At 36.7% G+C, this 70,508-nt stretch overlaps 6 protein-coding genes, 1 non-coding gene and 1 pseudogene across 14 annotated transcripts; 7 read left to right on the forward strand and 1 right to left on the reverse strand.

Annotated features, from left to right (window-relative positions):
* Positions 1–2,663: 2,663 nt before the first annotated feature.
* Positions 2,664–15,660, forward strand: LOC145225869 (TOX high mobility group box family member 4-like). 2 transcript variants are annotated; one of them, XM_080092246.1, is made up of 14 exons: positions 2,668–3,245; positions 4,742–4,823; positions 6,723–6,796; positions 7,245–7,286; positions 7,393–7,490; positions 7,577–7,682; positions 7,750–7,830; positions 9,859–9,988; positions 12,497–12,777; positions 12,835–12,930; positions 13,505–13,582; positions 13,725–13,817; positions 14,930–15,078; positions 15,232–15,660. In XM_080092246.1, exons 1-14 carry the CDS (start codon positions 2,823–2,825, stop codon positions 15,284–15,286), a joined length of 1,788 nt encoding a protein of 595 aa, XP_079948372.1. In that variant the 5' UTR covers positions 2,668–2,822; the 3' UTR covers positions 15,287–15,660. The 2 variants fall into 2 exon arrangements, with proteins under 2 accessions (XP_079948373.1, XP_079948372.1); XM_080092247.1 differs by lacking the exon at positions 13,725–13,817 and having other exon boundaries at positions 2,664–3,245.
* A 3,223-nt stretch (positions 15,661–18,883) lies between these two features.
* Positions 18,884–21,048, forward strand: LOC145237271 (uncharacterized). Its single transcript, XM_080100074.1, has 2 exons — positions 18,884–19,462; positions 19,532–21,048. Exons 1-2 carry the CDS (start codon positions 19,358–19,360, stop codon positions 20,981–20,983), a joined length of 1,557 nt encoding a protein of 518 aa, XP_079956200.1. The 5' UTR covers positions 18,884–19,357; the 3' UTR covers positions 20,984–21,048.
* Positions 21,049–22,480: 1,432 nt separating this feature from the next.
* LOC145210934 (U4 spliceosomal RNA) lies at positions 22,481–22,621 on the forward strand. The gene has a single exon (XR_013856260.1). It is a non-coding gene; the product is annotated as a U4 spliceosomal RNA (small nuclear RNA).
* A 590-nt stretch (positions 22,622–23,211) lies between these two features.
* On the forward strand, positions 23,212–34,664 carry LOC145214470 (40-kDa huntingtin-associated protein-like). 4 transcript variants are annotated; one of them, XM_080083012.1, is made up of 11 exons: positions 23,212–23,433; positions 23,495–23,595; positions 24,084–24,173; positions 26,811–26,930; positions 28,230–28,389; positions 30,080–30,148; positions 30,247–30,367; positions 30,433–30,510; positions 32,060–32,259; positions 32,399–32,454; positions 34,129–34,664. In XM_080083012.1, exons 3-11 carry the CDS (start codon positions 24,118–24,120, stop codon positions 34,208–34,210), a joined length of 942 nt encoding a protein of 313 aa, XP_079939138.1. In that variant the 5' UTR covers positions 23,212–23,433; positions 23,495–23,595; positions 24,084–24,117; the 3' UTR covers positions 34,211–34,664. The 4 variants fall into 4 exon arrangements, with proteins under 4 accessions (XP_079939138.1, XP_079939130.1, XP_079939154.1 ...); XM_080083004.1 differs by having other exon boundaries at positions 23,511–23,595; XM_080083028.1 differs by having other exon boundaries at positions 23,213–23,433; positions 23,511–23,595; positions 32,060–32,218; positions 34,129–34,194.
* A 26-nt stretch (positions 34,665–34,690) lies between these two features.
* On the forward strand, positions 34,691–38,488 carry LOC145214448 (uncharacterized). Of its 3 annotated transcripts, XM_080082978.1 has the most exons (11): positions 34,691–34,749; positions 34,932–34,991; positions 35,091–35,160; positions 35,300–35,661; positions 35,730–35,870; positions 35,957–36,051; positions 36,155–36,304; positions 36,432–36,548; positions 36,628–36,715; positions 36,773–36,900; positions 38,263–38,488. In XM_080082978.1, the coding sequence occupies exons 1-11, from the start codon at positions 34,726–34,728 to the stop codon at positions 38,423–38,425; spliced, it is 1,398 nt and encodes a 465-aa protein (XP_079939104.1). In that variant the 5' UTR covers positions 34,691–34,725; the 3' UTR covers positions 38,426–38,488. The 3 variants fall into 3 exon arrangements, with proteins under 3 accessions (XP_079939104.1, XP_079939111.1, XP_079939118.1); XM_080082985.1 differs by lacking the exon at positions 36,155–36,304; XM_080082992.1 differs by lacking the exon at positions 34,691–34,749 and having other exon boundaries at positions 35,069–35,160.
* Positions 38,489–41,960: 3,472 nt separating this feature from the next.
* On the reverse strand, positions 41,961–53,154 carry LOC145214431 (epithelial splicing regulatory protein 1-like). Of its 2 annotated transcripts, none has more exons than XM_080082960.1 (18): positions 52,981–53,154; positions 52,478–52,609; positions 51,954–52,099; positions 51,575–51,696; positions 50,842–50,937; positions 50,476–50,530; positions 49,701–49,811; positions 48,748–48,880; positions 48,057–48,099; positions 47,741–47,835; positions 47,369–47,485; positions 45,695–45,784; positions 44,416–44,579; positions 44,010–44,118; positions 43,549–43,756; positions 43,063–43,286; positions 42,750–42,980; positions 41,961–42,547 (listed from the first exon to the last, which is right to left on the reverse strand). In XM_080082960.1, exons 1-18 carry the CDS (start codon positions 53,137–53,139, stop codon positions 42,389–42,391), a joined length of 2,394 nt encoding a protein of 797 aa, XP_079939086.1. In that variant the 5' UTR covers positions 53,140–53,154; the 3' UTR covers positions 41,961–42,388. The 2 variants fall into 2 exon arrangements, with proteins under 2 accessions (XP_079939086.1, XP_079939094.1); XM_080082968.1 differs by lacking the exon at positions 41,961–42,547 and adding an exon at positions 42,554–42,639.
* A 2,366-nt stretch (positions 53,155–55,520) lies between these two features.
* Positions 55,521–58,635, forward strand: LOC145229264 (uncharacterized). Its single transcript, XM_080094573.1, has 3 exons — positions 55,521–56,163; positions 56,728–56,823; positions 56,979–58,635. The coding sequence occupies exons 1-3, from the start codon at positions 55,543–55,545 to the stop codon at positions 58,215–58,217; spliced, it is 1,956 nt and encodes a 651-aa protein (XP_079950699.1). The 5' UTR covers positions 55,521–55,542; the 3' UTR covers positions 58,218–58,635.
* A 9,734-nt stretch (positions 58,636–68,369) lies between these two features.
* Positions 68,370–69,616, forward strand: LOC145209029 (uncharacterized; annotated as a pseudogene).
* The last annotated feature ends 892 nt before the right edge of the window (positions 69,617–70,508 follow it).

Below are 70,508 nucleotides of genomic sequence, written 5' to 3' on the forward strand. Positions count from 1 at the left end.
AAAACGGTCCGCAGTGCAAAAAGGTTGCCGACCCCTGGCATATAGAGAGTTGTACTACTAACAAATTAAACTTTACATTCGGCTATCAGCATCAACATTTTTTTGTTTAAAACAATACTATTAGTACATACACATTTGACCCTGTAATTTCAACCTAATAACTATGGGCCCCATAGACTCTCATGGGCCCCGGTGTAGCGCACCGGCTGCACCTCCTCGTGTGGGGCCTGGTCATAGGTATATTATATTTTGTATATGGTACACCCCATCAAAGTGGTACATCCTTTAAAAAATATGGTACACCCTGGGGTGTACGATACACCCGGTTGAAAAGCACTGTTTTAGATGCACAGTTGACTCTTACCAAACTATTATAGGACCGGAGTCACAGCAACACTCAAGGCGATCAGTAGATTTTAAGTTCTGCAAATACAGCATCAAATTCAATAAACATCAGCAAACCACATAAGTAACGAACTGCGAGACTTTAAGCAACAAATCTTACCGGAAAAATACGGTTATTTACAGCAACAGCACGTTGGCTGACGACGGTGGAATCCATCGTCCAGAAATGCACAAACTACACATTGGACGACCGGCAACAGTTCAGTTAGCACAAAAGCATGCTGCCTCTATATTATATAGAGTCTATAACATCCAGTCGCTAATAAACACGAGGCATCCACTACGCTTACAAGACGTGGCCTCAGTAAAACAATGCCAAGGTTGTGACACGTGCATATTCGAGTAAAGTGATATTAAGAGAAAACGTGTCAGAGTGTGATTTAAGGCCCACATTTTTTATGGGTAATATAATGAGACGTCAATACGTTATTAGGCCTATATCAATTGTTCTATGGCGTCAACCACACAAAATTACACTTACAAGGTCAAAAAATATCTCAACGCGATAATTACGATCAATTGGCACGACTTCTCTGCTTTGATGACACACAAGTTTCGGGCCTGTTCATTACTAATTTTTTCCCATAGCCTTTCCAATTTAGCTAGGCCTTCCTTATTTCTATCCCCCAAAAGGAGAACACGTTGTTGAAAAGAACATGAAAAAATACTTTAAGGCCCCCAAAAAATAAAAGCCTCAGAAAATGGCAGGTATTGAATTATAGTTCGGATAAAGTTTAACGTTTATCAAATCACTACTCTAAAAATAACCTTGTATTTTCAAAAAATGTAAAATCCACCTGTATTCTTTCAAAATAAGCTGAAGATGTATATCTGGCTGTTTTCAAAGGCTTTTTTCTTATCAAGGAGGACAAATTGTTTTTTGTTAAAACGGAGGACATGTCTTCCAAAAAGAGGACGTATGGTAGGCCTATATTTAGCCGAATTCCGTTTCTTAAAATTTGTGAGCAGAATCAATACACAATGACTTACGGTTTTATAAAACACTATAAAACGAACTATTGAACGTTTGCAAAAGTAACGCATTGCCATTTGGAGTTGTTTTAAAAACGAAATAAAATGAGCGCACAAGTTTGCAAGATAGTAGTTAGTTAATAAATTAAACATGGTAATAGTTAGTTAGTAAAACAACTGTTACAATGTAAATCAAGATATAGTCAATGTTCACGCGTTGATCGGATCACATTTCTAACTTCTGCCAAACAGCTTTAGAATGCCGATTGGAACAAAGAAATTAATCGGCTTACGTTGAAGAAAACTGTGGCGGTAAAGACGGTCGTGAAAATGTACGAAATGCGCCATGCTTGCTTTCTTATTAAATGTATTTATAAAACATATCTTCCAAAGCAATGATCCGCCTTGACGAACACACATCAGTTAGTTCAAAGTAAATTGGCATTTAACGTTTGCAAACAAGGTTAATAAGCATCACCGTTCAGTGTCACATATGAACTCATGAAATCCTAAGAGGAAATACACTATCTACGAAATTGTTTATTTAACTTCCTAAATTCGCTCAGGTCGTGTTTGTTTGTAGTGCACGGGGCACTGCCAGCCAGGGTGGCGCCCATATAATGACAGGTTTACCGTCCTTGCACCTGCCGGTCGAGGGGCAGGTGCTCCGCCACGCACCAATGAACACTAAATTATTTATTATATTTGTATTGATTCCGAATTTCCAATCCAACTCAGATTTGGTCGGAACTGTTAACAATGTTACACAAATTAATAGGCTTTTGACTATTGTTTTGTTTTATTTTAAAATGAAAAAAAAACGCCTCCGCTGCATTTGAACAAAAAGAAAAAGACAATGTAATAAGAATAATGTGCGGAAGAAAAATATAAACATGTCAAATACAAAAACAGTATGCCCTGGAAAACGTCGAAAAATATTTGTCATGCAGAAAATTAGTACATCAGCGGTGATTTTTTTTAACACATAAAATGACTGGTAAGTAATAGTGATTTGTTTTATTCTGGAAAACGCACATTGTGTGAGATGAAAGGCAACGCAAACAATCTTATCTACGCCGCCATATGCTATCGCACACATTTGCCTTTTTTGCAAAAAAAAGTGTTGTCGAGAATTGAGCTCGACTCATACATCGACAGCTGCCAGTGTCGCGCGGTGTTTTTCTGTGTGGCGCATGTAAATTGGAAAGTCAGACATTGTAACTCTATCCAAGTAAGGCACATTTTGTCATTATGTTAGTAATATAGTTCGTAGCGGTTCTTATTTATGACAAATAGTTTGTGCAGGGATATATTTGCAGAAAAAAATAGGATCATTGCAAAACATTACATCCCCTCGTGCCGTTTTTTTTTTGATTTTCTGCAACGTATGTACAAGTACGGCAAGCATTTGTTGTTTTTATATAGCCTACTAAACAATCTATGTAATGAATGACGGTATTGAAAACTTCATGGGTTACTTAGATCAGCCTTGTGAATATTCTTTTGATGCTCCGGTGCAGAATCTGCCAACTCAAAAACAGTCTGGTTTGGATCAGAGAACTGGATACAATCGATCCAACTTTGGGAATATCCCGGCACGTTATCACCCATATAGCAGTGTTCCACGATATCAACAAACTAGTGGCAACTACCAATGTCCAACTAACTGCTACACAGTGCAGTCAACTTATTCATTGACCGAACCGTTAAGCTACGACAGATTTAGAAACACCAGCTTTACGATGGACAATACCTCGTTAGAGCCAAACTGTAGCTTTGGAAATTCTAACAACAACAATAACAGTGTTATAGGCGGATGCAGCTACAGTATGGGGACAGTACCGGTGCCAAGCAGTTTGTATGGACAGGTAAGGCGTCAACATAGGTAGTGAAATAACAACTATTAACGTTTTTAACGCCCGGGCTTAAAAATAATCCACTCCAAAATAATTTCAATGTGATTTTAATTGGATACTCTATATGGATCAATTTAAGTCGAATGCTAAAAAATGTGCAACCATTCGTCCTAAACGTTTATGGAAACACTTTTTTAGAAACAAACGACAACAATCCTAGCGTTCCAATCACGAATACTTATTTGCTCTCTAACTGATCAACACAAGTGTTTTGTGAAATCTGTTTAATGTGGTTGTTTTGACATACATTGTGACATATTTTGGTCCGAACAAAAAGATCAAAATACTTTGGTCGAAGTTGGTAGAAATCTAATTTATTTCCAAAAGGTGGCGCAACAAAGCATAGGCTTTTACTCAACAAATATTGCCAAGTCAACAAATATTGCCATAGTAAAAGCCTATGCTCCGGTGCGTCACCTTTTGGAATTTGTTTACAGGGGTTCGAACCCATGACGCTCGCGGGGGCGAATCCCGATCAGTTTTTTTTCTATGTCTGTATGTGGCTCAGTCGCGCAGGACCATTCGACTGAGTTCCTGCCTCCCCTTTTGGAAATTAGCAGGCCTGTCTGTGAGTTCTTGTGTTAGTAGCTCTACACCGAAGCTGGTACCAGTTTAATTATTATACCCACGAGTGGTCAGGAAAGAGCAATTGCAAATGGGAAAATCCCCTTCGTACATGAAACAATACATGTGTCGTGTTTTTGCACGTATATTTGGAGATTTAGATTACTTTAAAATGCGCAATCTACGGCCAGCAAAGTTTTATACAATGACCAGACTAAATGTTGCAAAAATACTGCAGATAGTATGTTTGAAAACAAATAGCATTTATCAAGTGGACTGGTAGTCTGGTTCTGTTCTGGCATGTGAATCTGTAGTTATGAAATGTATCGGTACATCCCACGTATTTTTGTGACCTTGCTATCAGAGATTCTCTTAAAACTGTAGTTTTCCAATTAGAAAGGACAGAACCCACTGCTTGTAAGGAATTTGAACCGACTTAAAATAACTGAATAGGATAAGAAAGTAGCAATTAATTTGTAGGCTTAGAATTTCTCAAATAACAGGAATTAAAATAGAAGATTCTAACACTTTATGTCCACAAATTTATTAGTGATTTTTTGTATCTTTTTTGGACACCTCAAGTGTAAATTTTGTTTAAACTTACTCCTTGGTTTTGCTTTTTTATATGTATTATTTTGTAAAAGGTTTTACAACTGTGTCGGTATCTAAATTAGTGCAAAGTACTTGCTTGCATGTAGTTACAAATTGTACATAAACTGATTTTTTAAGTATTTTTATTTTTTGTAGTTAATTGAGCATGTAAGAATTTTTATAAGCCCCCGGCCCAAAAAACCCTTTACATCAGATTTGTAATGCACAGGTGTGGTTGGTTAGTATTATATTAAACAAGTGTACTGATTACAAGATACTGCACTTCTGCTCAGGTCGAAACACAACATTCATCAGAAAGTTTGTACAACCAAAGCCACCCAGTAGTGTCATCAGCACTCTTATCCAATAGAAAAGGTTTGTAATCAGTTCAGTTTTTGTAAAACTCTGTTCTGATCAGTTTTATCTATTTTTTTGCTTTGTGTTGTACAGACAAATCAAGTTAATCACAAATCTATTTTTTCAAGCCTTTTGTTCAGACTTTCCAGAGTTCCTTATAACTGGCTGCTGTAAAACCAGTACTGATTGTTAATAGTTATAGCAAATTTATATTTCTCTTGCCAAAACAAGGTTGCTTAAATGTTATCCAAAGGAACAGAGATCATTTCACTTTCCAGAACATGTAAATCACACGCCCATAACTAGATTAACACCTACACTACAGCACAGAAGTTTGCATCATGCTTTTAAACTGTGGTTGGTATAGTGCAACCATTCATGTAAGTAAATGATGAACAACACAGGCGTTTTTGACACACACGTCACAGATACATGTGGAATATTGTTGTTGCTGTAATAAAGCCATCTCTTTCCGCTTGATCTATGCCATCTCTTTTGTAGTAAGATTTTTTCCTAAAGCAGTTGTTACATATTGCTTAGTCCGGTTTCTGAGAATTAAAAAATAATGAGAAGTCTAAATTTATTTGCTTTTGTGTACCTCACGCACATTCACAGTTATTTATAATAACCCCATTTCCCAACCAACCATTATACATGAAGTTGTTGGTTAAACATGGTACAACAAAGGCGGACATTGTTTTTTCCTGTTGTTAAAGTTAATATGGGTCCCTTTTCCTGAAGGGGACTCATTGTTTTTGTCTTTTTCAAAGAGACCCAAGAGAACCCAGCGGTTCACCCACAGTCCCATAAAACGTTAAATTAAAAAAAAACAAGTATACGAACCAAGAGTCGCATACTTTGTGAGTTAGTGCATTGTAAATGATTTTAAATGATTTTGAAACTTATAGTTGGATTACTTACTTTTTACCACTTAACCCTGAAATACTTGTTTTTAGGTTTACCAGTCTTTTAGGTCAGAAATGCAAGCCCTGCTGAAATTACTGAAAACAATTGTTTTAGGGTGTCCCTTGTTTGTTAATAAAAAAATTTAACCAATGTGTATAGTGCTTACCCTTTACAGTTCCGAATTTGTATCTCGCTCGCACTATAGCACAGAAGTTCCAACGGTATAATGTATAGTAGGAAATCAGTGTTGTTTACTGTAAAGGTCAAAAAACAAACTAGTCAAAAACAAACAAGTCTCTAAAAGCTGTAGGTATTGCAAAACACAGTTAAAAACTTTTTTTTGTCACAACATAAATTATTTTGACAAGTAAACTTACGTTAATAAATTAGGCAAAAGGTTGTTGTTGCACAACAAGAACTGCATGGTACCTAAATACGTGTCAAAATGTCATTCAGCTTTGGCATGTGGTATACTGTGAGAGTCTACTCAAGGTCAACAATATATGCATTGCTGGATGAAAAACAATTTCTTATAGCTTTGCTGTAAAATGACTTTTTAATTTGTCAGTGTCCATAACACCACAAGTTTTTTTTGAAAATATTTTAACTGTATTGAAACTGGCCTTAAGCAGCAACATCTAGAACAAAGCTAGACATTTAATTCATAAGAGGGTTGGGGGCATTTTTCCAGTTTTTTTACTAGCTTTGTAAATATATAACACTATAATGATGCAAAAAGAGTATTGACAAAACTTTATTGTCTAGTTGTCTTAAAAATCTGAACATATTCACATTATATTATTACCGTTACTAATTTGCATATATATGTGTGTGGGCACCAATTGGTCTTTGCTTGCAAAAACAATCATGTTAGTAGGTGAAATGGTATAAATATTAAAATATTAGGTAAGATATAAAATATACATAAAATTGCAAAATATAGGAAATCCACTCTTCTAATTGTTGTTTAGTGTTGGTTTGATTTTGATTTAATTTGTTTCTCCTTTTTAGAATATTCTGTGAATCAAAGGTTTTCAAACTACCCCACCTTCACTTCCAACAGGTCAAGATTATTTCAAACAATGGTACTTACTTAGTTTGTGGATATGTAATAATTTCATGGAAAAATCTTGCAAAAACCTGTGTGCTATGTTGAATGTTTTTGTTTTCCATTGGCTAAAAAAATCATTCAAAAGTTATCAAAATGTTTTGTTTACAAATTTGCCTACCACACTTGTACATCAGATTTAATCTGTTGTTAAAAGGGGGCAAAGAAGGATTTGTGGTTATGTGCTAGGGGTGCCATGGAAACCAGGTTGCATTTGTCAATGACCTCAATATGTGAATAGAATATATGTTTTCACCAGGCAAATTGGAAGTTTTTAAAGCCTGCTGGATTTCATAGCCGAGATAGACAACAGCTAATATGTTAGATGCCATTTTAAATGTATTGTGAATCACATTTAGTATGTATATATGTGATAATTAGCTTTATGCATGACAATGTACTCTGTGATTGTTGTTTTTATCCAGGAAATTGATTCTGCTTCAAGTCCTGAGCAGGATTATTCAGAGGTAAAATTTCTTGAATCTATCTTGACTTGTTTGGTGTTTGATGACAAAATCTAATGTTAAAAAAAATATGCTGACATTAAAAAAATAGTAAACCCTACTTTAAAAGGTTGATGCTGGTGGTAAAAAGAGAGGACCCAAAAAAAGGAAGAAAAAGGGTGCAAACGAACCACAGAAACCAGTTTCTGCCTATGCCTTATTTTTCAGGTTACAACTCGGTCTTTTAATTTTTGCATTTGTTACAGTTTTTAGTTAGTGGTTAGGATTTTCTTATTGAGAATTTTCTATTTCAGAGACACCCAAGCTGCTATAAAGGCTGAAAATCCAAACGCTACATTCGGAGAGATTTCAAAGATTGTTGCTTCAATGTGGGATAGCTTAAGTGAAGAAGCAAAGCAGGTATCTGTCTATGTCAGTCATTGAATTAAAGCAACATCAAAAGTTTATGTTATTATTTGCTATTTAGGTTTACAAACAAAAAACGGAATCAGCCAAACGAGATTACCTGAAGCAGCTTGCTGCATACAGAGCAAACTTAGTTTCGAGGGTAAGTAGCAGTTGTTAACAATCAGTGGCGTATCCCCCTCCCCCCCCCCCCCCCCCCCCCCCCCTTTTCAACAAGTTGTGCGTAAATTACGTAGGCCCAAATCGTACCGTTTACCGCTGCGTGATCATAGGGAGTCATTATCTCAAAGACGCGAGCCTTCAATCTCTTGTATTCACTTGATATCTAAGCTAACAATCGCAAAGTTACGTTCCCGCTAGGATGCTGGCTGCAATTTCTTGCTAAGTGTCAACTGCACTAAATGCAACATATCCAACTGTTTTTGCATTTGAATATTGTAAAATGAGTAAAAAATGGTTGAAAACGTTTAATGTTGTATTGTTTTGATCCGCCAAACACGTATTAGGGTAATTTGTTACTTGCCAGGCACAATTTATGCTTTCTGCAGTTACCAACTTTGGTGCATTCGTGACATTGTGCAACTTAACAGTAGGATTGCCGCTTCAGCAAGGGATTTAGTCCTTCAGAAATTGGCCCCTGTTTTTTTAAGCGATGATTTTGATTACCTGACAGTCACGCTTATTTTGCAGCTACAGTTTTGCTGAGTAAGCTAGATAGCAGCTGCGAAATCAGAAAACTACAAAGCTTTCACTAAAATTAACTGTTCTTCCTGTCACTTGGACAGGTAGAGAAACCGCCAAAGTCGAAAGTTAGGCCAGGTTTCAGTCTTGTAATTTCGGGCCTGCTTGCAATTTTAGAAAAAGTTATTTGCCGCTTAATGCGTCGTTTTGAACCAGAAATCGAAATAGGCAACAGGACAATTTAGTGGCAGTTTGACGTGTGAATTAGGTATTCAGTCTTATGCGGTCTAGGACATTTGTGTGGCAAATTTTCCAAAATTTTCCACATCTAATGATGTCATTAGGGAAATTCACCCCAAAAAATGTTGGTCCCCCCCTTTAAAAAACTCTGGATACGCCACTGTTAACAATCAAACTGTTTTCATCCATTTTCTGTTTTTTAATCCTTAGTTTTTGTGTCTTATGCAGGTTTGTTTATATGTTTTGGTCAAGAATAAGTTGTTGAAACTTATTCAAAATTTCACCCATGATCGATAGGCTGTGCCCAAAAACTTAAGCTGTGCCCAAATATAGTTTGACCTTAATGGCCCTGTATTTAACACAAGCCCTGCAACAAAACCAAAATGTGTATGCCAGGTCTAATGGAAGACTTGAGGTGCTTCCAACATTAGCTGGCTGGTTTATAATCAAGATGTTGCACTAGGGGAGTACAGTTGGTAACAACAATTAAGGGTCCCCTTCCCTAAAGCATATTGTTTATGTACATTTTTTTTCTTTTGATCAAAAAATGTGATTTAGTCCAATTCAAAGTAATCATTTTGTAGATAGGTATCAGTTAAAAATATGTGTCAAAACACTTTTGTGCCATTACAAGACACTTTGTTCCCGACGCAAACGGGTAAGTTTGTGGTTGGATGGAAATGGCTTCAGGTAAAAGCATGAAAGTGGTCAGGGTTCGTTTTTTAGTCCGTCATGCATTTTTTTCAGTGCTGCTATATTTTGCTTGCCGAAACATGTGTATTGCAAATGTCAGACCAAGATAGGGACTCAGTGTCAAATGTATATTCGTTGGAAAAATAAGAAAATGAATATGTTGTAAATCATAGAACATACCATCCATATAAATAGCAAATATATGAGAAAGTCACCTTTCTATTTTTGTTTTTAATCTGTTTTGGTAGATTGTGAAAGCATGCACCTACCAAGCTGCACCTAACATGGCAATTGTGATTCAATGAATAATCTTAGAGCAAGAATTCATGCCATATGACTAGACTGTATGGAAAAAATGTCGGGGGTACGCATTTGAAATGTTTACTCCGGGCTTATGGAAAATAAGTCTACTTGTTTTTGCAAGAAGTGTTTGACAACACTTTGCAAAACTGTCCAAGCCCATTTAAAAAGCTTAAATTTTAGTGAAACAATAACCCCCATGATGGTCTAATAGTTTTTCATTTAGTATTCAAAATGATAGTGTATATATTTTCAGGGTGGTTTGGATGCTGATGAAGATGAAAGTCAACCTTTATCTTTGCTCAAGATAAAAATGTCAGACAGTAATCATTCTGTATTGCCACCATTACCAAAATTACAGATGGCTCCCAACAGTAGCAAGAAAGGTCAGTTAGTACATTTGAAACTGGTATATATTCATATTATTATGGGTCTCCCCTGAAGTGGTCACATTGTTTTTGTCCTTTTTTTTGTCTAACGCTGGTTTGTAACGCTCATTTGGTCAAGAAAGAATGCTTAAAATTTTGGACAGGTGTTAGCCCCCAAAACGTATTTTTGTAAAAACGGCTGTACCGACTTAAGTACTCAATCTAGGAGTTATAAGCTTTGTTGGTTGGTGCAATGTAAAGTATTCTAAGGTTTTTTCTAACTTTTTATTAGATTCACCCATTTTTCACACCTTAAACCCCGAAATGTTTTAGTTTTAGGCCAGAAATACACGCCCCAATGTGCTGAAATTTTAGACAATTGTTTGCAGTAGGTTACTCGTTCAGTATTTAAAATTTTGCCTTAATTGACCAAAGGGTTACCTTTGCAACCCATAATATATATACACTGTGAGGCAGACAGAAGTCCCAAGAAAGTAATTCACTGGTTTACGATTAGGGCGGTTTAATGCAGAGCGGGACTGTTCAGCTTGACGTCCGGACAGATGTTTTACGAGACAGTCTTTTCGGTGATTAGAACTCAGCTAAATTTGCACAGCAATGCCATGTTTTATTAAGTTATCACGCTGATTCTCAGTTTTGGCAAAGGTTTCACACCTAAGACATGATTTAATTTAATAAATGTGCTTCGGTTTTGCAAGAATTGTGATCCATGACATCATGAAATAAGCAAACTTGGTAGTTTCAAATAATTGTGTTGCAAAAAGGCTAAATGCAGTTCTAATAGAATCAAATTTGCTAAAAAAGTTAATTCATCTAAACATAAACCACACAAACAATGTTAAACTAAACACAATTAATCAGTCTTCTTCTGCTTCATAAACCATTTACAATATTTCTTTCCATCAAATCCTTCTGGGAAAAGACCAGTGTGGCACAAACTGATCGGTTGTATCTAAAAACAAACAGATGAGTAAACATTTGTCCAACTGTTTGTAAATGTGTACTTTGGCAGAAATTGTACTTGTACAATAAAAAAATACCTTCATTTGCAGTGTTTCCAAGATAGGTAACACAATGTTTTACAGCATCATCCAGTTTTTAGGGTAATGACCTAGCCTGAACCTCTTTTTACTGGTGTTCCATGTTTTCCTGTTAAAAGCAATTGTAAAGTTTTTAGAAATAAAAGAGAACAATGTTTGCTTTTCTTTTTTTGTTTATATTTTATAAACTCTTAAACACAAACTTGGCTGTGTTTACATTTTCACCTGCGCATGTACAAGGCAATGTCAGTTTTATAATTATATTCCTACAAAGTTTCCAAAATGCATAACCAAACTTACCACATAAAAGTTTACTTTTCAAAATTATTTTCTTCCAGGCATTTTCAACCATGTCTTTCGGGTAGGCTTGAACACATACAATATAATTTAACAATTCCTGATTGCTGTACATTGATATAACCATGCTGAATAGTGAATGCAAGTCTTATTTTGCTGAACTGTAGGGCTACTTCAGAACAATGAAATGGTTTCGTGGGAGCACAAAAACGAATACGAACTAGAGCCGCGGGATACGAAACATTCATTAAACATGAACAAAGGCTGTCAGGGAAGTTAACGGGTGCATGCCCCCAAAAGCAACTGTGCACAATTAATGTGCGATGGTTGATATTCAAGTGCCTGCCATCATTGCAAGAGAGGACATTCAAATTGGCATTTCGGTTTTCTCGACTTAAAAAAATAGAACTACATATATATTTCCTGCCCTAAAATCACTATACATTACACACATGACATACATTTCGCCCAGCAGATAAAGTTCCTGAACATCAGAAGTTCACATTTCAAAAATGCGCTGGCTTGCCGGCGTGAGCTAAATCAAATTTATTTAGCCAGCGCTCGACAAAACGCGAGCGTGGTTTCAAGCTCCGCGCCACCTTGTGGGCGAATTCTCACGCTTTGCAGCCGAGTCCAAAGCGTACGCCCGCGCGCCGGCGTTTTACGCTGGCTATAAAAGAACAAACCAACTATGCGCTGGCGCGCGATCGTGTGTGTGGATCTAGCCTTAGACAGCTTGTACAATTGGCTTGTTATAGGTGTCGATTGCTGTGTTTTACTTTATTTTTCCACAATTTACCCCTTCGTTCCTATAAAAATGAACATTAAATAGGACAAACTTCCAACAATGTCTGGGTTGAACCAGATTTATATACGTTGTACTTTTAATAGCATGATTGTTTATTCCCAGTACTTATCACTGTGTTTTACCTTACAACACCAAACTTACTGATGGTTATCTCCTGAAATGCGTTGTTTTTAACTTTGCATGTGTGGGGGACCCATGAGTTTCTGCCTGCAGAAACAACTAAGGTTATAAAAGACCGTGGATAATATGGGACTCATATAAATAAGTAGGGGATATATTAATGTTTTAAAATAGGTTATGGTGTATATGCAATGACAAAGCGTGCTAAGCCACCCTTCTAGTTTGTTATTTGTTTTACAGACTGGTCATCTTCATTACCCAATGTTCCAGAAACTAACCTATCATCTATACCTGATGATATGCAGTTGGGGGAGGGCAGGGCACCCTCTCCATCCCTTGTTTCTGTTTCGTTTAGTGCACCCAATGGCAATTCAACTCAAACAGTACAAGTGTCACCAGGTTCACAGGCCCTTGTACCACCTCCAATACAGCTAAGGAATATTGTTCCCAAAGCTAACTCTCCTGTTGCTTTTTTACCAAGTAAACCAGGACAAGTAATAAAAGTTTTGCCAGCTAGCCAGGTAAAATACACTAGCACTTCAATTTTGGCAACATACATATAACATCAAACTTTTTAGGCTGCATCAATTGCCAACTCCCAGTCGGGGAGAACTCGAATAATTAAGATGGCTGATATGCTGCGACCTGTTGTTTCCCAGGCATCAGGTTCTGAGGTACTTGTTTCTTTCAATAATGTTTTGAATATGCTGGATAAATATAAACATCTTTTGAGACCCTAATATTATTACCATAATGTACCTTTGCTAGCACTCAGTTACATCTGTTTTAAAGTCCTTGTGAGTGATGTAAGCAACAAAAAATTCAACATATTAATATTGTCACAAACAATGCATATTGACCTGCAAGTTGATGGTTGGTATAATATTTAGGGCTATGCCTGCTGCAATCCATTATTTGATTGTATGCTGAAAGTACCAGGGTGTGGACCACCCTGACCTAATTTATTTGCTAGAGCCACATGCTGTTGTTTACTAACCATCCACTAATACCAGTCTTCTGGGTTCAGCCAAAACTTCAACCTTGTAGCCAGGGTGCATTACTAATTAGGTGCTTACAATAGCAATAAAAATATACATAAGCAATAGTTATGCGCAAATACTAAATACAATACAGTACTTGTTTGTAAACTCCAACTGAAAAAATTTGATCTGTGAAGAAACTTTTTTCACTCATTAAAACATTTCTACTGCCATTGTTTTCCCCATTTTGTTTTTTCTTTATTTGTAGGTATGTTCTCCAACCCAAAGTGTTCAGCCCATTCTACAAATGTTGGCACAAGAAAATGAAGTGGAACAATCTAATTTGGTAACTTGAAATAAATTTAACACAGTTATACTTTACCTCAGAGTTTAGATAGAAACACATTTAAGCCAAACATGTTGCATAACAAAACAAATTTAATTTTTTCAGCTAAACAATTTCTAACTGAGAACCATTTATCTTGCAGTCAGCATCGAGTGAACGAATTCATTTTCAACCAAACAATGCCTTAAGTAGAATAGAATGTATTGATTTGACTAACACCCCAGCACCAATATTGGTAAATATACATCCCCTTCTTTGCAACTTCCTATATATTTTGCATGCTGCCAGTTACCACAATTATAAAATGTATTGCGACATATTGGCCTTTTAAGTACAACTGAACATGTGTTACTAGTGGTTATGAACTGCTACTGTTGCACCTAACAGTTAGGAGGTGTTAACAGCCTTACAACAAAGTATGATTTTTGCTGCACCAACATCTTTGGTCATCAAATTCTTAACATTGACTTAAAGTTTGCATCTAGTTTGGTTAGTTTGGTTGTAGGATTCTGAAAATACCTGCTGACACTCTAAAACAGGTATAAAATTGTAAATAATATCAAAGTTAATTTTACAAAATTATGTATAAAATTGAGACAGTTTATAAAAATGGTTTGATGTTGTGTTTGTAACATTCCTTAAACAATGCCTAAAAAAATTGGATAGTTTGTGCCAAAAACATGAATAATTTAGCAGTTTATTTGTCAATTTGTTTATTTATCAATTTGCCACAAAAACCTTTTATTTGCTTAGTTAAAAAATGCTTAATTACCAACCTTGCATGTTGCAGATATTTGCAGATACAAACAAGCTAACAAAAACATTAACAGTGTATGTGCCATGGCAATGTGTGTAAGCCACTGTTAAAGTTCCCAGAAGTTCATCAACTTGGACAAAATATTTCCAATATGTAGACATAGCAAAATTGTGTGTGTGCTTTGCATCAATATAACTAAGTTTGCGCAACCTTTAAAATAAAATGTTTACTATATTTACATGGACTTGATTTAAAAGTTAGTGCATGTGCTGGCTTAACTTAGGCTCCCAAAGGTGAAAAGTTTTAAACAACATACTCTACAAAGTGCACATTCCAGCAGTCTGATTTTTTTGTTTTTGTTTTAATCTTGTTCTTTTTATCTATGCAGCATAAAAATTCTGTTTATGTAAAAATGAGGGGGCAGGAGTTTGGGGTAAACTCCAAGACATGCTCATAGCTGTGTTAGTTTGTCCTACAAAATTAAAATTGATCTTCACATATAAATACTGTTCCAATTAAACTTACATCTGTGTTGGGACTCATTTAACTTTTTAAAGCTACAAAAATAGGATTTACTGTGTTTTTTTTAGGAGAGTCAGGAATTTGAGCCTGTAACCAACAAGTTTGAGGATGCTACAGTTCAATACTGCATTAGGGAGGGTTGCAATAATGTTGCTGTTGCAGATCCTCATTGGAATAAAGAATATTGTTCCAACGAGTGTGTTGTAAACCATTGCAGGTGTGAACTAAACTGCCATGTTGTTTGTAATATAGTTGCTTTAATTTCTTATATTAGGACACAAACAACTGTAGAATCAAATCCTCATTCCTACTATATTATGCAAAAAATGGGTTCTGTCAATCCTTTTATCAATTAAAATTTGTTCTTTAGAGATGTGTTTGATGCTTGGACATCTGCTCGTAAAGTCAGTGCATCGGTCAATTGAATACAATGGAAACAACCTGGTGGAAAAATTATTGTTGAACAATTTGCAAAGCTTCATGAAAAACATGTGAAACAGGAAGAAAGTGGATTACTAAAAGTTGCTAATGCTTAGTTTGCTGTTTTAATTGAATTCCACAGCATATTACAATTGTGAAACACAGACCAGTTTATGCATTTTAGTTACGTTTAAGTGGCAACAACAATGATTAACTCACACTTTAACACCAACAACTTTTTGCTGTTTTAATTTCCAGTATAGCATGAAAACTTTGCATGCAAATACAAACAGCAATTGTAAGTTGTCATGTGGAAACATTTTGAGTTTAAGTTCGATTGTTGATGATTATGCGCCTAAATTAAAAACTTTCTGTCACATGCGAAAATTTGAAGAAAGGGTGAACCACTTTGCTCCAACCCAGTGACACTGAAATGTTGTGAATTCTAATTTTTTTCTCGGCAAATTGTATTTTCCCGCGCAAGAAGCTTGAGCGCTATTGCTCCAGCCCAGTTGAATCTGATTGGTTGAACTAAAACGAGTCGAAAAATCAAATAGGAAGTGATTTAACTGACCTGAAAAACAGATAGCCCGAAAGCAGACTCGTAAGCCGACATCCCTGAGAAAGACATTTGGTTGATAAACCTCTGAATACTTGCAAGGTTACAAACCGCGCACATAACAGTAAACAATTAAAAAAAAATCGTCATCAAAGTTCCAATAATAAGTGTTAGGCCCAGCCTACAGGAATTAAAAGTTTTTCTGGAATCCATTATTATCCGTAAAGACGTTGTTTGTTCCCAGTAGTTTTCAGCATGTTTGCAACTAGAAAGGTGGCTTTCTAATATACTTCCATTTTATATCCTATTTACTATACATCCGCCTGTCTCGTAAAACGTCTGTCCGGACGTCAAGCTGAGCATTCCCGCTCTGCATTCACCCGCCTTAGTCGTAAACCAGTGATTTACTCCCTTCAGAGTTGAGACTTCTATCTGACTGACAGTGTACACAGATTATGGGCTGTAAAAGTAATTATTTGGCTGATTAAGGCAAAACTTTTAATACTAAACGAATAACTTACTGCAAACATTAGTTTAACATTTCAACAAATTAGGACTTGCATTTTTGGCCTAAAACTTATTGTTTTGTGGTTTAAGGGGTGAATCCAATAAAAAGTTACAAAATTCTTTAGAATACCTTACATTGCACCAACCAACAAAGCAAGAAACTCTGAGATTATGTACTTTAGTCAATACACCCGTTTTTTTTTCAAAAAAATACGTTTCGGGGGCCTGTGGGTGAACCGCTGGGTCATTCGGGGTCAAACTTCAGGAGGATCAAATTTGGATTAATAACTAACATCTGTCCAAATTTGAAGCACTCTTTCTTGGCCAAACGCACATAACAAACCAGCGTTAGACAGAAACGAATATTTTGGGGTTTAAGGGGTGAAAATGGGTAAATCTTTTTTTAAGGTACAAAATTCTTTAAAATATCTTACATTGCACCAAAAAACCAAGCATAAAACTCCTAGCTCATGTAATTTAGTCAATATACCCGTTTTTCTTTAAAAAAGACAGAAAAACGAAAAAAAGTGTTAGACAGAAAAACGAAAAAAAAATACGGACAAAAACAATATCATATGTCCCTTTCATGGAAGGGGGCTCATAATGATAAAATAAAACCGATTGGCTACTGTTTCGGGGGCGTTTTGACAGAAAACACTTTGGACTTTTTAAGGGAGTGGAGGTTTCGATTGTCTACAATGGCACGCGCAGACTTAAGTTTTATTTGAAAAGAATGTCATTTGATTCCCATAGTAGAGTTAAAGACTTTTAAGTACAGCTTTTCTCAAGGGATGGTATTTGGTGCTATATAGACACAAGTCCTGTTCCCCTTTTTTGTTGCTTTTCTGGGCGAACCGATGCACATTGTTTTATTTTGTCGTAGAGCGCCTTTGATGTTTTACACACTTGAAATATTTCTAGGCATTCATTAATTAGGTTTCAATTGTTATTAGAAAGTTCATTCGGGTGGCAAGGCAGAAATGATTTAAAAAATAATAAACTCACTGTTATTCGGACTACATTTGTATTTATCTGCCAATTGATCGTATTTATAATACTCATCCTGGTAGGTATAATATGATATGAATTAGGTAAATTGGACTAATCGAATATTCCCGCATCGATGAGAGGGCCCCATGCAAACTGGAATAATTTGGTTTTAAAAGCTTGTGTAAAAATATATATGGCAAGGTTATTGGCAAGATATAAACTTTGTTAATTAGCGTTGGAATTACAAGGCTTCTAAAAATACACATGCGTCCCAAAACAAACTCCGAGACGACCATGTTTGAGATCGCGCTGATTCTATCATTCATAGGCCTATTTCAAAAATTTAGAGAAAGCAATGGTTGCCTTTTGGGCGTATAAAGAATGCAAGGATTTTTTTCCATATTTGCCCTACACTCAAAAATTTCCCAAAACATATTAAGTATAGCCTACACGAAATACTCGATCAAAATCAGTTTGGTTGCCGCTAAGGAAAATTAATGTTTTATCCACACTTTTAAATTTCGTTTTTCTGTTTTATTCCTTTCAATGCATCTTGGCGCAAGACATTCGATGCAAAATAAAACAATGTTGGTGATAATGGACCGTCTTGTCTAACTTCATGTTTTGATTCTAAACTTTTTGGTTCAAAAGTTGTTGCTTGTTATTCTGCATGTTGGTCGGCATAGTAGCAACATTTTATCCAGCTTTTTCATTTGTTCCCCAACCCAAACGCGTCTTTTGCATATGTCTTAAAAAACGCGCTTAAAGGGCCCCGGCAGCGACGATGTGACTTTTTCTACATTTTAGCTATTTAGAATTGCCATACTTCGGGGATTCCGTATGACTCATTTTTTTTGTCCTATGATTTGTCGTTTTCGAGATATTCAATCAAAGAATGAGCTCTCGAGCGACACCTTGGTTTAAAATGCAGCAGCGATTGTTACGTCACCTCGTACCAACTTCTAACAATGTCGTTGGCCAGCTGTTGTTTTTGTTGCTTGTTTTAGCTTTGATGCGTACATTATTTACTGTTTACAACGGATAGAACCAACGTAATTTTTTAGTTGACAGTTAAGCATTAACTAACAACTGTTGGCTTAAAGATGTAGGGGAGACCGGGGATACTTCGGACGCGGGGATACTTCGGACCGGGTATACGACGTCACAGTAGCGCATTGTGATATCATTTTTAACAAATCTTCATGCTTCCATTACAAAGCAGCATACTGTTTGGGAGCATGCGTAGTTCAACCGATTAGTAAAATTAAAAGAAGTTAGTTTAACAGAAATATCTACTTTTTAAATTTTTTGTTGTAAGGATATAGTTTTGTTGCTGGAAGCCGAAAGTAATTCTTTTGTGGTGGAAGTCGTAGTTTAGAAGCAACACTCCAATAAACAAACGTTGATTTTGAGCAGGAGGTAAACAGGCGGCCATGTTTTTGCTTTTTTATGTCGCCACGTGTCTGGGGATACGTCAGACAACGTGTCCGACGCATCCCCGGTTGAAGTAAGTGTATTATATTGATTATATTGTATGCTCACAATAGTTTCAGATCATAAAAAATATGGTAAGAACGTTTAAAAGAAAGACGACAGGAGAGTATGCTTCAAGCGACCAAATGAAAAAAGCTGTTTTGGCAGTTATTGAAGATGGATACTCGTACAGATAGAGTGCCATTGAGCACGGAGTTAATCGCTCAACCCTATCAGATTACGTCCGACGACATAAAAAATGTGGTGCATTGGCCTCATATTCTCCTAATTTTAAACAGAAAAAGATTTTTAGCGAAGAGCAGGAAAAGTCGTTGGCGGATTACTTGCTAAACTGTTCAAAAATGTTTTATGGTTTGACTCCAAAAGCGACTCGCCGATTGGCACAAGAATACGCCATCAGCAATGGCGTAAAAGTCCCAGAGTCCTGGGTGACAAACCAGACAGCAGGAGAAGATTGGCTTTCAGGCTTTTTGAGAAAAATCACAACTTGAGCATAAGAAAGCCTGAAGCCACGTCTTTGGCTCGGATGACTAGTTTTAATAGATCAAATGTCGAAAAGTTTCAGACCAATTTGCGCGAACTTTATGGAAGATATCATTTTACGCCGGCGGAAATTTTTAACATTGATGAGGTACTTTTTTTGGTTTTTTTAAAATGTGTTACCTATAGTAGGGGATTCTAAGTGTACCCTTGCATTTAGACTGGAGTTACGACTGTCACCAAACTTCCAAAAGTTGTTGGTCAACGTGGGGCAAGCGAAGTTGGCCAGGCAACGTCCAGGGAGAGAGGAGAACTGATGACCCAGGTTGGCATTATTGGCGCGAGCGGCGTTGCACTGCCTCCAGTCTGGGTTTTTCCAAGAGTGAGACAAAACAGAGCACGCATGCTCTGTGGACTTGCAAGTGGACCTTTGGCGTTGGCACATAAATCAGGATGGATGACATCCGAAAATTTTATTCATGTTTTGACGTTTTTCGTCCAGTTCACAAGATGCTCGCAGGAAAAGAAGGTATTGCTCATAATGGATAATCATGAATCACACTTAAGTGTCGAAGGCGTTAAATACGCCAAAGATAATGGGATTGTACTCCTGATGCTACCTCCACACACCTCTAACAAGCTGCAACCACTTGATAAAACGATTTTTGGTCCGTTTAAAACCTTTGTCAGCCAAGGTATTGATGATTGGATGATTGCCCACCCAGGTCAAGTCATTTCTATATATGATCTTCCGAAAATCTGCATACAATCATGGGATAGAGCCGCGACCCCAGTAAATATTAAGTCTGGATTTCTGTCCACCGGCATTTGTCCTTTCGACCAGAATTTTTTTTCGGACGACGATTTCTTAAGCTCGTTTGTTTCCGATCGTCCTGATCCGGAAAGTTGTGCTGAAGCGGTAGAGAGTGGTCTGTTACGAGGTACTTCCCTTCCACATACAGAAGCGTCCACTTCACGTTCTAAACCAGACGAAGAGAGTAGCAATGGAAACACTGTGCCCGGGCATTCCAACATCCCGTGTTCAGTCCATGTCTCGCCAGAATGTGTCAGACCATATCCCAAAGCTCAACCACGAAAGAAAAGGTCAGAAAAAGGAAGAAAAAGAGGCCGATCATTTATCGCTACCGACACGCCAGAAAAAAAGCTATTAGAAGAGAAGGAAAAACAAAGGCAAATAAAAAAAGTCACGGTTCAAAACAAGAAAACATCGCGGCGAGCAAAACGAAAAATTTTGGAGGAAATTTCTTCCAGTGATGAAGCTTTCACCCCTGAAAAATCTTTATCAACGGATGAAGTTTGTAGTGAAAAAGATATTTCCACACCCACGCTAAAAGAAAAAGCTGATGTGGGAGACTTCGTACTAGTAAAATATGATGCACATGGCAAGAAATCAGTCTTTTATGTAGGCAAGGTTGTCGACTTTGAAGACTCCGATGGAGAGGAAAATGAAAAAGATCTCGACATAAAATTTTACAGAAAGAACCCCATAGCTGTGAATTCATTCGTTGAACCTCTAGTGGAAGACATCCACGCCGTGGAAAGTTACCGGGTTGCCATGGTTCTGCCAAATCCCGTATCAGTCGGGGGATCCAAAAGGCAAATGGGTGCCCTAAGATTTCCCATCAACCTTTCCTGTTTTAATATGCGCTAAAGTACCAGCTTAACCTAGTGGACTTGTACATCAGATGATTCGTTATTATTTCGTTTGTCGTTTTTACCAAATGTGTCGAATAAAACAAAAAACGTAATCTGTCCGAGGTGACCCCGGCCATGTCCGATGTTACCCCGGTACCGGGGCAACATTGGACACTTGAGAGCCTTAGGAATTTGACCTTTTACATGCATTTCTAGTTTGCTTTGGCAAGCGAAACTCCTACCCTTTTTCGGCAAAGGATCACCCTTTACAACAAACTAACATTTAAATTCATGTGACCCATATAAAAAAATATATTAGCAATTTTCAAAAAAACGTCCGAACCATCCCCGGTCTCCCCTAGATGTTTTGTTGTTTACAAAAGGTATTTTTACCGTACCGTATACACTAGTCTCCACTCTCCACACTAGAACAAAAATACTGACTATTTTAACCATGAGCTCAAGTGAATGAGAAGAAGATAGTTATGCTCTTGTGGATTAAGGACCTATTGTAGACTATTCGTTTGAACCACAGTACCAAGAGAATGAACTAAGCGTGGACGAACCACAGTCAGCCAGCCTTCAAATGCAAATGGAGCATACAAATTGGTAACAGGCTTGCCTTGCTGAGCTAAGTTTAGTTTTAACAGTATTATTGTAGGTGTTTATGTACAAACTGTGTGATAATGGGGGAGAGAAATCGTGCGTTTGTTGCCATGAAATTAGTAAAGTGCAACAGCAATTAGCCAAATTCAACAAATATTCTGAGTCGAATCTGCTTTGTATAACTCCCCATCCTGGGTTTGTATCCATTTGTCTCAATGCGTGTGCATTAGAAACAGCATATGATCGATTTAAACGTCAATTCGGAAGCTATGATAGGGGTAACACCCGTCACGAGTAAGTTTTACTGTATACTAACTGAAGCACATGCAATCAGCAACTGCTATATATTTAGGCGTTACAGATATACAGCCTACAGAAAATTTGTTGTATGGTGCTGGGGAAGACTTGGAAAAAAACATCAGGGTTACATTGCCAGCATGCGTCGTAATCAAAGTTTGCCGTACTTTTTCTTCTGACGAGTATGCTGGATTCAAGGGTCCGAAACTTGTATGATTTCGGTCAAAACTACATGCATAACGAGGCGTTGTAGTGTCATTTGTTTTTATTAATACAAAAAAATCTCTGTAGGTCGTGTATCTGTTTCCTCTCGAATCGCAACCATACACAGAAGTTTCTGTGTTCTGTGACAGAACACATTGCAGGCATTTTTGCACACTTGAGTCTACAAATAAGAAGAATTAACACCAAAATACTTTAACTCACTAACGTTATTGGCGTCGCTGAACGTTAACAAATAACAACCACCGACGACAAACACGCTCCAAAGTTCCAAACCAAGTTGGTACGAGGTGACGTCACGTGACGTTTGGACAATGTGACAAAATATCCGCAAGGTGTCAGTGTTATGAGATTTTAAACGTAAATATTTGACTAATAATAAAATAAAAGCTTTGCGCAGAGGCGATATCGTAGTCAATGAGGATTTTCCGAGACGGGATTATTGCTAGTTGAAAACTATACCCAATACCCCGCCCTGTCGACGTGCAAAACCGTCGGCTGTGGCAATTTCTGAAGAGTTTTACGGAACTCTTATAAAAAATAATAATAATAATAATAATAAAATAAAAAAATAAATTATATATTAATAAAATAATTTTCCGTGCCCCCCTTTGTTTTGTGTTGTACAATTTCATTCAAACTATACTTTTTAATTCCTGTCGAACCTCACCCTCTTTCCCTAACACGGGTGGTTACTCCCGTTCCCTCCCCAGTCGTGTTTACCAACACAACGTTGCGCATTTTCCGGCTTGGTGACTGTTTTTAGTGCTATTGTGTCGCTATGTTTGTAAAACCGTTGGTTGGACTCATATATTTTGTCCTCGAGCACTTTTATATAGCGCCCCAGCTCATTCTGGCGAGCAGTGTTTTTTTTTCAATTTTTGCACTAAATTCATTCGAAACTCCATCCAAGCGAACGTGGGAATTAACGTGATTAGCCCGATTGATTATTGTGTAATCCTTGATCGTTTTTTTTTCATTAATTCAATATTTCTTTATTATTCAACAGATGCATGTTGAGCTTGCAGTAGCCGTTACCGTGTATGTTAGGCCCCACGTTGAATTGGATCAGACTCGCGCGATTCGCGCTCTACCAACTGAGCTACACAGTACACAGGCTCAGTGGTGAACCCGCCGTCGCAGCGCCCTGTCAGATTTCTGTGGTCACATTTCAGGGGATATCCCTTTGGACGCCTGTGTAACTTGTAATTGCAAGTTTGAGATTGAGTGTTTTGTTTTACGACCGTAGGTTGAGTGTACACTGTACACTGTACCGCTGTACAGGGGTATAGTTACAGCCAGGCTATTAAAGAAAATTTTGGTTTGACGCATAACTTACAGGTATCCAATTTCAAAGTTTTACACATCCTTGTAGTATTTTGGTGGAAAATGACAGTGGCAGTTTTTCCACTACGCAGGTCAGGTGTTTATGTGTGCTATTTTGTATCGAAGTCCTGCTACGTCAAAATTCGATTTACATTACCAGCCAAGCCACTAGAAAAAGTGAGTTACAATATGTTGGGAAAGAGTGATAAGGTCAACTCAATAGTACTGTCATTACAGTCAAGTACAGTTACTCCACTGCCAGTCTGCAGAGTGTGGCAGCTGCACGCACGATTTTTTTGGAAAAATAAATTTTGCATGCCAAGTTTTGGCGTTTGCGTGCGAAACTTTTGCACCAAAGGCATTTAATTTGCCTGTCTTGACCTATTTTACTTGCTTTGTGCCTGCTAAAATAGGTATTGCACGCGAACTTATGGGTCGTGCACGCGCGCATGCAGGACATGTAGGTCCTACACGCACGAGATCTTGTCGGGAACTGCCATGTTCTGCAGACTGGCTCCACTGTGATTAGTATGTATTTAAGTGGGTTAAAGTGACAGGTGACAAAGACAACTGGCATCAACAGGCAAAGGAAAGTAGAATAATATATTGATAAAGTTTTTAGACACTATTTTACATATTTAGGCAACTTCGTTCTTCTTCTGCAGAATATAGGTTGTCAACATTGCTACATGTTTCAAAATGGCACAAGCAGATTTTATGGTTTCCTACAAAAATGTTTCCAGCAAGTTGAAAAAGTAAGTAAAATAATTTTAATGCTTGCAATTTGAATTTTCGAGAGATGAATCTGGTTAATTGTTATGGAAATGAATTCAGTTAAATGATCACAATAATTCCGATCTGCAATGAATGTAGGAGAATAGAAATTAAGGAGAAACAAATAACAGATACTGAAATAGTTAGACAGCAAGGGTTGCAACTGTGGCCAACATGCCGGGGCAAAAAAGTCCTGTTACGGCAGTCATGCCCGGGTTTGTTACTGCAGACATGTATTTTTGGCAAAGGAACATTTAAAATAAGCAACAAGAACTGGGTCACACAAATAACCACAAACGTCATAAACACTCGGAACCCTCATCCCTTTTATATTCAGTTATGAAGTTAAAGCGCATTTGACTAATCAGCATCTCTAGGTGAATTGTCTTTTGTTTTTTTATATCAACGTCTTTAACTCGCGATTTTGTAGTATTTGGTTTACACACAATGTTTTATGTTTCGCAAGAACTGCTAACTTAGCCACATTATCGGTGCCAAGGCGAGTGTAACTGAGAATTCTTCTTTCGAGTAAATGCCTTTCTCTTTTTTCAAATATTGCTGTCTAAAACACTCCACTGTGCATTTCATGTTTATGTTGTAGATCTCTGTATTTCATGTCTCTATGCGTATACTTAATTCTTTAACTAGTCTTTTGCTAAATATATTTCTAACCATATAAAATGCAGTGGCATTGTACTTTAGTGCAGGATAGGCAACTCGTCAAAATAGCACTCATGTGCGTCGGTATGGCTATTGTGTGAAATAAATGAGACTCAATTACTAACTGATATTCATAAGACAAAACATTAGGTTTCCCATGGCAGCATAAGGCGAAACACATACTGTACCTTATAGTGATGGGACGAGTACCCGGTACTCGGTACTCGGTATCGATGGTATCGAACGATTTCAGTGGTATCGATACTCGTACTCGGTATCGAAATATTTTGTCTCAGTTTTCGATACCAACGTGCGAGTACCGATGGCCGATTTACACCGTAAGATACGGGCAACTTTTTGCCAATATTTGCTTCGGACAGCACAAAATTGGAAAAAAGTTCCACCAGTTTACGTATATTTTTTTTCGCTGTCAGCATGTGTGCGTGCACGCCTGTACCTCGACCACTGGCGTAGAGTGCGCGGCACCCCCCGCCCTTGACCTTTGTATAACACCAAAATCGCATCTTTGTTCAAGTTACGTCGGTTTTAGAACGTGTTTCCAGCTAAACAAATGCGCTTGAACTCATGCCATTGATCGAACAGACGTCGGTGTTTCGCAATAAGCGGACATTTTAATGCAACACAAACATGACATATAGACTAACGTTTGCAAAATAAATAAATATAAAAGCCGAGTGTAATGTCCGTTTGCAAAGCACTGCAACGGTCTAAACTTGATCCGAATAGACCTCAGTTTAGGCGTATACAATACATGGTTGGCTATATTTAAAACGTGAATCGCCCGCCGTAACACATTATTTGAGAACTAAATCGTTGTTAAAGTTGATTCCGCAAATCGTCCTTTCTTTACATCAGACGTTATGAGACGCACAGCAAACGTCCAAACCACACGAAGAAATTGTGCCAAGTGACTATTTGCAAACAATGTGATAGAAACTATATAGGGATAGGCTAAATCCCGAAGGTATCGGTGTTTGGTCCCATACGGGTACAGATACTGCACATGATATAGGTATCGGCGTCGGTGATCAAAAGTCGCATCCCCGGTATTTTTTAAAACTCTATAGTCTACACCTATGACCCCGACCATGGCAGATAAATTAGACAGTGATATACATAAGCACAACACTACACTTAAGTACTCGGTAATCGTACTCGGTACTCGGTATCGAAGGTATATACATGTGGTACTCGTACTCGGTATCGGTACTCGCTTCAAAACCTGGTATCGTCCCATCACTAGTACCTTAACTGTATCTGTAAGCTAATAAAAATAATTTTAAACTTAGAATGTGGTGTTTATTTGCAACGGTAGCAAAATGACCCAGTAGAGTTGGTTTTTACTATTCTCAACTACGGTTACTAAAAAGTGCTCACAAAAATGAGAGAAAGCAAGAATGTAACAGGAAAGTAGTGTTTACCAAGCAACTACACTTTGCGAAATCTTCAATTGGTAGTATCTCAGTAACTATTGTGTGGAAATTTTGGTCATTTCAAACATGGGGGAAAGAGATTTGAGTGAACAGAATTACACTGATACAAATGATATTTTCCTCTTACCTGTTGTACTCATTCTCCTAATGACTACAGACCTTTCTGTGCATTAAATTTGCGTATTCATGCGCTGCTAAGATATGAAACTAGTGTTTAAAAGGGTATCCAAGAACAAGAATAACTGTTGTTTCCAATGCGTTACATTGTGGAAAACGTGTACTTGTGGGGCCTGTACGGCTTAATACACCACTGGTGACAAAGGGACCTCGGAAAGCTGCAAAACTAGTGTGAAATAGGGAATGTTTGAGACGTCACAATGCACCAAGAGTGCTTGGCCAAGCACAGAACATCAACATGAAATCCTCAGTGCTTGACCAAACAGAACATTTGTGGTTTCGGCCCAGTCCTACTTCATAGGATTTTATCTACCTTATTTTTTTCAGGCGATTTATGAAAAAGCCCAACTTTGCAGAAGCCAGCGAAGAGTTTCTCAAAATTGCCAAAACTCTTAATAATGATGGTTGTCATGCATATGCTGGATTAAGTTACATGGCAGTAGCAAGGTGGTTGTTTTTGCCATATTAGTTGGATTTTACTGAGACCTAAATGAAATGTTTTTGTGTTTGCAAAGAATGTTAACACTCACTAATTTACATTCAACTGTGTATTTCTTAACACAGTGTTTGACACCATTTCTAATGAAAAACAAAATGTTTCTCCTGGCAGCAAATATGGTACTTTCTTAAGTAACTTTCTTTTTTTGGTCAAAAAAGAGCGCTAACTCAATAGCAAAATTTCATCAGGTGAAAGGACAAATGGAAGTAACAGTTAAAGCAATATCTTTAGTGCAATACAACTTAACAGTGCTGATGTCAGGGTATAAGATGTATATTTTTGGAATTTATTAGTTTTTATAATGTTGAATGGATTTGGATGAAACTTACACAGATGGCAGATATAGTTATGTAGATGTGTCATCTGCTTTGTTTGTCTTGATAACCCCAGTCTTTACTCCCTAAAATTGGTGAGAATTTGTATAGCTTGTAGAATATGCCATTTATAGGTGTCGATTGTTGTCTTCAACCCTGTAGCCCCAATATTTACCCCACTAGTCCCCTAAAATGGGTCAATTTTCTAAATATTTATGGGTCCCCTTACCTGAAGGGGACACATCTTGATTTTGCTTTTTTTCTCACTGAAAGTTTGTCCATGTATGTTTGGCATGAAATGTTTGATGGATTTGGATGAAATTTACACAGATGGTAGATAAATTTATGTAGATGTGCACTCCCTTTTGTTTGTCTTGATAACCCCAGTATTTACCTCGCTAGCCCCTTAAAAGGGGTAATTTTTTTTAAACAGTGTCGGAATTGGATGAAATTTAGAAAGTTTTCTTATTTTGCCATAATTAGGTGTCAATTGTTGTGTTTCACCTTGTAGCCCCAATATTTACCCCACTAGCTCCCTAAAATGGGTAATATTTTTAAACAATGTCAGAATTATATAAAATGTAGACATTTTATAGAATACATAATCCATTGACATATTTTAGGTGTAAATTGTCAAGTTTTGTCCTGTAGTCCCATCATTTACCCCACTAGTCCCCTAAAAAGGGTTAACTTTGTAAACACTGACCAAATTTCATAGAATTTGGTCAGTTTGTAGAATATGCAATTTTGAGGTCTTGGTTGTCACGGTTTCCCATGTAGCTCCACCATTTACCCTACTAACCCCCAAAATTTTGCAAACAATGTCTGAATTGAATGCAACTTTTGTAACTACAAATAGTATGTATAGATGTGGTTAGATAAATTGGAAATATATAAAAAATCCACTTTTTTAGTTTTTTTCTGTTACTATAGATGTGAACAATCGCTGATGAACACTGCTGGTGAGATTTATCAGTTAGTGGAAGCTGCAAAAAGCTTTTTACAGGCACATGGTGATATGGATGCAATACAATGCTCTCACTGCAAGGAACATATTACTTCGGCATTGTCATGCTGTGATGCTATAATCAAGGTAATTTGTCCAGAATAATGGTCAAATTTAATGAAGTCACTATTATTTAACTTGTATTATATACTGTGTTAATTATTGACACAGTTGAAAAAGTGCAAAAGAAAGGCATTTTTCTATCTGTCTTAAGATTGTTTGCCGTAAAAACACACTGTTCCCAACATTGTAACATTGTTTTTGAAATCACTCTTTTCATTAAATCTGATATTTTCATAGCAAAAAACATTGGGCTTTAAAGTTGGACCCCAAATCATCCAGCGGTTCACCCACAGGCCCCAAAAACGGATTTTATTGGATTCACCCATTTTCACCCCTTTAACCCCGAAATAATCGGTTTTAGTTTTTCCAGTTTCTTAGGTCAGAAATACAAGCCCTTTATATATATGTGCTAAAATGTAAAATTTTAAGAAAAAATAATGTTTGCAGCGGGTTACTCATTTAGTGTTCAAAATTTTGGCTCAATGGCCAAATGGTTATCATTACAGCCCATAATATGTGTACACTGGAAATCCCAAGGGAGTAATTCACTAGTTACAACTGCGGTGATTTAATGCATAGCGGGAGATCGCCGTGGACAGGCGTTTTACGAGGCAGTATTTTTGATGATTAGACATCAGCGCAGTAATGCTATGTGGTTTCATTAAGTTAGCCTGCATATTTGCAGTTTTAGCGAAGGTTTTGTATCTTGTAAGTGATTAAAACGATATTTCGGTATTGTGCATTTCAGGCAAACATTGTTGTTTATTATGAAGGTAAAAAACTACATGTTTTCCAAAGATGCAATAAAAAGTCATTAAACGGTCATTGACAAGTTGGCCGCTCTATGACGACTGAAGGTCAACTTGTAGGAAACGCAGAACTCAGTTGAGAATGATTTTTTTGTCACAACATAGCTTCTTTAATTTTTACACATATACTCCAGAAAAAATTAGTAAGATAAATATAGATTGGGAGAAACGTTATTGTTAATCACTAAGGACTGTGTCCTTTTGAAAATCGTGTAAAAAGATCTTTTAACGGACGTACACCGTGTTAGGCTACTGAAGAACAATTAATTTGTATGACAATAATAATGCAAAAAGAATACAGACAAATTTTTTTTGAAGGTAATGTTGTCTAGTAATTTCTCCTCAAGAATCTAAAAATAACCGCAACATTTGTTTTCCATAAATCCGCACAAACACGCGTATGGGGACCTATCCATTTTTGTTTGCAAAAACAATCATATATGTAAATCAAATGATGTGTATAGTAAATTGGTAAATATCCTATAGAATATATAAAATGGAAGTATATCAGAAAGCCACCTTTCTAGTTTTCACTCACAAATTGGTTATTCTGTTACACCACACCTGGTATAAGCAATTACATATTATCCAATTTTAATGCATGTTTTAATGATCGTTTGCTCAAGCCGGGGGGTGGACTTGCATTGAACTATCTTTTGTATAGCGATGTAAAAAAGCATTTGTTTTTATTGTAATGGTCATAATGTAACACAAAAAAGTTTAAATCAAACGGTTTGACTCTTTTATTGCTTATGAATGTTATTGCCGATTAATGGTTGTAGTTTGTTGTTTATCAAAAGTCTTTGTGACCCCCAGTAATATGCCAAATGATCCCAAGGGAGTCGCGACCCGACGGATGAAACCCGAATTGGTGCAAATGGATAATAATCTTGTTTTATTCACAGATATGTCTTTCAAAAGACATGCCAAAAGATGCTTTAAGTTTGTGTTGGAAACTGGGTGAATGGTTTCAGGTTTGCAAAACTAAAACTGAAGTTTTTGACTTCTTTTTTCTTTATTTTATAAGCATTAGTTACATATTGTAGGATTACTATTATATTTTTATTTAAAGAACAATATGGAATTTGATAAAGCTGTTGTCCAGTTTCAAAAATGTGTGTCTTTGTGCATCTGCAATTCAATCCAACTTGTTTTAACTCACAAGAAACTGTTTTCATTGCATTTACAGAGAAGTACTTTTTATAAAGTTTTTGCATAATTTTGAATGCAAACCAATAAACCCTCTGTTATATTGTAGACAATTTTCTATCTGCATTAAATCATGCCACATGTATGTTAGAGTTGGGAAAAATACTACTACCCTCTGAACAAGCAGGTAAAGGATTGGATTAAATTGATCTTGTTAGGCCTGTTATTTCTGGAAACATGTGTGGTTTATGTGGACTGCCTGGCCATGTTTACATTAGGCAAATGGGCCTTTTTATTAATTTCGTTCTGGTCTGAGTGAATTAAATTTGTGGCGGTATTGCATGGAAAACCCAAAATAATGTATATTTGTAATGTTTACAATCTTAACACAACAATTGTTGTTTGATTGGTTATTATGTCACATAACATTCACATAACAAATAACATTTTTGTGAACTGAAACCGATGGAACAAAACAACATTGTCGGAGGTTTTATTTATTAACATGGAGCGATGATGCATAATTTCAGACATTTCAAACCAAATACCAGCAAAAAAACGTTTTGTTCCATCCAGTATTTTAAATGTTTGTTTCGGTATTTGCCCTAAAATCATTTAGGGTACAGCCTTCTGGTATAATTGAAAATAACAAACTTGATAAACATGTTTTGTGCAAAATGTGCAGCGTTGCACAAGTAAAATGTGGGTTTAGTTTGCTGTTTTTCAGTCTTTATTTCTTATGGGGCCCACACAAAGAAATATACAAATTATGGCTTACTACATGATCAAAGTCTGCTTGTTTTGGTATGAAACTTTGTGTTGAACACAGTAAACTTGTTCTTAATTCTGGTGGGTGTTAACAAAAGTGCCCTAAAACATACCAACAACCGAAAAGCTTGCACAACTTTAAAATGTGAGGTGAGTCTCAACGCTACACTTGCTTTCACAACAAGGACATAACTATTTAACTTGACAAAGAGGATTATAACATCACATTCGGTGATGTTAGTTAAAAGGAATCTGCTTAGTGCAGTGGTTCTCAACCTTTTTTCTTTCATGGCCCATTTTCATTAAACAAAAATTCTGTGGCCCAGTAAATTTATAAAGAAAAACACAACTGTAAAATAGGTTCAGAACAAAAAAAATGCAGATCATATTTTAAACAGATGTTAAGTTTAAAATAACTTACAGCAAAAAAATCATAAAACAGCACTTTCCCTTCCTTTAGTCAAGCACTTTTAGTTATGACCAGAGTAATTGGACAATGGATATGCTGCTACTATCTGGCTTTATTGTAATCACAAAGTAGTTTATTACATCATAAACATTAGGTGTTGCAGAAACGCAAAGTAACTTTATACTGTAAATAGATTAATTCAAATAAATTTACATTCCTTTTTAATTCCTCCCCAAGCCATTAATCTTGTAAAATTGAGTGTAGTGACACAAATGAAAGCTTTCCTTTGGATTGGACTGTGGCCCAATGAAAATGCTTCCATGGCCCACTGGTGGGCCTGAAGGGGACACATATTGATTTTACACACATATTGAATTGTTTTTATGGGTCACCTTCCCTGAACTGTTACGCCTTTCTAGAAAAATTTGTGTTTGAAACCTGACCTTGGACGACAATATCTGGGTCAAAGCAAGAGATTAAATTGAAAGTATTTGTTTCGTTATTTTTTAATGTTTTTGTAATTATATAACAATAATATTTGTTTGTTTTACTTTGTCAGGTGCCTACTTGTCATCTCAAAACCAATGTGAAACAACTGTAGTTTTGCTTATACTGTTGTTAAACCCACATCCACTACACATCAGGGAACAACATTCAACTATTTTACAAAAGTATATTTGGTCAGAGGGACAAGATGCTTTGCACCATTCAACACCTTGTAAAAATGATGATTGTTTCATGTTAATGCAGTCACTTGTGGTATAGTGTGATTTTATTGTTTAGTTATTTGTTGTTTTTTCTTATATTTGGTGAAAAAAAGTTAATTAAAAACTATTAAAATGTAAAAGCACCTCTTAGTTATTTTTTTGATAGATGTTTCTATAAATTATTATCATAGATTGCTTGTTCAGCACATGACATTTCAACCATCCAGAAGCTTGAAAGTGCTTTAAGGTATTGTATGATATTGTTTTGAATGTATGTATGATAAAAAACTGTGTTTCTATTTTGTAAATAGTTTAAAACAAAAAAAGTTTTTAATGGAGCTTATGTTTACCAACAAAAAGTGGGAATTTGTACTGTTGGTACTTTACCACAGGCTTAAAAACAAAATTTTTACTTTTTTACCCCCAAATGGGTCATTTAAGTGAAACGCAACTTTTGACATGCTAAAATTTTAACAATGGTAGATATTATTTATGGGCCCCCTTTCCTAAAAGGGACATGTCTTCATTTCACTCAGTTTTTTGTCTGTTTGCTCCGGTGAAGTTTTTCCATGCGCTTTGGGCACAAAATGTTTGATGTATTGTGAAAATTCTGAAATAGAAATCTGATTGAAATTAGCAATATTTTAAAGTAAAAAAAATGTCTTACAGTTAGTTTGGGTATGTGTTCAGCCTATTGCTTTATAATAATTTTTATTAGTTTATGCTTCATAATTAGCTTTATTGATGTCACAACCCCAAACTGAAGCAATAATATTCACAAAATGAATCAAAAATCTGTAATACTTTTTTGGTTTTTAGGCAGTGGTTCCAATACTTATTGGACAGGTTTTTTATACTTTGTTGCTTGTTTTTTCTCATATTCAGTAACTTCTTTATTGCGCTTAATTATAAAAACACCACAACCAATTAGCATGCACATTCAGTTGGGGATCCAGATGCTTTTGGTTGCAGAAACAATCGTGTTGATAGATGCCAGACAAATGTTGGGACCCGATTTAAATTAGTACCAAGTATATGTCCGACATATCTATAGCAAATAGTGTATGTGGTTAATCCGTTTAAGATGTAGAAATTATGGGTCCCTGAAACACATATTGTTTTTGTCCAATTTTTTTTTCTGTCTCATGGTATGTTCCACACTTTTCTTCAAGGTTGCTTTAAACTTATTCAAATTTACACACATGTTAGTTAGTTGTCAAAATTTGGTCCTCTTGAAGGTTTACCTCAAATGACCTGAAATGTTCACCTCCATGCCCCAAAAACAGGAAATTTTAAAAAAACAGCTCTACTTACATGATCCAGGGGTTATATACTTGGTTGTTTGGTGCATTGTAAAGTATTTTATAACTTTTGGTTGCATTCACCTAATTTCACCCCTTAACCCTGAAATACTTGTTTTTAGGTTTACCAGTACTTAAGGCCAGAAATATTTCTATGCTGAAATTTTAAACAGTTGTTTGCATTGGGTTTCTTATTTAGCGTTTTAAATTTTAGCTTAATCTGCCAAATGGTTACCTTTACAAACCCAAATAAGTTAATGTGTGTTAAACGTTGAATAAATCTTTCTGATATACTATAGCACAGAAGTCTCTAGGGAGTGATTCACTGGTTTACAATTGTTGCAGTTTAATCCGAACCGCTTGATGTTTATTGTTTATCACTAAGCCTTAATGTTATTGTTAAACACTAAGGACTGTGTGCTATTAACCATGTCAAAAGGTTATTAAACAGTTGTTCTGCTGCCGCACCGCGTGAGGCTACTGTAGATCAGCGGTAAATGTTTTGTTAGTAAACCTTGGTGCAAATTGCTCCTTAATTTGTAGCATTAAAATGCAGACATTGATTTTATTACTTACTGTCACTAAAATGTGTCTGTTGATTATGTTTATGTGCATTTCAGGAAATACATTTCAGTGGAACAAAGTTTTTTACTCAATAAAATTATGGAAGAATACAATCATCATTCAGGATTGGGATTTTAGACATTTCGTACATTAGTTAATTAACTGCAACCATTGTACTAGTAGTGGTGATACATCTTTTATGATGAGAAGATTTATGTGCTGTTGAGTACTGATGGTTGGCCGTAAAAACACATATTTTCTAACAAGCAGTGGCATTGGGCATCATACTTCCTTTAATCTAATCATTGGTATACAGTGACTGAAAGCGTTAATTTGCAAAGCCTGTAGCTACTTTCTAGATTTTTATTACAAGTTTTTAAAAAAACTGATTGCTTTGTAATTAGGTGGTGTTGCAACATTACATATTTAACCTTAATTGCAGCAATTTTGCTTTGTAAGTGTTGAAATGTTTATACTCTTGACATGAAATATACCGGTTAAAAGCATTACTCTTGTATGACTTAAAATACGTATAGAGTACAAACAAATGTTTTTTTTTGCTTTTATAAAATCTTTGTTTTGTCATTGTAGACGTTAGGTGTTTTAAATAATTAAACCAAAAAATATACAGTGAATCTAATGATAATAATAACATGGATGAAGACCTGCAAAATTATGTATGTTATCCACTTTTTGCCAATTTTTTTGATTGTGAAATAATTTTAGTCCTTTATGATTTGTCATGTCATAGGGACATACAAATTTAAAATTAAACAAATCTGTTTCGCTGTTGACTATGTAAATTTTGGTATTGTTCATTATTAGTCTTCAGTATTTTCCCAACAAACAATATTTTCAGTTAAAACAAAGACTTAAAGAACTTGAAAATGTGTATGAAGAAGCAAAGCAACAAATAAAAGTAAGTTCTAATATTTGCTGGAAAATTCACAAACATATTTTCAGATCTGTTTGTAAAAATGATTAACTTATAACTAGGAGGCAAAAACCATTTTTGCAGAATGAAGTTCTTTTGGTCCAATCTGGTCAAAAGTGTATTGGTGAGCTACAAGCAATAAAATCAACAACATGTGAGTATATGCAAGACCCATTTATGCATTGGTTTAACAAGTATTTGGTACAAGAACTACAGAAGCAAAATGGACTAGTAACCACCATCAAATGTAAACAACCAAAGGATACATGTTTCACAAATACATTTTTCTTCAGGTGGTAAGATGACTGCTATCCATAATAGAACAGTTTCTTGCTACAGTAACACACTTCTAGTTAATACAAGATCTCCAAATTCAGGAAAGGTGCCTTTTAAAAGAAAGAGAAAGTTTTTTCCACCTTTTCCTTCCTTTTTGTTTCAAGAACTCAACTCTAACCCGCCGTGTGATTTTCATATGCCATCATTCATATTATGTTCCCAACTTGTAAAATGTGCATTGCAAAATACAACACACCAAAAAGATTTTCAAACTGTGAAGTATAACACCATTGAATGTAATCAATTCCTGCCATTCTCTGAAAATTGTGGCAAAGAAACATTGGAGACAAACACTTCTGACCAGAACACCTCTAACACGGTTAGTGATTGCTACCAGAAAAAAAACAATTCTTTATTTACTGTTGTTATTTGTGTCTCTTAACACAGGTAGATTTGGGAAAAGAAGTTTTATGCATTCTACTTTTTGATTTTCTGGGGCTGACAATGGTGTTGGCAGGCAAAAATTCAATTACAATTTACACTCAAAAACTTGGCAGTTGGGCTAAAGTTAGTGAAACAAATATTGAGGTAACTGTTTGATTTCAAAAATACTTTTTTCAAGATTAGTTTGTTGGTTACCAATTTAAAATTTAATTTTAAATGTCTCATTTCAGACTCCAATAGATGACATCTTGTATTTGCAAGACAAATCCACTGTCACTGATGTTATTCATTTTTTGTGTGTCAATAAATCTATACCCTCTCTGATGTAAGACTCTACTGGACATAAGGCTGGAGTATAATTTACTCCAATGTTGTGAAAGTTGCAAATGATCATGGAAAGCTATTTTATTCAGTGTATTTCCTTGCAGATTGTTCACATGCAATTCTGATTATGCTACCTCACTAAAGACTTGTGACATGAAAATTGCTTCTTTCGTTTTAGTTGCTTCTTTACATTCACTGGAATTCATTGTTAGTGGTGACAAAATCATTAAATATGTTTGGGAAGATAAAAAAAAGTAATTCTGCCATTAAATTAAACTATTGAAAACAACACTACTTTATGATTTTTTTTTTATTTTTTTTTACTTGGCTTGTTGGGTCAGATTGAATTAACCAGCTTCAAATGTTGTTTATTGTGTTAAGTTGCTGTCGACAGTTGGTTGAAATGATGCCCGTAGATAGGGTTATTCTTGCCCTTTCCAGAATTGAACAGCAACCTAATGCACTTTTGGGACACTCAACATTCGGAATAGCTTTATGGCAAGTATTTTTTGACACTTTCTGCCTCCTGTTTTTTACCATGTCTCCTTCTAACTGCACAGACATCTTGTAATTACAGGAATCATACAAACGGAATTCTTTTGCAATATGTTGCATTGGAATCGGCATTGATTGGTACAAAAATACTTGACTGTCACTCCTATTCAGTAAGAGTTTTTTATGAAGTGTTTGCAATTTTTTATTATATTTTTTTATCTATGCAGGGGTTAGTCTTTTGTCATATGATTGCAAGAATCAATGGAAATTTGATGTGTGTCAACATTGTGTGCAATTTTTATGCTAACAAATGTGCAGTAATGAGAAAAGAACTCTGCAGTGACATTTCACCCCAGTAAGTACACTATAAAATTAAATATTTGTGAATAAATATATAAGCTGGATAGATAAATGTATGTCACAACTGACAAAAAATAAAGTTATGGGTTCCTTTTTAGAGTTATAGGTCTCCTTCTCTGAAAGTTATGGGTTCCCTTTTTAGAGTTATCGGTCCCCTTTTCTGAAAGTTACCCGCCCCCTTCTCACATTGTTTTCATCCCTGTTTATTACACTTGTCTGGTGAAGAAAGAGTGCTACAAACTTACACCTATGATAGTTAGTTATCTGAAGTTGATCCCAAAGTTTAAAGTTTTTTTTTTACACCTATGAATTTCTGCCTGCCAAAACATACAAAATTGTATAGACCAGCGGTTCCCAAAACTGGGGTCCGTACAGCAGTTTCAGAGGGTCCGCAATGGACGGCAATGCTTGTGATTCATTGAAAAAGCGTTTTGGGGTGTAATGCTTGATTTATATTAGTCTTTAGTTAGCGAATGTTTTCAACATTATAGCTATTATGCTATACTTGAAAAAAATTATTAAAAAGTTTTTGATCATTAGACTTTAGCGAAATACTGAAACTGACTGGATGTAGTACATAACACGAGAGTTGAGCTATCCAAAACCAAACCGAACATTGTGTTTACAGGTCCTTTCAGTCAGAAATAAACTCCTTATGAGGTGAAATTTATTGTGTGGTGTTTAAAATTTCAGCTTATTAGTCTTACAGCCCCAAATATGTGTGAAAACGCTAGATTTCTGTAATCTAGACTCACCAAATGCGGTTTTATGAAATGATTAGTAAGTTTACTTACACATGATCATGCATTCAACGAGACAACGTCTAAATGTTTAAAAAGATATTTCATTACTCTGCCGCCGTTTTATTTTTGATTGGTTTGCTACTATACAGCAATATACATTATTTCAGTAGCAGTACTTTTTCCAACAATGGGAAGCACATGTAGTTTAAGGTTGTTGCTTTTTTTTTACTTAGACATGAAATGCATTTTACAATAGCCACATTGAAAAGGGCATTAAGTGGTCATTTTTGACATTGCTACAAGGTGAAAGGTCACTGTAGGTATTGTCAAACACAGTTAAGCACAAACTTTTTTTTTTAAATGGGTTATCAGGCAGAGGTTTCCAAGGTTTTAAAACCACATTAATATTTTGGCTAATGCAACCCTCTTCTAAATGTAGAAAATACACTGAGCTACAGCTTCTGTTTGTAGAAACAACTGTGTTAACAAATTATGGAAAAATATTTGAGACCCAATTAAAATTAGGTAACAAATATATATCTGAAGTAATATATAGAAAGGTCACCTCTTTATTTGTAGTTTTTTACTAAATTGTTCTTTTATTTGTATTCAAGGTTGCGGTGTTTCAAGCAAAATAAAATTGTATGCCATGGATTTCAGGGAATTAAAAAAAAAATTAAGCACAGGTTTTCTAATTCAATTTTCGGCATTTTCACACACTTTGATTTGCCAGATTTATTCCATGAATCATGTTCATTTGTGCCTAAAATGTTTTAAATTTCGGTTTTACTTTCTGTTGTTTGCTTTGTATCAATAAAAAATGCATTTGCTGATCAACAACTTTTTTCAACTGGCCGATGCAAACTTTTCAACACCGATGATTTTTGATGGAACCAGTCAAGTAGGGATCTAAAAACTAACAACCTGTGTTAGGGAAAGAGGGTGGGGTTCAACAGGAATAGAAACCCTGTTGGATAGTTTCAGGCGCCGGAAGAAAGGATGCAGCACAAAACTCAGTGACGATATTACACAACATGTAGTTACTACATATCACAAAAAATGACACAATAAATACAAATAAATAAATAAGAAATTAAAGAAAAGGTGAGTCCATGGGTTGTCGCATCGTCGGGAGTTGGTCGTTACTTAGCTGGTCAGCAGCCTGCGGAATAAACTGCAGCGAATCATCAGCTCTCAAAACTACCAGACATTAGCGCACTTGCAAGCAACTTGTTAGTTCACACAGCACCCGGTGAATAATAGGTTAAGGTAGTGCTTTTTATAGCTAGGTGAAGTGCAAACTTCCATAACATGCAGAGACAAACACATACTCAGAGAAACACAATTATGGATAGGCTACCTAGTGGACGACAAGTGGAATTTGCGGGTGCCTTCGAATACTACAGGTGCGCTTGGTAACCTTTTTTCGTGCACCGTAACTTGAAAATAGTGCAGGTAACTCTCTTTGGTGCGATTAAACTCATAGCAGTTACGACGTAACTCGAAAATATTGCAGCTGTCCTGTTTTTTAGCGACAAATCGTAAATACTGCAGTTAACGTTAAAACACCCAAATAATGCTGGAAAAGTGTTACGATAGTCCCAACATACAACCAAAACCCTAAACTCTGAACCCTAAACCCTAAACCAGTGGTTCTTAACCTTTTTTCCTTGCTGCACCCCTTTCAAATCACCAACGAATTTTCGCACCCCCTTTCAAATCACTAACCAATTTTCGCTCCCCCTTCTGTAATTGCTTAAATAAAATATACCTAACCAACCTTAATGATTCAGCATCCCCGCACCCCCTAGGAACAGTTCTCTCACCCCTTGGGGGTGCGTGCACCCCAGGTTAAGAACCCCTGCCCTAAACCCTAGCCCTAACCCAACCTTAAAAACAGTACATACAGCATTATTACGTTACGTCGCAGTAACTACGAGTTTACTCGTTTCAAAAAAGGTTACCTGCACTATTTACGGGCTTTGTTGAATTAAAACGAGTTACCTGTAGTTTACCAAGCGAAGTACCTAGCGGACCAAGCGCACCTGCAGTTTTCGAAGGCACCGGAATTTGCAGAATGTGCTATACATGTATGACAATCTGTTAGCAAAAGTAGTGCTGTAGTGGGAGCAAATAAGGCTACGAGGCGGTCGTTGGTAGTTGCTGCTGTAGACTAGGGTTGCCATATTTTATGATACACAACCCCTGACAAAATTTATCTCAGTTGCGTTTACCCAGTGGTTCTCAAACTTTTTTGTTATTTTCTCTAAACGGTCCCATTATTTTCTAAAAGTTGATTGAAGGATTTTAGCTAGTTATGCAAAATTGCGCATAACAAAGATCCAAATCTGATAAGACAAAAAAAAACATTACAGTTGTGCGCGAACAATTGCATTTTTGTTAGTTGGCATGTAATAAAGCCTATTGTTTAGCAATGGAGACGGTCGATTCTCACTTTCAGTTCGATTCAAACTTATTCAGTTGCACAAACTGACATCAAATAAGAATATGGAATAACTTCTACCTTTTCGCGGTCCCCGCAAAATTGCCTCACTGACCCCTAAAGGACCGCGGGCCCTAGTTTGAAAACCGCTGCGGTTAACCTTTTTGCGATCCAAACACTTCTATTCCGGAATAAATTTAGAATATTCGAAAGCCATACGGACGGCGACACGAGAAAACGTTAGATTCGATACTCTGATCCTTGTCAATTAACTTTCTGCGTAGGCTTCTGTTTAGTTAAGTTTATAGGGCTAAGCTCACTACTCCTATCCTTAAAACAATAAGCACATATATCAGGAGTCGCCAACCTTTACCACTCTAAATACCATTCGAACCAATTTCACACAAAAAACACTGAGAGCCACAAAGACCTTTTTTAAAAAAAATCACTGTAAAAACGTTTTTATGTCTCACGTTTTTTTGTTGTCGTTTTTATGTCTCAACTTTTTGTTGTTGGATAGTTCGTTGTATATTAGGTACACAGTTAAAGCAAATGAAATTTCCCACGTTCCCACGTAGCATCGAATGCTGTGTTTTCTTGAGACGCGGATTTTTATTTGTGTATTTAACGCGTATTGTCGGACAACTAGTAACAAACAGGTATTGTTACGCGCGTACACACACTGCAAAACGATAAGAGCAATCTTGTACGTTAACCTGCGCGCCGCCAGTTTACCTCTTTACGTTTCATGGTATAGAAGCGGTTGTAGCTAACTACTAGAAACTTACTCCGTTGGTACATTAATTTCGTAGTATATATATTTTTTTCGTAAATTCCTGACTTTTAAGTAGATTTTGACATTTCTCCCTGACGCAGATTTAAACACTAAATTCCCTGACATGTCAGGGACAATCCTGACGTATGGCAACCCTACTGTAGACTAAACCCGTCAATTTTGACGTGTTCGCGTAATTGCACTGGTTTTTAACATTATGTATCTTAATCTGACATTCAAAATCTTTCTTTTTTGTGAGTCGTTGCATTATAGGGGATTAGGCCTACCTAATCACTGACCACCTGATTAGTAATCAGTAGGGCAAGTTTTTGTTGCACTAAAAACGTGAGAAAGTTGCACTTAATTTCAACAAAAGTTGCAGTAAAAAGTTGCATTTATGCACAAGTGGCATTTATGCATACTTCTTGGAGTTAAAATGACTAGCGGGTCGCAGGTTGGACAATCCCTGCCTTAGACTGTCATCTTAACAGATATCAAGGTTATCGCTTCTTACTTGCAAAATAACGAATGCACTTTTTTTAAAACTTTATGCTTGGCTGGGGTTGTTGAACTTCTAGCTTGCAAGCCAACTGTTGCGTCATAGATAACATTGAGATGCAGCTAATCCATCACATAGCTCTTTGTTATGCAAATCAAAGAGAATAGAACCATACTAAAAATAGTTTTATAGCATGTTTTTTAAATCTCTCCTTTACATTTTGCGCAATACTTGATAAAAGTTGCACGAAAAATAGAAAAAAGTTGCAACATAAAATTCCTACAAACAGCTTATAACATCATACTACATAAATTCTGAGTATTTAGGAAGCTGCCGGAAGCTGTAAAAAAAAGTTGCAAAAGTTGCAAAAACTTGCCCTAGTAATCAGGCTAACGACTTTAAAAGAATGTTATTATATCTAACGAAAACGTAACAAATGTCTTACTTGTGTTAATGTGTTTGATGATCGACGGTGCTCTGTACAGGCCTTTTATGGTAAGTTATATTTTGAAAGCCTGTGGTAGTGAGCTAATTGATATAAATTTTATTTATTGGTACTAGTCCTACAGCAGTGCTGAACTTAAAGCTTTGCTACTTTCGCGCATTTTCATTTATTTTCGCAAGGCACGAAAACCGAGAAGTAGGAAGTTATCTACAAGGCAACGAAGTGATAAATAAGCAACGAAAATACACAACTAAATTGCAGCGAATAATTCAATTAAAAACACAGTTCTACAAGTTTACATGCCGATTTTACAGTTTGTATTATTTCGAGAAAGTAAGTTACACATAAGCAGCACCTATTGCAAACTGCCGGCCGTTAAAATGTGCGCGGCATGCAAAATTACTTAGAAATACGTCACCGAGTTACACCCTTGTGCAAATGCGAAGTACGTGATTAATGCATGTACCGTAATCGCTTGTCGATTGTCACAAAAACAGCACATTAATATTTTGAGGAACCAAAAAAAAAATCTAATAAAGTGGGCTGATTCAACAATTGCTTGTGTCTTTGATTCTGATTTACATCAACAGAAGTTCTACGTAACGATTTCCCATTGGCTTGCGATTGTTTTCAACAACTGCACGATGAGCATCTTCCAGCGTCGAAAATGTCACCAGCGCCTCACCAGTGGGGCGGAGCTTGTCGTTGTACAAAAGTTTGATTGAACTCGAGTTGATCTGGTTAAAATGGACACCATATTTAACCACTAGACAATTTCTGTGGCAGTTGCTGGCCCAGTTTACCAGCTCACTTTGGATTCAAGCTGTGACTAAATTACACATAACGGTAAATGTGTTTAATAACTGTTATAAAACAATATGAGGTAAACCCGCAACTACCACCCTCGCGCTACAAAATCTGTTTTGGTTGTCAACTTACATTGTATCCTTTAAAAAATGCAAGGATATCAGGTACTCCAGCGTGGTAAGGCATGCCCTGCATTCGAACCTGAATCCCACAACTGGCTATCGATATTGAAGCTCCCGGTACAGCGCCCGCTGGTGTCGAAACAGGAACGGCCCCTGCCAAGCTGCTTACCGGAGTACCAGTATTTCCGGTCGGTGAAACTGGTGGAGTCGGCAAATACTGTGCACAAGGCAGGTACGTAGGCTGAAAAAAAAACAGGAAAAATGATTGCAAAAGTTTGCTTTAAAAAGTTTTTCAGGTAATGATCAAGGCACTTATAGGCTACCTGTCCGTAAATTGCGTTCCTGGATGTAAACAACGCTTGGGATTGAAGCAGGTCAAGCTGTGTCGAATATTGTGCTTGTGGAGCCGCAAGGGAAGGTTGCATTAGTAAAGCTCCATGTGGGGTTTGAATTATAAATGGTGATGTGACTGGGCTTGTAGGGGTTGCTATCTGTGGAACATGAAGCGGTGCTGTTGCGACAAGTGGCTGTTCCGGTGGCAGAATTGCTAAAAATATAGGAAAATAAATTATTCCCTATAAAGCGTGGTGAGAAACAACAATATCATTTTGGTTTTGCACAGCATGTAGTCACCAGTTTGCGCCACCTTTGTAGCAAATGCAATAATAGATTTTATCACAGCCACCAGTTTCGCGGGAAAACTCTTCTATCGTTTTTATGTCATGTCTCATTAGCACAACGTTGTGATGGCGAAAGAGCCAAGAGAGTACAATGCAACACAAGGCAATATCAGTTAGCCAATAACATACTCATTCCAGGTGGCGGTACCATTCCGTTTCTGTTAAGAGTTCCACCCATTAACACCAGATTCATTTCATCCCCGGAACATTGAAACACCTCCACATACCGTTCACCCATATGCTTCTTGTGGCAGCCACCCTTACTTACGTCCAAACCAGCTTGGGAAGCTTTTTCAGGTGACAGCAGCTGAATAAAAGCATCGCCAGACGGACGTCCCTAAAAAAGATTTCATAGATATTAAAACTTGCTTTTTGGGATTTGCTTACATTGCAAAGATCTTTGACCAGCTTTATTTAAAAGAATGTGGCAGTCAAAATTCTTCTTCTTAGGCTGTTATCCGAAAAAATAACGACTGGTTTGAAGCAATGCGACAACTGCAGCAAAAATTCACACGAAAATACTTTAGTGAACAAATCTGGTGAAAAAAACCTGCTTTAGGGTTAGGGTCGAAGCATAATAAAGTTTTTACCTGTTGGTTAAGTACCATATGTATGCCATGTGGAAGAATAAATGGTGACAGCTCCCCTAAAAATGCCATGATGTCCTCAATTGTTGCAGAATATGGCATTCCACGCAAACTGCACAAAAACTAATGGTTCAGCATAAACCTAAAACATTTGCATGTGCTAACCGTTACTAAATCGCGGTTACGTTACAAAAGTTAATCTTATTTTAAACGTATATATCTTTGAGTTAAGCTATGTCTCATGCGCACAAACCCAAAACTTGATTTGTTGCTATTGTTTGTTTAATGTTAAAAATGTTAAAATATATATATATATATAAGTTTCTGCCAGGATACAGTTTAAAAGTGTAATATAACGAGTAATCGTAAAAACCTCCAACATGCAAGTAAAGCCCAATAACTTTCTTACCGAATACAGTTTCGCACTGATCCCGGGTTGATTATGTTTTGCAGACTCTGGTTGACTTGACTCGGTGTATTGGTCAGTGTCTGTTGTCCATTTGGGATTAAAGCAATCTGCATGGATGCAGGCATCGGGGGTAGAAGTGGGGATGTCATATGTCGGCTCAAAACCTGCAAAACTTTAACTTAAAAACTCCGCTGGTTTGGCACAAAACCGCCGTGTTCCTCCACACAAACGCTGTGACTTTATAAATGCCCGAGGCTAGTGACACGTTACGCATGCGAAGGTAATAACAATAATCAAACCATCGGTATATCCGTCGATTTTAAACCGACGCAAGTTATCAAAATATTGTAAAATGACGTGGTTTAAATATGATTACATAATTTACAAGAGATATTACAAAAACATACACTGCTAACTTTCCTTGACAATAAATTTTGAACGAGCAAGCATCTTCATTTTTAATTTAGTTCAACTACTTCTTTAGATGGCTACTGCATAAATAATAGCCAACTTCCTAAGCTTTTGGTCTTTGTTCAGACTCGTTTTTCAATTTTTAGGTTATAACCAGATCTGTCAAAAACATCTTACCCAAATTCAACAGATGAAAACTTTCGGAATCGCAGCAAAGAAGACGTTTCCTAACAAACCAAAAACTGCACCAAAAAGAAAACACCTCACCACCAAAATTAACACCAACTGCTCACAAGTGTTACACCAGCGCGTATATACAGTGTACACAAAATCTTGTTGGACGTGCTTGCTTTTACCACTCTTATATAAAGACTACCTTTTTCTTTCCCACATCACTTTAAGACGCAGCCACTTTCGCTGCACTTTTTCATTAGCGATAGTACAAGAAAAACAATCAACTACAAGAACGCCCGACAGACTACTTTTGCCTGCGGCGTCATATCTTACAGGCCGAAAGCAAATTCAATAGAATCGTAAAGTTCTTGCTCATTCGACGTCTACTATCGGTCGGATCGTGCGAACGAGCTTTCGCAAACTTGGACGTGGCTATTGTGTCGATAATTGCCGCTCATGTACACAATTTGGTCTGGCTAATTACGAATAATGGCATAGCACTGCTTAAACGTCGGGTTAGGATTCATGTACAACGAACAGTAAATAACAACATTTCAATAAAGTGTGAGTTCCAAGATGCACTTTCTTGATTGTGAATTCAATTGAAAACAGGTTTAGACATAAATCTCACTTTAAAATGAAGGTAGACTTCGAATATGAAACACTAATGTTTTTGGTAAATAAATGGTCATACCTGTTGTACTTCAGCTGCAGTGCTTTTGAATATCTCCACGTATCTTTTTCCCAGGGTCTGTTTGTGTTTGTTTAGAGCTTCGCTTGCGACCTGTTCGAAACGAATCTGGTCAATATACGATTCATTATACAACTACAGGTGGACAATAACATAGCCTTTTAATTTTAACATCGATCTGCAGACGCAAATGTAATGTTACGTAATCGTTAGATAGTTGATATAGTAGGGTTTTCCCAATACCTTGTTCTAAATATTGATGGTGTTTCGTCACAAAAAAAAACAAAGTCGGTCCAATACATCCTTTTGTCACATCATAAGCGTATTTGTTACGTTAGCAAGACAACCCAGTCCAGCACTATCGCAATTCGATAGTTGATATGTCACTGTTTTAAAAGAAAAGTTGCATAAAGGAGACTTATAATGAGTGACAGGGTCAGTAAGTTGGGTAACTAAAACCGCTGTTGAAGAACGTAATTTTGTACAATTCGTGCTCCGAAGGCGTTGTGGTTGTTTTACTAGTATAATGTACTGAATATTCGGTTTACCGGATTCATTCGCTCGAATCAGGCATTTCACAAAGATTCGGTTTCGGCCGAAATTATTCGGCAAATCTGCCGAACCCAGCTGATCCGATTCGTTGCAATACTAGTTTTTATACTATTTTAGTCTGTGGTTATTTCTCGCTGTTGAGACCGAACCCCGCTGTTTCGGGATTTTAGTTTAAGCTCGATAACTCAATTAAATGACGATATGGAACATGTTTTTTGGGGGGGATTAGAATCGATTCTTAGTAGGGCTGTTATCAAACAGAATATTAAGCTCGATAACTCAATTAAATGACGATATGGAACATGTTTTTTTGGGGGGGGGATTAGAATCGATTCTTAGTAGGGCTGTTATCAAACAAATTATTATTTGGTTATTTGAAATTTTTAATTATTTGAAAATTTATCGAATAATTTTTTTCTCAATTTCAAATAATCAAATATTTTTTTCCTATGCAGTAAACCTTAATTTTGGCGCAAAGTCAATTGATTTGAACACATTGGTGACATTTTTTTGAAATAGAGAGTAAACAAAAGCACTACTTTCCAGCCTTATATAACCCTTTTCCCAATATATTTTAGACTAAAGCATGATAATTTATATTTGAGCTTATAGTTTGGTATTAGTTACACCTAGTAACATTTAAGGTTATTCAAGCAAGTGATTGAAATGTTTAAGACCAAAGTTTAATTAACTAAGTGTCCACGAGAAACCTGGTAAAATGATGAGAAAAACCATGCTTTTTTTACTAAAAAAAGGTTTAGCATAAATTTAATGACAAGGAGCACAAGCACATTGCCGTTTTTTGTTTAATAAGTTTGAAATATCCTTATCCTTTAATGGTTCTGGGCCTTACATCGTTGGAATTATTTGAATTATTTGATTATTTGATTTGAAAGGGAAAAAAAATTTGATTATTTGAAAAATTCGAAACGCTTGTTTGATAACAGCCCTAATTCTTAGTCAAATTTGCTGCAACAACGTTTCCGCGTTTTAAGTTTTACTAAAAACAAGGGCATAAATCGAGACAGTTAGCAGTAGATTCGGTTAATTATAAAGCATTTGAATGTCCTAGTTTTTACGGGTGGCATAGTATGTTCTGTTTAGAACTAGACTATCCGGACGTACCGTTTCATCAGTGAACAAAACAAAAGCATCGCCAGTAAATCGACCGTCAGCGTATTTCACGAACAAGACGCCTTCCTCGCCGTGTGCTATTGGGACGTCTTCACCAAAAAAGTCAATCTGAAAAAAATGACAACATAATTTAAAATGTTGTGAGTACCGGATGTGGAAAAATGTGGAAAAAATGAAAATCATAAACCACTAAAATTCAGCTTTACTGACTTCGCACATAATGTTTGAAATTGACGACCTGCGCTACGATGAAAATGTAACCAGAATCACGTGGTGATTGTTAGGGTCGCTAATTGAGGTGTACTTGATAGAGAATTATTGCCGCAGCCGATAAATTTGTCGACCAAATTTCAATAAACTTACTATGTCCTGTGTAGTCGTGCAGAAGGGCAGTCCACGCATACGCACAATGGCGTCGCCTTCTTTGGATAAAAAATGAATTGCCTCACAAGATGTACCTGCGTAAAGTACTTTTACAATCAACACGTAAACAGGCCATTGTACACCATTTATTACGTTCTGATACAGCACGTCGGAATGTTACAGATCTCACGCAACCTACATGCCGTAATACGACCGACTAACTGCTGTAGTCGAATCCTCCACAAATCACCATATTGATCTTTACTGGTAACATGCGCTACGTTCAAAGATACGCGTACAGGACATATACAATTACCTGTAGCAACTTTATGAAACTCTTCGGCTGATGCTCTGTACACCTGCAGATCAACAAGGTGTAGAAAAGTGACGACTGATATAGTTGCTGCTATACCTACAGCCACAAAGCTGAAATTTTCTTGCTATAAACTACTACCATAGGTAACGCTTTTATTAGATTTGTAACTTCGAAGCATATTGCTGCAACGCAGAATAGCTCTTAATGCACAATATTACAATCAAGCGGAGCTAAGAATGCACTGGCTGGCGAGAATAGGACGTGTCGACGAGAAACGCATTACATCCCTGTTTCGGATGCGTGCAAACTGATTCACGTTTCCTATTTAAAGGCATATGTCATCTGCCGCATTATTGCCTTATCGGTTAGACCTTTTCGTGGTTTGTATTGTTGTGGACAATGCTGATTTTCAACCAGTCTTGTGTACGAGGCTTGAGATGAGGGACTGCATTTAATTTATGCACTTTTTATTTTAAGTGCTACATGTTTGGAGACTTTTATAAGTTTGCACTGATGTTTTTAAAGAGGTTTGCATCATATAAAATAAACCTCACGTACAATACAGACGGGTTTTTTAAAAAAAATTGAAAATATTGAAATATAGGCTACTTAGCTGGAATAACGTACAGATTTTTGTGTGCAATTTATACAAGAACGAAAACGTTATCCACACCAAACTGTTCATTCTTACCTCAATGTAGCGGTTTCCCATGTAGTGCTTGTGACGAAGCAAAGCCAAATCCCTTTGTTCGACATTTTCAAATCTCACCAATGCTTCGCCGTTTCTACGACCCTGAGGGTTTAGCACCAAAGCTGCCCCACCCCTGTATGGTCAAATAAAACCACGGGGCGACGGAAATCAGGTATACGACGATGTTGGGCATGGGAAAACACAGCACCAGGTGCAAAAATTCGTTAAGTGCAAAGTCGTAGAAAAATAAGACGTTGTTTTCCGTTTTGAAGCAACCACCGACGCCACAGGCCCCCACCATCAACACCACCGATGATGAAAAGAAAAAAGAAAGCAGAGAAATTAAAAACTGAAATCAAATGAAGTGTTGTTTTGGGGATGCTACATAATTGTTAATGCGCATGGTACAGCAAAACAATGCTTCAACAGTTTACAAAACAAGATTTTTTCAGGATATTTAATCTAATGGTTAACATAACTAACTGGGTGAACTTTTGTCCTGTCTTAAATAATAACAAAGCACTTCAAAAACATGTGTCACAAGTCCACTCCAACTCTATTTGTATTAGCACTATGTGTTGCCTGAATTTAATTCCAAACGATACGGTCAACCACCACTATTTCACATTGAACTGAGCAATTGTGAATTCACCAAGTGCACCAGCATTAACCTGTATATGTGTTCAAACATATGGCCCAATTACACCCAACTCACATGTAAATCACATTTCCACTAGATGGCGCTGTTGAGCAACAAGTTAAAACTTTAACATCTGTTTGTCATTGTTGCTAATTTAAATAATACTTATCAGCACGATTAATTTGTTTTCATAAATAGTCATTCCGTTTTCACTTCCAAAAGAAAAAATAACGCGTACTCTTGTAACATCTTTACCACAGCTAACAAAAAGTATTTGCGGTTCAAACGGAAACAAATTTAAATAGTATCATACCGTGGTATATTGAGTCCTTTGAAAAATTTTGCCACGTCATGGTCAGATGCTTGCCATGGTAATCCCCTTGCCCGAACCACCGTGTCATCCATTATAACGTCGGATGTCATGCTTTAGGTAAAACTTATTTTTTGATATAGATATGACCAAAGACGTCGCAGTTAATAGAATACGTTTTTAATTTAAGACACTCAAAGCGATAGCGGTTAGCACTATAAACAAAAAAGAACACTGTATATTATTAAAAGTAGTCACATTGTTGTCGCCACTGCACAGCTCTAATGACGTAACTTAATTGTATAGTTTACCGATATAATGTGTTAATCGTTATTTTCAAAAATATTAAACAAAACGTTCGAAAAAAAAATCGTAAAATATAAAATATGTATAAAATCTATTAAAATCTGTTAGGTCGAAAAAATGGTCTGTGGAAATAAGAATTTTCTTCCAGAAAAATTTTATACCAGCACCGCTTCTTAATTATTTTCTAACTTACGGCGGGTACAATTTCAAACAACTAATTTAATATTAAAATAGTATTAAACTTAATTTAAAATATTTGTTTACCAAAATAGTGATAACAAACGTAGTACATTTATTAAATGCGATGCTTTGCACAAAGTATCGTAGTTTTACTGATGTATTCAAGAGCTCATAACGCAATTTAAAAAACAAACAATACTTTTATGCACTGGCCAACAACGGACTTGAGAAACACTGTACTAGATAGTTACAAAACAAAGACGTCCGATAGTTACGGACTAAATCTGCTTACCAAGGTCCAGTTTCCAGTCTATCCACTATGCGTTCGGGAGATGTAAATAGGTAACCTGTATTTAAATGCATATCCTTTTACCTCAAGCAAAAATCTAACGTGCAATATGAGCCATCTATTCAACGATTTTAAATGCACACATAAGCGTCTATAAGAGAGATATCTGTGAAGCAGATACAGTTTTTACGGTACGTAAAAGCCTTATACCAACTATTAATAAAACATTTTTCATTGTGAAAAACAATCCCTTTTATATTAGTTAGGTTTTTAAACCTTTTTTATTATTTTGTCGTTACAGAGCCCTCAATTTTCCGCGACACCAATATCTGCCTCATCGCCATCAAGCCCTATGTCTTTTACACTTACCGTGTTGGTCTGATATCATAACTTGTATGACAGAACTCATTCGTCTCACGTGGTCAACGCCGTATGTTCCGAATTCGTCAACTCTAACATTCAGGCCTTAGTGGATGGAAGTAAAGAGTTAAGCAAGTTAAATCGTGAACAATTATTAGGATACACTGTCGCAATTATTAGGATGTACATGTTAGCATACATAGACTATTTGTCTGGATAACAATGTTTATTTAACTGCAGTGAATGACAAAAGACAACAATAAACGGTGCTTTAGGTTTTAATGGTACCATATTATTTGGTTGTTTTACTTGTTCAGCTATATATCGTACGATGTGTGCTTTTATCTTGAATATTTATAACCGTGTTCAGGGCCGAAATAGTTTAGACAAAACAGCTGGTATGACGTCTCCGATGCACAAACAGCACGTGCCATTTGCAACGTGTCTATGGGAAAACAGACACGCGTCCAAGAAATATGCTTTTGTTTGCTTTAGGCCTTCGCACCATGATTAGGGTAAGATCGCACAGTGTTCGTGTACAGCTGCAATTCATACCTATTATGTTAGCATCCGGGTTGTTTAGCAACTGGCAGTGCTCAAGCACCAGTAAAGGACTGTTTTGTTATACCAAACCAGCTGTACAAAGCAAACAATTCAAAGAGACAATGATGTGTTTTTTTTCAACTGGTGTCTATTTTGTGATTTATCTGCATACAAACGAGCTCCAATAACAAAAGGATACAATTAAGCATCTCCGATACAGAAAAGGGCCCAACTAGCGTGCTCTGCTGTTCACCATTGATTTCCATGTGATTTTGAATGTTTTCAAAGCATTGACAAAATTCTTTTTTTAAATCAAAGAAACTGAAATCGTAAATAGTAAATTTAGTTTACGTGATGTAGCGATGCCTTGATTCAACTTCTGTCACTCTTCAAAATAAAAGCAACATCTAAAGCAAGCACTACACCAAAAACTTAGGTCTAACAAATGTACATAAATTACTACTTTTTTTGTAATTAATTTAAAAAAAGACACATAATTTAAACACATAACTTAAATTTTCACAACAGAATGCTGTTTTTTCGCAGCTGAAAATGCACGAGGTATGGCAAACATGTACCTAAAGCAGAAATCTGGGAGTGTTGTTTCCCAGCGAACAGAGGTTGGCATTAAAACTTGCCGGAGGTGACACTGTCCGTCTGTGCAAAGGGTGAAGCTGCAAGTCTTTCCTTGGTCGTTCAACTCATTTCGCAGTGTCTGCTCAAACTAAAATCAGATTTAAATACATACGTGCATATAATCATCGTTTTAAGTGGACCAAAAAGTGACACGCAAGTACCGGTCCCAAATCCGTCCCGGATCAGAAAAAAAAACGAAACCCAAATTCGGCCCGAAGGTTCATGACAGAAATGCAGCCGAGTGTGAAGTCAGGTCCGAATCAAACCGGTTATATTCAAACCCGAAAAGCCCGGTTCTACTTACAGCTCTGTGGCATGCAATCGTTTTCAGAGTGATTCCTTGAAAGGCTTCGATTTTCTAGATGCCCAACTGAAAGTGAGGCAGTGTGCACCGAAATATTTACAAAAAACACGCATATGTATCGGAATATGCAATTTATCATTTTCTACGCGTTTTTTTACTTACCTGGTGAATGGCATCTTCAAACGTTGGCGCGTCGCTTAACATATCCTCTGTTATCCCAGTAGAATCACTCCACTCCTTCTTAATGCTGGTGTTGATTGAAGGTTGAACGTAAATATAATGTATATCACCCGTCTGAAATCAATTTTAAAATAGGTGTATTATATAACTTTTAACAAACCAAGGATGTGATGGTATCCTATTTATATAAGGATATTTACTCGCACGCCACATGCAATACGTTAGGTCGTGTTTTTTTTTAGAAAAAAAGTTACATTTGAAGTCAGCGTTTCAACTTGTTTACCCATTATGTCTTGGTTGACGTTGTATATAAGCTATATAGAACAAAATAAATTGAAATAAAATTTGCGACACTTTTCGAGCCCTCTATGTTAATTGTCACGTTATACGTATTAGCCAGTAAACGCCGGTTAAGAGTTGTATTTTTGAACACAAGTTACAACACGACGAATGTGAAAAAGTAAACGAAATTGAAAACAAATTACCTGGTTTTGATTTAAATCAATTAGTTGCCAAACAATTACCACGACGTCACTCTCATCGCTGCCTAACAGTTCAGACGAACCATTTCCCGTTGTTACGCAATGAAACAACACTAGTATATCGCAATAATGCTGGGACGGCTTCAGGTAATTGCCTTTCATCTTAACTGATCTAAATGTAGTTAAAAAATCTGAAATTTTTCTCTTTAATCATTTCGGACCAACCAACTAGCTGTAATAATGTTGTCGTAATCGTTTTGCTATCTATCGATACTTTTTCATGCGCCAGCCGATGCTCTTCTAACTACTTGACAACACTCCACACAACTACTAACAGGAACAGCGACAGGTCCTGTTTTAACTGACTTCTAAAACCTGTTGCTTGTTTAGTGGGCCAGGCGCTCATCGGCGCTTGCAAGGTAAATTTTCCACGCACATACTGTAATTGCGAAGCGTGGAATTCGCAAGTTGCGCATTCTCGAATCCCGCCATTGTTATTCCGCTCATTGCGCCTAACTTTATCACAGGAACTATCCAAACAATGAAGTTTTCACATTACATTTTTTGACAAAGATGTTTTCGATGGTAAGCTTTGAAAATCCAACAAATGGATTGTGGAAAGTATGTATATTATATTGCAGTTGATTATCAAGCAAGCTGGTGTGTTTTATAGGTTACATGTGTCGAAACACTAACCCTGAAGTTTGTTTTTAACGTGTGCTTGATTCGTTGTTCTCATTTCTTTGAACACCCACGCACACGTAATTTTGGGATGTGTATGTGCAAAACAAAGTTATTAAAATGTCTTTGTTTCCTGCCTCTGGTTCAATCATAAATCTAAGTTTGGCAAATAGGCCTCCGTCTCATTCCAAGCATAGCCAACGAGCTTGCATGGGAAACCGTAAAAAGCAATATTCCTGCAGCAAACGTTTCCGGAACGATGTATCTCTACCGCCAAGCAACCGTTTTAGCAATTTGATTAGTTTTCCTGGCGATGCTGAGGAGCAGAGAGAGGACTTAACACGACGCTTAGAGAAAGCCCAGAGCGGTACCCAAGTCACAACTCTAAATTGCGCGAGAAAAGCGCATGGAGTTGGGCAGCACTTGGTGACACCAACAATCTTGCTTTGCCCAGGGAAAAGCACAGGAAATAATTTATGGCGCCTGTACATTATAACAGGCAAGCACGACTCACTTTGTAATAGAATAGTTTGGCATTTTGTAAAACAGTTCATTAGTATTGTTGAGTAACGAAATAGGAGTCGAAGACAAAACGTATTTTTCCAGACTTTAGATTGTAATTGTTTGAAACGTACTGCCTCCGGAACAGATAAAAATGTTAATCGACTCATATTTTTTTTAGTTTTAACCCTAGTCGTTATGTGGGTTTAAACAATGCGTAGTCAATTAGTTAGTGGGACAACTCACTTGTCACATGGGCAAAAATACATTAATTGAGCTTACATCCTACAAACCTTTTTATCAATTGGATTTATACAATTCGTAGTTTGATACAGCGTTGCCGAATTTTAAGGCCTCAGTGGTGTCTATTATATATAGCGAGAGAATGCACAATGCGAAGCACTTCACAAGCCGTGAAGCAATTAAGCTCTGTTCAATTCTTCAACAACTTTAACCTCAACTTAGTAGATTCGTGTTGCCCGTGGAACAATCAGCATTCCAGTATGTCTAGCGATCTGATATACAGTGTCGAATAACACGGACAAAGGTTTATAACATGCGCCGCGTACGGGGCAAAAGCGCACATAACGCAGGAATAATTATAGTCAGAGCGTCTCAATAGGCAAGGTTCCTCAGTGCCTGGGACCGAACCACCAGTGCCGACTGGCTAAGTTTGTGTCTAAATTAAGTACAGTTGCAAAAAGTTGTTACCTGTGTACACTATTTGTTCAAGCACCAGTATGTGAATAGTGTAAGATATCAGTTGAGATTTTCAACGCGCTGGGCGACGGAAATACGAACGCGCGGGAAATATGACTGCACGTTTAGCTTAAAAGCAAGTTTAGAAAAAAAAATAATAATTTTGGATCCAACGTTCTACGGTCCAACATAACGCAGTTCTGTAAAAATTATTGTATTTTTTACCAGTGTCGTTTAAAAATATTGTAATGCATACTGCAACGTGTTTTATAGTTTAGTATCAGTAAGTTTAACCTTCTTTGGTTTCTCATGTTAAAACATCAACTAAAAATATGTGTCGTGCTGGCATTTGTAAGTTAGATCAAGCTGAGAGCGTAGGAAGAGCTCAACGTTACCAACGACTGCACTCCACAAGGCAGAGTAAACGACCAATTCTCTTTTGGCCCTAAAATAATTTAGTTTAGTCACATAGATTTAAATATACCCAACTCCACCGTGTGAACTCATAATACTTACAATAAAGGGCGTGACGGTGAAAATTTTCATGGGTTACGTCACAGACACAAGCTTGTGGTGTAATCAATCTGCAGACAACAGAAAAAGATTCGATAAATGCTGAACTAATAAAACTAGTTCAACACAATTCCTTTGTTTTAGATTTGTAAGAAATTCGAGACTCTAGGTATGGATGCTCTTGACCTAAGTGTAGGCGAAAAAAAAAGTCGACGAAAAAAACAAATACCGCAACGAAGACAGAATCCAGCAGAACTGTCACACGCAGTTGTGGACAGAACCATTGATGACGTCAATGAATCAATGATTGAAAGCCAATCTGAGGAAAGTAACAAAAATATCCTCGCGGCAAGAGAGGTTCGTAATTTAGGTGGAAACCAATTTAATACACCATCGCTAGAAAATACCGGGAATACACTGTTTCATGTGGGGGATGACGATTCTGAAACATCATCTTTGTCCCCTATGGTTGATGACGCTAGCAAGAACATTTCAAAAAATGGCCGCCACATTCGTGACCTTGCCATGGATGAAAATATCAACTTCCATGATTCACCAAAGCAATCGATTGTAAATTCCAGCATGGCCAAGAAGTACTCCAGTACCAATGCATCTCTTCAAGACTACTGCGAACGATTAAATAAACGCAGTTTTCGCTCCACCTACGTTGGAGTGAAAGGCAAGGATGATGTGCAACCGATGGATACACCAGGCATTCCGGAACGAACTAAAAAACAAAACCGTTGGGCATTTAACGTTTGGAGGGAGTGGGCGAGAAAAAGAAATTTTGTGGTAAATTTAACGTATTTATAAATGTGTGTAGAGCTAATTTTTCAGTTAGTTATAAAAGATCAATCACCTTTTGTTATTATCTATAACAGTGGTTCTCAAACTTTTTCATTATTTTTTCAAACCGGTCCCTTTGTCATTATGTCGAGGGCTCGCGGTCCTTCAGCTGGAATGTGTATTTCAGAAAAACGAAAGTTGATTGCATTTTTAGCTAGTTATGCAAAAGGATTTTAGCTAGTTATGTAAAACTGCGCATAATAATGATCCAAAAACAGCTTGTGACATCACAGACAAGACAAAAAAAAGCATTACGATTGTGCGCGAACTATTGCATTTTTGATAGTTGTCATTCAATAAAGGCTATTGTTTAGCAATAGAGACAGTCGATTCTCAATTCTAATTTGATTTAAACTTATTCAGTGGCTCAAACTGACGCTAAATAAGATTAGAGAATTACTTCAACCGCTTTGCGGTCACCCCCAAAATTGCCTCACGAACCCCTAAAGGACCGCGGACCCCAGTTTGAGAACCGCTGATCTATAACATGTTGCTACTGTCTCTTTTTAGAGTTGCGGTTTAGGTGGCGAATACAAAGAGGTTCCTTTAGATGTTGGGAAGGCCAGTGAGTTGCAGTTGGACCATTGGCTATCCAAGTTTGTCCAGGTAAGTAAAAACTTGTCGTATGTTTTTTCGAAGATCGTTTTGTTGAAAATTTGGCCGATCGAATAACGCTGTGTCATTTTTATCGTAATTCACCGTAGAAAATACAGTATTATTCACATGTAAATTACGAAATATTTATCCATGCTTTAAAACAGGAGGTTCGACGCAAGGATGGCAACCCGTATCCTCCCCATACATTAATGCAAATAGTCATGGGAATACAACGATATTTGCGACAACAAGCTGGCAGGCCTTCTATTTGCATCCTGGATCGAAGTAACCCTACTTACAGTAGTTTTCGAACGGTTCTAGACAGCCGGATAAAAGAACTGACAAATAACGGCGTCACTTCTTCAATTAAAAACGGCAGAAAAAACAATACTTTACCACTAAACAGCAAGGTATTGACATCCAATTCCGGGCCACACTACCCGGAAGAGTCGGGCTTATGGGAAAGTGGCGTGATCGGACTAGATACAGCACTGGGATTGTTGAATGCTGTCTTTTTTCATAACACGGTATCTTTTGGAATTCGCACTATCGATGATCACTGGAACCTCAAAATGTGCCATTTTGAGCTTGGTATTTTTGGAGACCAAACATATGTGGAGTTTGTTCCTTCAAAGGATCCTACGTACGTCAGCAGAGGCCTCACACAGGATAGGCGCCTATACTCGGATCCAAAAAATTCGCGATGTGCAGTTAGTATCTTTCAAAAATATTTATCTTTGGTTCCCACCGATGGCGCGTTCTATAGGCATCCTCAAGAACCAACTTTAGTTGATCGATCGATTAGATTCTCAGATCAATGGATCGGAAAAAACCGACTCCGTGCAATGATTAAGCACATTTTCGATACGACCCGTTTGGACGGAATACAGCGTCATCATCACGGGCAAATCAACTGGCCCACCACGACCCCAATACTTAATCCTAACACTTACGCTTCGCACAAACAGACTGCAGAACAGCCATCCATTGGCAACAACATTTATGATAGGCTAGCACAGGCAATGCTACAACTGTCCAGGGCTTCAAAACCAATACGTGCATTTAGCCATAACGATTCACATACCGACCCCGCTACTCCTGTTGGAGCAAGCCCTGTGATGTCATCGTCGCCACGAATTTCAGACAATGAGGAATCGAAAGAGCAAAGTAATTCGTCAAGTTCATGTAAAGCGCAAGGGCTGTCGGAATTAAAGTTTGAAAGCTACGATATTCGACCCAAACGACTGCGGATGGTAAACGATCAAGAACAACAGATTGAACTCTCGCGCCCATCGTCTTCGGGGAATTCTCATGAAAATGTGTTGGAAATATCCGTACCAAAATCAATAACAAGTGTCGTTATCATCAAAGGTGTTTCCCGTGTTGCTGTTGACTTGGATTAATTGTTTTCCTCTTCCTCTTTTTCGCCATTATTGTTTGGTTATTCCTTCCATGTGCACTTGTAAATATCACCTATTTTGTTTATTTCTAGGATTAAGGCTTTGCATGCACAAACTTCAATTTGTTTGAAAGCCTTGACAGCGGAAATTTTGTTTTTTTATTATAAAATTGTACACTACGATAGCTGCTACAAAATGAAGTAAATTATGATTTTTATTATGCCTGTGATGCAGCGAGTGAAATTCGAATGCCGCCCTTTATTCTTTTTTGTGCTACGTTTAAGCTTACATATCTTAAAACTGTTTTTGTGATTGTTTATTTGAAAACTGGAAATCTATTGACATAAAGAACGTGAAAGCAATAAATTATGTCTATTTTTTTTCAAACAATAAAATACCACATTGGAATTTCGTAGCCTAACTTTTTCTGGTTTGCTTTGTTGCATACTTAACAGCACGCCTACCTTCAGAGTAGTCTACAAGTTAAGTCTCTTGGTGTACATTTACATTTATGTATTTGTTTGCAAATCGGAAAACACTACAAAACATGTTGTTACATAAACGCATTTTATTTTCTTCAAGTGGGATGTCTTAGGGTCAGGCTACCTGAAAATACGCAAACTACCAATGAAACTTATTAAAATGCTGATGGTAAGGGCTATCAAGGGGCTATTATACCCATTTTTGACTTTAATATTCCCACACGTGTAAATATTATCTTTTGGTGTTTAATACAAGCCCCTACAGCAGCGGTTCTCAAACTGGGGTCCGCGGACCTTTAGGGGTCCGTGAGGCAATTTTGGGGGGACCGCAAAGCGGTTGAAGTAATTCTCTAATCTTATTTAGCACCAGTTTGTGCCACTGAATAAGTTTAAATCAAATTAGAATTGAGAATCGACTGTCTCTATTGCTAAACAATAGCCTTTATTGAATGACAACTATCAAAAATGCAATCCTTTTGCATAACTTGCTAAAAATGCGATCAACTTTCGTTTTTCTGAAATGCACATTCCAGCTAAAGGACCGCGAGCCCTCGACATAATGGCAAAGGGACCGTTTTTAAAAAATAATGAAAAAGTTTGAGAACCACTTCCCTACAGTGCGGAAAAAAAACAAATACAGTGGTTTATTGGCTTGGTAGGAAATAAATTCCGTGGTTATATTGCTTCAATACGAGATTGCTTAGCCTACATTAGACTTCTTGCGAACTACATGTGTGTTGCGCCTGGACTATTTGCAGACGCCTATGGCCTAAGCCCGAAGTTACAGAGTAGATCAGTAGACTATGTTGTTTAACGCACAAAAAGTCCCCAACATTGAATAAATCTTTGAGGGTTTAGTATTCTTTCGGACAAAAGTGTTTCTAAACGCAATAAAAACTGTTTAAAGAAGGTGTAAACTGAAAAACTGTTAGCTTATTTTAGGTTGAGTAATCTGGTTTAGAGCTACTCAATTAAATTGATTCTGTGGTGTCTTTAGGAACTGTTTTAGGATAAAGGTGAAGTTATAAAGAAACTTTTTCGATTGGTGCAAAATATTTACGTGTCACGCGTAAATTAAACTGCTTTTATTGTTGTTGCGTGATACTTTATTTACCGGGTTGCCATACCGCCATTATTTCTAAGATTTGTCCTTATTTTGAAGGGCATAGCTTAGAAAAATGTATTGTCTATATTTCTAAGAAATGTCCTTGTTTTTGACTTAAGTCCTTATTTTGTCTTGTTTTCAAAAATTACAAGTCAAATCCCTGCTACAAGTGAAAGTAAACCAAGACCTGAGATGTCGTGAGATGCACGAAGGGGTATATATCGATGGCAACCCTGCCTATTTGCAACAGTGCTATAGTGAATATTTGCACACGAGGGCACGAGCTGTATTGGGAAGTGCACGGGTGTAGGCTGGCAAGAAACATCCAGCAAATGTCAGTAAGCCATTTTTCTTTTATAATGCACAGAATAGCTTGTGATTTATTTTATTTCCTAATTAATCGGTTATTTCCCACACTCTTCGTTCATATTGAGGTTCATTTCGAGTACGGTTTGTTGTTTAGTTCATTTACGGGGGACCGCGAGGAGCTTAAAGTACGTCTACAATCTTCTGTAATATGAGATCTGTGTATCAGCAAAAATTAGATAGAAAAACGAGTTTTGAGAAGTGGTTCTTTACTTCATTTTCAAGTAACTAACAGAGGCCATTGTTTGCGCACTATGTTTATATTGTTTCAGTCTTGTTTGTGACGTAATAAAATGCCTTTGAAACATTCCCACGCAAAGTGATCTTACGTAGGTCTACCATATTTCCATCCACAAAAAGGAGGACACATTGTAGAAAAAAAACATGAAAAAATCTTAAGTTTAATGAGATATACCGTTTTAAAAATTAAGCACTTTTGGATCTCCTAGGAGGCACCCCGTCAGTAGCTCTACCCGTTTCTTCGGGGGCAGAATTTTAATCAACCTTCAAAGTCCTTTAATCTCAATAAAGTTCTGTACTGTAGCAGTCAATGCACTGAAAGAGATACATTTTCTACTGTACAATACTTACACAAAGAATTCTATTATTAATGTGTGTTGTGATGTCACAATGGAGGTAACAATCACAAGTTTTTCTGATCCAAAGGTTTGAGAAACAGTTTGCACTTATGTCTTATATACAGGATTGTAAAAACGGTTTGAGAACTCAAAAATATTGTACTGTTGGTAATGCTACTACAAATGTTTGCCTCCACGGACCCCTTGGGGGTCCGCGAACCCCAGGTTGGGAACAACTGACATATAGTTATAATTTTGCGTATTTTTCGTGCGCTAATGTTCTTGCAGTGCAGCCCAACTCTTTATTTTTTTATTGCGTCATTTTCCCTTTGTCATTTTCCCAAGTACTCCCGGTAACAACATGTGAGATTAACAATATGAATGACACGATTACCCAGATAAAACTACAATATGAATATTGTAGCGTCGCACCTTCAGTGCAGCGCCTGGACAAGCTACCAGTGCGAGCAACATAATTTTATTTCGACCAAGATGAATGACGCGCGCAATAAACGCGGTTTTCTGCAAATATTACAACACTGGTAAAAAGTCAGGACGAGGAACAGCGAAAAATCGCATTCACGGGGGAGAAACAAATAACGTACCAAACTTTGATCGGTCCAGGCATTAGACTTCCCAGTTGAAAATCACAGATTGCGGTTTTCACACTGTAAATATCGTAAGTCGTAATCAGTAAAACACATAGAAACACACCAAGATACAGGCCACTACATTAAAACATACCGGCGTACAGCAATGCAACCAAGTCACTTCGTCGCACAGATCGATGCAGGCCGAATCTTGCCCACAGTAAATTAATCGGGTCACAATAATCCAATGCTCAGCGCAAAGTTCACAGGTCCAATTCACTTCAATACAACTTTTGCACATTTGCAATAAACTTTCTGTTTTTACGAAGAGAAGCAGAAATTGGTTAGTTAGCTATCACAAATCATTTTCATGCGTTCAGCACATCACAGACAACAATAAACTAATAACCATGCGGTCTCGCACAAGGTAATTGCACCACAATGGATTTGACGTCACAAAGTCATTGTTGCGACAATAGCAATGCCAGGACGATCTTCCTGGCACCCGTACATAATAGCTTGCGCCACTAGAGGCAAGAAATCTTACAAATATTATTGTACGCGAACTATTGCCTTTATTGTTTCTTGTGATGGAATCAGGACCGGATTAACACCATTAGAGGCCCTAAGCACTAAAACAATTTGGTGCCCCACACCATTTTTAATTCGAAATATAAACGTAATTTTAAAACGTAAAACAAAATTATTCTTTGAGATTTCGTTTTTAATATAATATACAGCAAGGGTAATAGACTATAAGCTTATCTGATATTAAACTTGCAGATTTGTTTCAGAATGTCAGAAATACTTCAAAACTCAATTAAAAACGCCTAATTTTGCTGCTGCCACTGTTGCCCAATTGTATAAACATACTAGTATTGGCGTCGTGTTTAATGTACGTTTGCCACATACGCGAATATGTTTTCAAACAGTATGCTATTAACTATTAAGCATTGCCTTACTGTCTTGACCAGGGGTGCCCAATCTTTTTTGACTCAAGATCGACGTTTGAGGTAGTCCAACTCTCGGGATCTACCATTCCAATACAAACTAACGAGATAATGCAAGATTATGTGTGTATTACCAAAGGAATACTAGCATTTTCCGAGCCCTGTTTTACGTTTTTATCGTGGTTTGGGTGTGACTTTTTACACTGCATTGAACTTATGACGTAACTATTACTTTTGCGACGTAAAGCGTCGATTCTGAGTATTTGTGGTGTAAACATATCAACAAATCCTAATGAATAACTTTCACAATAAAGTCCTCTATGTAGGGCAACATTCCCTAAAATGCATTACAAAACAAGTATTTTAAATAATTTTCTGAATCCCTCGCGATCGACTTGATATCAGTCCGAGATCGACCAGTCGATCGCGATCGACGGGTTGGGCACCCATGAGTCTTGACTGTTTTAGGTTTTAACAAACAGAACAACGCAACGTTGTTACGTCATAGAGCACGCAATCAATCCCTTTTGTCACTTATTTTATTTTCTCGCTTTATAAACAGAACGTATTCATTTTCATTACATTTTGAATATAGTTGTAGTTTTTTTGTTAGATTTAATAATTTACCTAGAAACCATTTCTGTGGTGCTCCTCCTCTACTTGATGCCCTAAGCACGTGCTTATATTGCTTATAGGTTAATCCAGCACTGGATGGAATAAAGGAGCTTTGAACGACACATAAAACGAGACACCTACACATTCCTCATAAATTTATCATTGAACAGTCAGGTTGATTCAAATCCCCTGCGAAGGGACTCGACCTATCTTGCCGTTGGTGTAGGGCAGGGGTGCACAACCTGCGGCCGTACAGTCACATGCGGTCGCAAAGACGTGTTTGTGCGGCCGTGAACATGTATGTTAAATTATATGTACTGGCGGGCGTGACGTATATCAAACTTTTTCGCTAAATATTTTCATTTTCAAACTGCTCTAAACTAGGCCTACCATACGTGCTCTTTTTGGAGGACATGTCTTCCTTTTTGATAAAAAGTAACTTGTCCTCCGAGGACGTTAAATATAGCCCAAATGTCCTCCTTTTTACGTTAAAATTTACGTGATGTATTTTAGAAGGTATCATCCCTTACTTCAGGCAATAAACAGTAAAACTACATGATCAGCTTTATCATAAAAAAATTGATTGTCAACAAAGTTTATTCTGACGTCGCAGTTAAATGCATTGTAATTGTGTTTCACTATATATCAGGGGCGGCTCGTGCTAGGGTGCTGCGGAGCTGCAGCACCCCCTAGATATTTTCACCTAATATTTCTACCACAACAATACAGATAACTTTCATGATACTTATTTTTTTATTCCTAAATATAATTTTTATAAGTATAATTTCCGCCTTCATCGGCATTTTTTTCATTTAAAAAAAAAATTATGGCATTACTATGTTATGTATGGTGGAACTGCAGCTCCAGTTTCATGACGAATCGTGACGTTTCATGACGTTTTGCACTTGTGCGCATGCGCACTTGGAAAAGCTACATGCCGGGCGAATGAGGCGACTGGGTGCTGCCATAGATAACTTAATTCACTAGATGCGCAACTCGGCGAAATCGCTCAGACAGGTCACGCTTGAATGAACCAGTACACATTGGCTTCTTTACAATGGCGGGCAATGGGTGAAGAGTGAAGATATTGGCAAAAAAACACAATTTATTGCATTAAACGTCAAATAACTTTCAAATTGAAGTGATAATAAACTTGCAGGTTACGTAAGTGTTATGTTTCTCGTGTATTTTATTCGTTTTTAAAAGTTTATTGTGTGTTTTAAAAGGATCACTAACCGTTTTTGTTTGATTGATTTTGTATGTTAAATATACCATGGACAAGACTAAATTCTCGTAATTGTGATTTAGTTGTATTTCTGTGTAATAGCTAGGTTAGCCACACCGTGCCAACCAATGGCAAAAAATCTTTGTTTAAAATTTGCAATCCTGAATTTCAAAGCAACTCTGATATGAAGAAACATTACAGCAATTTACAAAAATGTGTGCTCTCATTGCGCGACCCAACTAAGGGAGACATAATACATGCTTCATAAAAAACGTAATATTAATTTCCTTTTAACCCACTTCTGTTGTCAAAATCAAACAGTAATTCTTTTAAATTTAGAGCATTCATATGTGAAGATCACATATATATCACAAAAAAACGATCTGCTGATTATTGGTTGCAGAAAAAAGTTAAAAATTGGTGCTTGGATGCTTTTTGCCATCCAAAAAAAATTCCTAAACACCAGTACAGGACAAAATTGGTAACATTGCCCATGAACATATAAATGTTTATTATAGCTAAAATCAGAAAAGCACCATTTGACAGAAAGGTTCTTTCAGAAGTTAAACACCACTGCATTAAAAGTGTTGAGAAAGCTTTTAAACAATTAGGTCCTCAGCTGAAAGTTAGTACACACTTCTTAAGTTAACAATTCATTTTAAACAACAAGTTGTACAACATTTATAGAAAAGGGAAATACCTTTTGGTAGAACAATGTAAAAATAAAATTGTTAAAACATACATAAGATACAGTTATGTTTATTATGAATTAATCTGGGTTTCTGTATGTTATAATTTTTGTGGTAGACTTTGCATCTCAAGCAATGTTGAGGTTGAATGGGCTCCATTTTATGGATGGCGAGTTAAACCACTATCCTTGGGTATTACTCCATTGAAGAAATCAACTTTAAATGCATTTTTAAGTATAACACCTGCTTTTAAAACAAGATGGGCCGGTAATGTGTAAAATGTGTGCAAAGTATGGCAAAAAATGGAACGCAACAGAGTGCAGCAAATGAAACCCAGTGCAACTAGTGAAGAAGAATTGATAACAGTGGATGACCGAATTCATTAGGATATCTTGGTATGCAGATTCAAATGTTTCTCATTTAATTCTGGAACAGTGATGTGTCATTTCCCATCTGCAGGATTTGGTTAAGAGTCAAAAACACTCACTAATGAGTGGCAAGCTTCATTTTTTTTAAATGCAATGTAAAAATGCTTTAAAGGCCATTAATGGGAGACGGCACCACCCTGATGTGGTTCGTTGGGCAGTTGAGTTGTTTGCTAGAGCTTCAGCAGCATATAATCATCCCAGAACCAGTGGTGTTCTTATATTGCTATCATCACGTACTTTACAGTAGTACAGGTATAAGTTGCAATTTTACACATAATTTTTTGAACTGACATGTCATCACACAATCCTAATAAACAATGTATGGTAGATTGTTAAAAATATTGACTCTGGTGCATGTGGTATCAACCAATTGGCAGTCAATGCTCTGTGGATGAAATGAAAAGTTAGTTAACACCAGCAATTTATGCACTTTTTTATGTTTTTTTAATTTATTATTTTTCATGTCAAAGAAAATTTTGTATTCTAGGAAGGCCACTTAGTTGGATTTATTGACTACTGGGCCAGAAATGAAGACACCATAGTGGCAACCCATATATGTAGCAAGGTGGCACACATACTGCAAATTGTCCAATGCAGCGAATTCGAAGTCCAAACTTGCTACATAAATGAAGTTAATTGCCATTTTTCATGATATTATTAAGAAAATTCTAAAAACTAAAACATTTTTATCAAACTAAACGTTGCAGCTCCAAAAACTATCGACAAGACGACAAAATATGTGTATATTCTTACCAATGCACACGAAATGTGTACTTGTTCATTCAAGCGTGCAACGTCTGAAGGAAGGCAAAACTAATATATTCGCGTTCGTGGTAATTAAATTAGATTTGTTAAAATAAAAATGTTTAAAAAATACTTCAACAAAACATAACTACACATTAAAAGTTACATCTTGTTCTATGTAGTAATAAACCCGAGAGATTTTTTTTCATATTTGGTAGGCAGACGAGTTGCGCATCTAGTGAATTAAGTTATCTATGGTGCTGCGGCTCGCTCAGCTCCACCAATCACGCAGCGTGTGAACCGGCCGCTGTAGTTGTGTTGTCTGTTCCGGGTCTATATTGTGCAAAACCAAACCCGTTTGCAATATTCTAAGTTCGACAGTGAGTACAGTTAAACAATTTTTTTGCCATGTTTTAATTTATTTGTTTGAAGGTTAGTCGTGAATTTTTAAGATGACTGTAAGTGGGCTTCAGTTTTTGCAGTTATCATTGAATTAGAAAGTGTATTTACCACCTCATCTAACACTTTTAAAAGTCACGATTAACCTTTGTAATAAAAACCTGAATAAAAATTTAAGAAAACTGGGATAAAACATCTTCTATTCCAAATATGTCATGCAGGAATAAGCAACCACAAGAACTACGCACACTGTGAAGTTAAATGCCTCACTGAAATTCAGGCAATATTAAATGCAGAACAAACAATTGCACAAGCAACAGGAATTTTGAAATGCCTTAGTGATGACAATTTCAAGTTTTGGTTTCTTAACACACCATGTGGACAGTATTTGCAACCAAGTGCAATCTTGTGTATTGATATAATGGACATGTTATGTTTCTTTAAACAGTAGCTGCTAAATTGCTTCACAGGAAATATTTCTTAAGAATGAACATTCTAAAGGGTAGATAGTAGTGACCACCAAACATATCCTGTTGTTAGAAAAGTTACTGAAACTTTTAAAGGAAAAGCCAGTGAGCCAGCAATTTCCATGAGTCTCTCAAAGGCAAAACGGTTCTTGAAAAGGATGTCAACACTGAAAAGGAAGCAAACTTTTCTAAGGAACACCATTATTTCCAAAAAGACTTGCACTTGCAGTGATAGCACTAAATAGAAAAAAAAACAGTTTCTTGGTTGTCATTTGGAAATCAAGGAAGAAGCTATCAATTATTTTGCTTGAACTATAGCTTTATGATTCATTTTGGTTGTAAAATAGAAGCACAATGTTTAATAATATGTTTGAAATTTAAGTGAGAGTGTTGTAATTTTCAAAGCTTGCAGAGTTTTGTACTTCAAAAAAGGAATTATAAGCTATTTGCCACCAAATAAAGCAGCAAGTTTAGCAGTTAAGAAACTTACAAACAATTAATAGTTGTACACAAAAATTAAGAAAAGATGTTGAATAAACAAGTTCTGACACAAATGTAATGTTGTTGTTGAATTTGTCAGTTATGATACAAACAGCTTTATGGCTGTTTTTTTGTGTGGCAATTATAATCTGTGACGTGTAATGGAATATGTTGCATTCTAAAGGGTAGATAGTAGTGAAAAGATGTTGAATAAACAAGTTCTGACACAAATGTAATGTTGTTGTTGAATTTGTCAGTTATGATACAAACAGCTTTATGGCTGTTTTTTTGTGTGGCAATTATAATCTGTGACGTGTAATGGAATATGTTGAAAATGCTGACTGTGGCTATAAGGTACTTAAATGATACATGACCATATTAATGACTGAATAGCAAGTGTGTTAGTTAGTAGTCATTGTTATAACCAGTTTTACTTAAATGTTTGTCCAATTGAAATACCTTTTTCGACTCATTAATTAATTTTTTTTTTATATATACTGTTGTTGTGTTTTACCGTATTCACAACCGCTTTGTTTCGAGACTGTGCCACATTATTACTGCATGTTATTGAGTTTGGCCTGTCGCTGTGCAAGTAAACAAAATTCCCCAATGATACCGTCTGCTGTTTACACCCGTGTACATTATTGCGTAACAACCATTACGTCACAATGGAGTTGCTAATTAAGATTTGTACTACTTGTTTTTTCTACACAAAACAATGACTAGAAAACTAGAAATGTGGCTTTTCTATATATTGCCAACTTATATTTGTCCAATAAAGGCTAAAAATTGGAGAAGCACCCCCAGAAATTTTAGGCACGAGCCGCCACTGCTATATATACAAGAAAGGAACTGTAGAGAGCTGGCAGTGGAGTTAAGAGAGTTTAGGTTTGTTTCAAAAACATCGATTATGCCAAAAAGAAAGACTCAATTTACCAAAGAGCTACAGACAAAATATCCATTTTTTAGAAAAGGGCGAAATATAGCCCTATGGCACGTTTGTTTCAGTAGCCAACAAAGGAAAGCTTAGTTTAGATATGCACGTTGACAGTACGAAGCATAAAAAAGCCGTTAGAGGAGAAACGTCGTCTGTTACAGACTATTTTTGTAAGCCTGGCACACAAACTGAAGATGATGTTGCAGTTGCTGAAGCCACCATGGCATTTCACACTGTCGAGCATCATTAGGCTACAGTTACAGATCTAACGATTGTACATCAGTTCTGATGAGAAAAGTATTTCCAGATTCAAAAATACGCAGAAAGTATGCGTGTGCTCGAACCAAAGTCGAAGCTATTGTAAATAATGTTCTTGCCCCTATGAGTGTTCAATATGTGCTAAACAGTATCGAAGAAAATGAAATAATGTACATCGGAGTAGCAACGAATGGCAGTAACCATAAATCAGCCAAGCTTTTCCCGATTGTGATCCAATATTTTGATTGGCAAAATGGCGGTCTTCAGTCGAAATTACTTGAAGTTAAACCCACTACGAACGAAACTTCTTTGACGATTGCAAATGAAGTTAAAGAAACTTTGACAAAAAGGGATTGTTTAAAAAATGCATTTCTTTCACTGGTGACATTGTAACACCAACTTTGGTGGTTTGGCCCGTAAAAAAGGCAACAACGTTTACTCTCGTTTGCAACAGGACGTGCCCACATTGGTTGGCGTTGGTTGCCCGGCACACATTTTAAATAATTGTGTTCATCATGGAACAAACCAGATGAGCACCGACATTATATTCTCTACAAAACTTTTCAGTATTTTTGAATTTATTGTGTGCGGATATTGTAGCTTTGTGGACATAGAGTATAAAAAACTTCTTTCTCATAGTGTAACCAGATGGCTTTCGCTGTATCCTATCTTATCGAGAACGCTTCAATTGCATTCAGCCTTACAATCACATTTAATTTCTGTTGAAAAACCACCTATTGTGTTGAAACAATTTTATGAAAATGATTTGAGTGTTCTGTACTTGCAACATTTGCAATCGTTTGTAGCCTAGCTGTTTTCAATGAACAAGTTCAGAACATCGAGCGATCAAAAGCATCTATTATGGAAGTCGTGGTTTGTCTTGAGACTGTAAAATCCAAGATTCAAGAAAGACAAAAGCAGGTGTTCGTAACAACGACTCTAAAGTCAAAGCTGCAAAGTCTCAGAGAGGGAGGGAAAGATCGTGAATGTGACGTTTTTATGTCAGATGTTGCAGTATTGTACGAATCTTGCGTTGAATATCTGGACAAATGGACTGCCCTATTTCGTGAAAATGCTTCGAATGGATGATACTTTTGCAAACAACTAAATGGCAAGATGTTGAACCATGTGTGTAGTATCTTTAGGCCTTCTACCATATTTCCATCTCCAAAAAGGAGGACACATTGTTGAAATAACATGAAAAAATATTTAAGGCCACCAAAAAAATAAAAACTTCAGAAATTAGACAGTATACAATAGTTTGGATAAGGTTTAACGTTTATCACATCACAACACTAAAATTCTTCAAAAAATGAGCTGAAGATGTATATTTGGCTGTTTTCAGAGGCATAATTGTCACATATGTATTTGATAAATCAGAAATTCCTTAAAAAGTAGGACATTTGGGCATTTTTTCTTGTCCTCGGAGGACAACTTGGTTTTTGTTAAAAAGGAGGACATGTCCTCCAAAAAGAGGATGTATGGTAGGCCTACAGTATCTGCTTGAAAAAAATGTTGTTTTTGATGAAGCTAAGTTTTTTGACCAATACCAGAACCTATCTAAATTCATGGGAAAACAGTTTGAAACAAACAAAGTTATGTTTCACCAAATGATGGCACATGAATGGTGGACAAACTACAGTATTTTGAAACTTGCAGCACTAGTGAATCTTTCAGCCACAATGGTCAAAAGAAAGGGATTGATTTTTAGTTGATTCAATTTCAAGCATATTAACACTTATGTACAATTTTAGTGATATTTCTTGCAACCAGTATTATGATATTGTAAAAAGTGATTCAACTGTATTAAAGAAAATTAAGGGAACGGAGAAATATGCATGGGCTGCGCAAAAATAAATGAAAATGTGGTTTTAGTTGTGTGCATTAAAAACATTAATCCGCTGGAATACACTGTTTTACTGCCCAAAACCTTTGCTTGTTTCGAATGCACAGGAAAAACAGCTGCTAATGATCTGACAGC

The sequence above is a fragment of the Phallusia mammillata genome, chromosome 1, assembly GCF_965637545.1.
Source record: "Phallusia mammillata chromosome 1, kaPhaMamm4.hap1.1, whole genome shotgun sequence".
NCBI classification, from domain to species: domain Eukaryota; kingdom Metazoa; phylum Chordata; class Ascidiacea; order Phlebobranchia; family Ascidiidae; genus Phallusia; species Phallusia mammillata.

Coding starts and splice junctions, on each gene's coding strand:
- LOC145214431 (XM_080082960.1), bottom strand. CDS start 53,139: ATGAAAGGCAATTACCTGAAGCCGTCCCAGCATTATTGCGATATACTA. Junction 47,486..47,740: donor GCACGACTACACAGGACATA/GTAAGTTTATTG, acceptor CATTTTTTTCAG/ATTGACTTTTTTGGTGAAGA. Junction 43,287..43,548: donor GGTACCGCCACCTGGAATGA/GTATGTTATTGG, acceptor CTATATTTTTAG/CAATTCTGCCACCGGAACAG.
- LOC145229264 (XM_080094573.1), top strand. CDS start 55,543: ATGGATGCTCTTGACCTAAGTGTAGGCGAAAAAAAAAGTCGACGAAAA. Junction 56,164..56,727: donor CGAGAAAAAGAAATTTTGTG/GTAAATTTAACG, acceptor GTCTCTTTTTAG/AGTTGCGGTTTAGGTGGCGA. Junction 56,824..56,978: donor GGCTATCCAAGTTTGTCCAG/GTAAGTAAAAAC, acceptor GCTTTAAAACAG/GAGGTTCGACGCAAGGATGG.
- LOC145237271 (XM_080100074.1), top strand. CDS start 19,358: ATGACTAGTTTTAATAGATCAAATGTCGAAAAGTTTCAGACCAATTTG. Junction 19,463..19,531: donor AAATTTTTAACATTGATGAG/GTACTTTTTTTG, acceptor CCTTGCATTTAG/ACTGGAGTTACGACTGTCAC.
- LOC145214448 (XM_080082978.1), top strand. CDS start 34,726: ATGGATGAAGACCTGCAAAATTAT. Junction 34,992..35,090: donor AAGCAAAGCAACAAATAAAA/GTAAGTTCTAAT, acceptor CCATTTTTGCAG/AATGAAGTTCTTTTGGTCCA. Junction 35,161..35,299: donor AGCAATAAAATCAACAACAT/GTGAGTATATGC, acceptor ATTTTTCTTCAG/GTGGTAAGATGACTGCTATC.
- LOC145214470 (XM_080083012.1), top strand. CDS start 24,118: ATGGCACAAGCAGATTTTATGGTTTCCTACAAAAATGTTTCCAGCAAG. Junction 24,174..26,810: donor GTTTCCAGCAAGTTGAAAAA/GTAAGTAAAATA, acceptor TATTTTTTTCAG/GCGATTTATGAAAAAGCCCA. Junction 26,931..28,229: donor AGTTACATGGCAGTAGCAAG/GTGGTTGTTTTT, acceptor CTGTTACTATAG/ATGTGAACAATCGCTGATGA.
- LOC145225869 (XM_080092246.1), top strand. CDS start 2,823: ATGAATGACGGTATTGAAAACTTCATGGGTTACTTAGATCAGCCTTGT. Junction 7,491..7,576: donor GCCTATGCCTTATTTTTCAG/GTTACAACTCGG, acceptor TTTCTATTTCAG/AGACACCCAAGCTGCTATAA. Junction 12,931..13,504: donor CCCAGGCATCAGGTTCTGAG/GTACTTGTTTCT, acceptor CTTTATTTGTAG/GTATGTTCTCCAACCCAAAG.